General features: G+C 36.1%; 1 protein-coding gene and 2 pseudogenes across 1 annotated transcript; 2 read left to right on the top strand and 1 right to left on the bottom strand.

Annotated features, from left to right (window-relative positions):
• The first annotated feature begins 23883 nt into the window (after positions 1-23883).
• LOC145125114 (cytokinin dehydrogenase 3-like) lies at positions 23884-25740 on the top strand. The gene is made up of 4 exons (XM_079060603.1): positions 23884-24529; positions 24835-24962; positions 25113-25373; positions 25468-25740. The coding sequence occupies exons 1-4, from the start codon at positions 23917-23919 to the stop codon at positions 25738-25740; spliced, it is 1275 nt and encodes a 424-aa protein (XP_078916729.1). The 5' UTR covers positions 23884-23916.
• A 679-nt stretch (positions 25741-26419) lies between these two features.
• LOC145126773 (cytokinin dehydrogenase 2 pseudogene) lies at positions 26420-27279 on the top strand (annotated as a pseudogene).
• An 8743-nt stretch (positions 27280-36022) lies between these two features.
• LOC145126772 (secreted RxLR effector protein 161 pseudogene) lies at positions 36023-36451 on the bottom strand (annotated as a pseudogene).
• Positions 36452-72089: the final 35638 nt, after the last annotated feature.

Raw genomic sequence — 72089 nt, 5'->3', positions numbered from 1 at the left:
GGTACAAAAAAAGCATCTGGTAAAATCCAAAAGAGGTTGGAGAGCTTAACTTGAAAATGCATGTGATATGGTCAATTAGATATGGTGGAGATAGTGAATGTGGATTATTATGAAGGTGAAGTGGTGAATGTAAAGGTGAAGGAGAAGTGGTGGATATTAGATTCTAAAGTGCTGAGTGTGATTTTGATGATATGATGCTGATATGGATAATTTTTTTGTTGATTTATTAAGACAATTTTAGTTATTAATTAAATGAATGTTTGTTGCTTTTTAAGACAATTTTTAGTTTTTTAATTAGATGAATGTTTGAATATATAAATGATATGATGGATATGTGGATCTTAATATGGATAACTAGTTTATTACTTTGAAAACAATGTCTATTTTTTTGTTTAACAGTAAATTAATGTTTATACAATGTTTCATTTTAAATCACATATGATTTACAAATTTCTAACTATTTTGTTTTAAATAAGCATATAGATGATAATCACATGTGATTAAATCTGTTTTAGTGTATAAAGGATATTAATCATATTTGATTAAATGTCTTTTGTTCTTATAATTATATGTGATAAGTATAAAATAAAGTGTAAGATTTGTCTGATATGTATAAAAAATCACATGTGATTACAAAAAGACAATATTCAAAAAAATCGCAAATGATTAATACAAGTCATGATAAGATATGATGATATTAATATAGATAACTAGTTTATTACTAACAGTTATAAAATCTCTATTTCTTTGTACAATGCCATGTGATTAACATTGTGATTATTTGTGTCATCACATATGATTTCAAAAATCACATGTCATTAGCACATATAATTAGATCACAAATCATTTGCATTTGTTAAGAACACTGTAAGATTTATATATCAATCACATCTGATTAGACACATATGTGATTTTGAAAATCACATATCATTTGCGTTTGTTATGAACATTATAACACATTATTTCTAAAATCACATGTGATTTCAAATATTAAAGAAAATCAAAAATCACTCGTGAAATCAATTACATATGATTATAAAGAATCTTTGATGAACACTCTATAATTTATAAATCAATCACATATTATTATGAAGAATCTTTGATTATACATTTCTATATAATTAAATCACATGAAATTAAAACATTACAAAATCACACATATGATTTAAATCTATTATGAATAAGACATATTCTGGTAAAATCACATTTGATTACCATCTGTAATATACACAAATAGATTAAATAAAAAAGAACACTAAAGCAAAAGCAAAAAAAAGTTGTCTGAGGAAGAATAAATTGAACTAAAATCACATATGATTATCATCTGTTATGAAACAGTTTATGCTTAAAAAATTGAAAACTAATAATCACAAATGAATGTTAATCACAAATGAATGTAATAAAAATTCTATACATAATGTATTTGCAATAAATCTGCTTAGACAAGTACAACTGTTGTGTGGTTCTTTTTTACCACATACTGAGCATTTTCTGGACTTCTTTTGAGCTTTCATAATTGATTTTTCAATTTCACCAACAAGCCTCTTATATACACATCCTTTATTGTGTTGAACATTTGGAACAAAAATTTTCACCTCTTCTGGAATAGTAACATTATAAAGTTTCTCATCGATATCCGAATTTGTGATTTGCTCTTCGCATGTAGAATTTCTCTACATATCATTCAATAAAAGTTGTATTTTTTCAGCAAAAGATGCTAGCTTCTGCTTATCAACTCTAACAATATCTAAAGCAAATTCAATATTGAAAAATACTTCATTAACCAGTTTCGTAACAAATGCATCCTCTTCATCAAAATGGTCTCTCGATAGATGATAATTTGAAGATATTACATCCTTTCTCCATCACATAAGAATATATTGTTCAGGTATTTCATTAAAAAATTTGTCCATCAATACTCTGAAAGCATGTCTGCATAGTATACCAAAACGATTAAAATGTCCACAAGTGCAATTCACTTCTTTTTTAACATATTTTAATTCAACCTGTAACAATAAAAAATCACATATGATTACACATTACAAATAAAGATCACACATTCTGGAATAATCACATCTGATTACAATCTTTTATATATGAAAAATATTTTTTCTACAACAATCATATATGATTACACTCAAGTTTAATCACATTTGATTATAACCACATGTGATTTAAACAATTAAAATTTTCTTTGATAACATCTAAAACTCATTATCTTTATAATCACATGTACTTATATTCACATGTGATTAAAATAACATGTACTATAATCACATCAGATTATACATATTAATATTAAAAGATTTATATTTATTATGATAAATCACATATGATTAAAACATTAACATAAATATAAAAATAAAGATATTAAATCAAAAATAAAATACCTTATGTGTTGATTTTACTTCATGTTTCCGGTTCTTGTGCATAACCCATCTCCCTTGCCTAAATCTTTAATATGGCCAAACCATCCTCCATTATAAATCTCTTTTTGAAATTCAAAAAACAACTTGCTCGTGTACACCTTTGTTGCATGTTATTCTATAATATGTGGTGGCTTCCAAACATAATGTGGTCCTTTCGTTTTATAATCAACTTCACGTTGTTTATATTGTTGGTTTTTAATAGAATTATCATAATTCATCAAGAAATTTAGATGGAAGTTTTCGGTTTTTGAATAAACATTGAAAATGGAATTGATACTCTCAGACCTTGATGTTGTCTTCATCAACCCACACCTTGGAAAATCATGGAAATATAATGGTACCCATGCCTCCTTATTTTCAAAAATATCTTTAAACCACCTTTCATCTTCAAGATTAAATTCTTTCATCAAAATTTTCCAATTCCTCTCGAAAATATGACGCTCGATATAAATATCTCAAACAAGCTTCTTGAATCTTTTCTTGAAATCTGTGATTTAAGAAATTCCACAGATAGCTGTAACAATCACATGTGATTCAAAGTTTACAAATTTAATGAAAACAATTACGCCTTAATCACATATGATTATAAATGGTTTTAAATCATATATGATTAACATCTGGTATAATCCTAAATGTCTTAACCACATATGATTATACATCTTTTATATATCCAATGATATTCAATCATATATGATTAAAACATATGATTATAAATTTTTTATATATGATTATACATATTTTATAGAGTAAATTACACAAATGGTCCCTATGGTTTGGGGTAATTTGTGTGTTTGGTCCCTAACTTACTTTTTTAACTTGGAAGATCCTTACTATTTGTTTTTGTTACGCGCTTGGTCCCTGCTGTTTGTTTTTGTTACGCGTTTGGTCCTTGTCTTATCTAAAAAGACTATTATTTACATAGGGAAAAATTGTGGGGTAGGTAAGGTAAGGTGAAAAGGGTGGGGTTAGGGGTGTGTTTATTTAAATAAATTAAAAAAATCAAGGGCAACATAGTCTTTTTAGGTAAGATAGGGACCAAACGTGTAACAAAAACAAACAGCAGGGACCTTCCGAGTTAAAAAAATAAGTTAGAGACCAAATATGTAAATTATCCTAAACCATAGGGACTATCCGTGTAATTTACTCTATTTTATATATCCAAAGATATTCAATCGTATATGTGTAAAATCATGTTTGATTATACACATCTAAGTGAACAAAAGAAAAACTAGACAAAAAAATACATTTTTTGGCATTTTTTTCATGATATGCCATATGCACAATCTGTGCTTTGATTGATAAAAAAATAGACTCAACAACTTGCTTTAGTGCTGCATCTTGATCAGTTAAAACCAGTCATCTTTGTTTATTTGTTTATTTGAATGAGCCTTCAGAAATTGTTCAAGTAGCCACTTATATGAATCCACATCCTTCGTGCTTAACAACCCATCTCCGACAGTAATAGATGATTTATGATGATCAATGACTGTGAATGGAAAAAAAACCAATCCATACCTGTTTCATATATAACGACATAATCAAAATACAATTAAAATATTTATAAATTAACAATAAATTAAAAATAATGATATTAATCACACGTGATTAAACAGAAAACCAAATCAATATGCTTGTTGATTGTAATAACATATGATTACAATCATAATCACATCAGTATACTTGTTGATAAATGATATATCACATGTGATTAGAAAAATATTTCATCAGCAGACTTGTTGAGCATCAATCAATCACATATGATTAAAAACATAAACACTTACTTATTTGTACGAAAAGTTGCATTAAACGACATAACATCTCCAAATTCACTATAGTATGCTTTATTTGTTTCATCAGCCCAAAACATTGCATTTAAGACTTGATTCTCATCGCAACGATAGTAAAAATAATAATTCAGATAAATGCTTTTCCGATCAGTCATATTGTTCACAATAAGTTGAGCATCTTTGAATCTAATTATGGTGCCCATATCCCTTTTTAAATTTCTGTAATATACAACCTTTCCCCTTACATGCTCAAAGCTGCCTTTCAAGGTTGATTTGAGTTTGTAAGCTTTTGTAGCACCCATTTTCGTTGTAGAAGCCCGAATAATGAACTCCTTGTCAGAATATGAAAGAATCCTTGAAATTTTAAAGAGAAATATATCATCAAGTTCGTGGTTGTTCATTTCTTGAAACTTGTCAAACCTATACTCACCCGTTTCTTTGACACATTTCACAATAATTTTAGCTTTGCAATTTGTCACCCTGCATATTGTATTACATTCCGTTGGGTTTATTTTTGGTTTACCCATCCAGTTGTAAACCATGTATCTATGCTTTATTATATCACCATCTTTACTTAATGTGTTCAAACAAACATCAAAACCAGCCTTGCATATTTTTTTTTATAAAAATTAACTCCCTCAAGAACATCTTTGAACCTCATTGACTTAGTTGGTTTAAACTCTTCAGTAACATCTGGTTTCATATCATGTAGAACCTATGACATGTAAAAATCTGATACACAACTTGTACTCATCCTACGGCTTGAATATGCATCAATTGAAGAAGTAGAACATTCACCTATATAATCAAACAATCACATGTGATTAATAATAAATTCCTTATATAATCATATGTGATTGCTAGACAGAATTCAACATAGATAAACTAAACATGTGTCAATAGTTATTAATCACATATGATTAATACTATATTAAACAAATTTATTAAAAAAACTAATGAATAATCACATAAGATTAACAAAACAGATTCAATTCTAAATACATCAATAATTAAAAAAAACAATGAACTACTTATGTAATCATAACTGATTAAATAAGTATTTAAAATAAAATTTACCTGAAACACTTTAGTTATGGTTTTGATGACTTGAATGTTCAACATCTTCAATAATCTCAAAAAAGTACTAATTTGATCTTCATTTCTAATGAAATTCACATTATCGCTTAAAAGGAATTGTCAAACAACAGAACCTGCCATTCACAAAATAAACATTTATTATTACAACATATATTAATTATATATACTTTAAAACAGTTCAATATAAAATGAAAATGTTCATAACATATGCTAATCAAATATGATAGAATATATTTGTGTATATAAAACATAGTAATCACATATGATTTTAATAATATATGACAAACAATTATGATAATAACATATATTATCCATACATGATTTAAACATTATATTATAGTTTATAACATATATCAATCACATATGATTTTCCCAATGATCTGTTTCTATAATAGCTAATAATAAATTGTTAATAAAAGATATTAATCACATATGAATTAAATATCATAAATGCAGTTAAAGCTTACTCCTTACAAAATTACAATGCACAAATCGACGTTTAAAGAACAAAATAAGTTATGCAAAGTGAAGATTTTTACTTTTTTGATGAACAATATGTTTAACCTAACTCCTTTCAAACTCAAAACGTTAAATAACTTTTTCGATTAATAGAATAGATCAAAATAAGTTCTGCAAAGTAAGGATTTTTACTTTTTTGATGAACAATATGTTAAACCTAACTCCTTTCGAACTAAAAAATGTTAAATAACTGATTCGATTACTAGAATAGGTGAAATAAATACAAATGCGAGTGTTTAATAATAAAAAAGGTAAACAAAAGTGAAGATTTTTAGCTTTCGATAAAACAAACAATTAGACCTAACTTCTTCAATGACGATGCAGTTACTTCTTCTATAAAAATCGACGAACAAAACACAATGAATTAGGAACAAAAGTCGTAGAAGTCATTGAGATTTAGAAGCAATTTCGTAAAAAACCTAACAAATCACTATGTTCTCAATCGATACTCTCGAACCAAGTTACGTCAAACATGGAAACAAAATCAGATGAAAACTCGTTCATTAGAGCAAAGTTATAGAAATACCCCTGAAGCTAATTAAGAAAAGGACACGCGTATTCTTGAATGTAATAGGCTAAATTTTGTTCTCAAATGTTCTCAATCTAAAAAACGTTCTAATATTCTAAGACAATATTCTTAACACATTTTGCATTGAAATATTCTAAAACATATAACATTAGAATATATTGTATTATATTTCTATCAATTGTATCATATTAGATTATTTTACTACAAAAATTTGGTCCCACAGCCTGAAAAAATTTGTACGTCTCAAATGAACTTTTATCGATATATATATATATATATATATATATATATATATATATATATATATATATATATATATATATATATATATATATATATATATACACACACACACACACACACATATATATATATATATATATATATATATATATATATATATATATTCGATTGAGAAAAAAAGGTTGAGAACGAAGGAATGAATCTGGGTCACTCATTCCGAATTTGCCGCTTAAGCGCTCCAGCATACTGGAAGGACTAAACATATCCTATTCATATATGAATACGTATATTCATATATGAATATATATATATATATATATATATATATATATATATATATATATATATATATATATATATATATGTATATATATATATATATATATATATGAATTAGTGTATCGATATATGAATATGTGTATTCCTATATATATGAACAAGTATATATATTCACATATGAATAAGTATGTTTATGTTCATATGTGTCTTTTCATAAGTGATTATTTAGATACAATTATGATGGTTAGAGGTGGAGTTGGTGGCAGTGGCAGGGATAACAATGGTGGTGGCAAGGGTGGTAGCGGCGACGGTGATTGTGATTGTAGTGGTGTAGGTGGTGGTAGCGAAGGTGGTGATAAGGGTTTGTAGAGTTTGTGGTAGGGGTAGTGGTGCTCATGACAGTGGTGGTAGTGTTGATGGTGGTGGTGGAGGTGGGGATGAGTGATGGCGGTAGCGGTCGCGAAGGTAGTGGTTGTAACAACCTGCACTTTTCTAAAGCATGTATTATTGAAAATATTAGGAAAATATCAGAATTTACATGCTTGATACGAAATAAAAACCATAGTTTCAAAAGTTTTACAATGTATTCTCAACAAAATATTATGGGTGTTACAAATATTCATATGATAACCACACTAAGAAAACAAGGATAAATGCGCAAAAAAAAGTCTGGACGATAGTCCTTGTTGCTTCTAGGTACTCCTTTTCTAAAGCTTACTACCAGAACCCACTAAAAACATGGAAACCATATCTGTCAGACCATATTTTGGTGAGTTTTACATAAACATAAACGACATAAACATGCATAACATAATCTTAGCTTGTCACACAAATGGCCAAGCATCCATACATTTACCTGGTGATAAACAACCGGTCATCATCATCATCTCTATTTCCATGCATAATCTAAGATTCTCTTCTATGGATCCCTTAACACAACTCTTGTATGTAGAACATACACATCATACAACATAACATAAGTTATGTAACATATCAAAATCTAACAAGGATGTAATCGCTAACCACGTCATCACATTTACATGTTTACACATGTTTTTCAACACATAAACATATATATATATATATATATATATATATATATATATATATATATATATATATATATATATATATATATATATATGTTTTATATGTAAAAAAAACTATTTTTGGCGGAAAAACATAAACCCTATGTTCACATGCACCCTAAAGAATCTATGTTCTGACTATGATTCTGTAACGTCCCAAAATACGAAGGTAAAAATTTCATTTTTAAAGCATAATCAAAACACTCATTTATCCTTTATTCAAAAATTTAGAAGTATTTCAAAATAAAACAATTATCAGAGTTCATTCCCAAAATCACGAATTGCGGAAAACACGGGTGTATGCGCTGCGATCAAGCCGTGCACTTCCCTTTTGAACCGGAAGTACCTAAAACTATAAAAACACAAACTGTAAGCACAAAGCTTAGTGAGTTCCCCAGATACTAAATACCAAAAATAACATACGAGTCATACATATGAAACATGCAATAGGAGGTGATATGTGCCAACCATAGTCTTGCCATTATGCCACGAGCCGTATCATGGTATTTCCTTGCCAAGTCGGGGACCAAAACCCTGGGTCTTACAGACAAGTGCCAGGAGCCACCTCCTGGTCTTCCTTGCAAGCATCACAAAGACAACTAGCATAAAATCTACATCTACTTATCTACTTAACTGCCAGAATCCAAACTCTAGTCTTGCATACAGATCTGCCAGGAGCCACCTCCTGGTCTTTCATACAAAATGCCAACGGCCACCCCCTGGTCTTCTTATAATACATAAACCAAATGGACCGGCATTGGTGCCTTCGACCCGTAGTATAGTGAGGAGACTCACCTCGGCAGCTGAACCCACGAATAAATCTCTGACTGCTGATCTGCTAGAATCCTCGCACTATCAAACAAATAACACCCAATTAACAATGGGGTTACAAACCGAATCAAATAATCCATATATAGGGTAAAAAGACCATTTTACCCCTCACCTATTTTGGTCCAGGACTAAGGCCCAAACTCCCCATCATAAAGGCCTACAAACCAATAATCATCAAAACCCACTTATGGGGTAAAATTTGGCCTAAACCCTTACTTGGGCCTTACCCTAAAGCAAAATAACTTTTCCTAATCCAAAAAACATATTCTCAACTGGTCCAACAAAGCCCCAAACCACCAAGCCCAAAAGATAGCCCAAAACTGAAGGCCAAGAATACAAGGCCCAAATAGACCGAGTACGCGAGGTGTACAAGCACGTACGCACAACGTACTCACTTGGAAGCTTGTACGCTAAGGATACCTACTTGATTTGGATTATCACTTAATCCAGTAAGACAAAGCTCCAAAACGCATATCTGACCTCCTTGAGTTAGATTATCATGTAAAGTTGCCAACTTTACGTCCATACATGACAAAATGAAGTTCTTAAGCTTAAAAAGGTACTTAATAGATGACTTAAAGCATGCATGACACCATTCTTCACATAAAGCTTTCACCTTTATGCTCAAGGATACCAAAACAAACTCAGATCTGGAAGAACAAGACCTTAAACAACCCAACTCTTTCATAGACCCGAAAGGAAACCAAAATCACAACAAGATAACCAAGAAGAGATCTAGACATATACAAGAGAAAGATGCAAACTTGATACCTCAAAAAAGCTTCCCTACAAGATGATGATTCTGGATCCAAAGCCTCTCCACCAAGCCAAACAACTTCAAGTTTCTCTTCTTTCCTTCCCAATGGAAAAATGTACACCAAAGCCTTCTAATAGCTCAAGATCACCACAGAGAGGCTACAAGATCGATTTAGGGTTTTTAGGGTGTGGAGGCTAGATTAAAAATGAACCAAAGGGACTAACATAAAGCTTATATAGGGTACAAATATGAAATATTAGGGTTTCTTACTAACCCTCATACGCCCAGCGTACGAGGTATCGCACTCCGATCCCATCTCCGCAGCACGATAAGCGTACACTCCATTATGCATGGCATAACCCCGTCACATCAGTACGCCCTGCATACTCCCTTGGTACGCCCCACGTACTAGGGTCTTCCCTCAAATCCTAATTCATTCTGAAGGCCATAACTTCTTTGATACAACTCCGATTCCGACCATTCTTATATCCATGAAAAGGTATCAAGAAGCACTACACTATTATCAACTCATACTTGACTTAAAGTTCCCCGAACACAAAATCCAATTTCCATAAAAGCCCTCTGCCAATTCACCAAAATACCCCTTGGCACCAAAACCAATTCCGAATGCCCGGACCATCTACATTTCATCACCCACACCCAAATGGGTGACGATTCAGAACAGAGAGTTACAAATTCGCATACAACTATTGAATATAAAGAACCCTAAAAGTACATTTCTATTGTCAAAATTACTAAACGTTTATTAGAAAATACATACCTTAGTTTATTATTGCCAATAAACTAGTAGTCCTTCCTTGTTGTTCCTCAGAAAGAAAACACTAGAACTCTCGTGCTTATAATGAATCACACCCAAACCCTAGCAAGTTGGAGGCTAAAGATGAGAGAGGTGGAGGAAGGAGATTTTTGGTATTCTCTCTTAGAAAAGGGATGGTCGAAAAACATAACCGTTATGAGGGTTTATATAGGTAACTAAGGATGCTATGGATAAGGTGGTTTCCTTGGATAAACATTATCCCATGAAGATGAAGTTACGAAGGATGTGAAGATTGTTTCTAGTATGGGATCCCTTGAATTAGTTGCGAAGGGAAAGAAGGCGACTGAAGATGATTCAAAATCTGATCTTTCCGATAGTGAGATTTCCAAAGAAGACAAGGCTTAGTTGGTTTCAAACCCCAAGAAGTTTTACAAGAAAAGTTTCTCTCGTTATCGGAACAAATACAGGCAGGGTGGTAATTCTAGTTCCGAAAAGACTAAAGATGAGAGTTTCAAGAACTCTCAAAATGAAGAAGAGAAAAGGGAGAAAAAGGTGCTTGGTGATTCATGATATGATTGCAATTACTGTCATGGCAAAAACCACTTTGCTAAGGAATGCATGATGAGGAGGATGAATGAGAAGAAAGAATCTGATAAGGATGAAGCTTACTATCTTTAGAAGATAGAGGAGCTTCAGAAGAGGAGTGCATCAAATGCCAGACGGCATTGATCGTGCAAGAGGGAAGTAATAAAGATGGGCGTGTTAAGGTAAGGTCGACTGACTCTAAAGACGATGAAGTCAGGAAACCCACACATCGTGGATGCTTTGTGGTAAAATCAGAAGAGCAGGTTTTTTAGAGCAGGTGTCTAATGGTTCAGTACATTGTTTCAGAACAAAGGGGTTATGCTACCGATGGCAGTCAGGTTTCTGAAAATTGTTTTAATGTGAAGCCTGTTTAAGAACAAGTGTCAGAATGTGAAAAGGTCATCGATAAGGTACACTCGATACTTAAATCTCTTAACATTCCTATGTCTCGTGATGATTCAGAACTAGACGATTTAAAATACACTGTTTCTAATTTCATTCATAGTTTAAAAAGAACTCATCTTAGTAATGCTAATCTAAATGATCAAATCAGCAGGGTAAACTTTAAAAGTGAAGAGAGGAGGTTTAGAATAGAGAATTTGGATGTAGAGCTCAATAGATCGAGATATGATGTTATTTATCTTAAGAGAGACAGTTTTGCTTTTTTAAAAGAAAGGAACATTTTTGGTTTAATAGCCAAGCGTTTATATTTCAACATTACCCAATTCCATCTTGATTTTGCCCTTGACCTCGTCATGTTCATCCTTACTAGCATCCCATAAAAAAAATATTTTATTTTTTGTATTTTTATGGTCTGGATTTTTTTTTAATCACCTTAACGAAGGAGGTGGACTTCAACCAAGTCAGCCTTTCTTATGAAGTGGCTATGGCTATTTCCAAAGGAAAATAAAAAGCCACGGTGCTCATATTTGGCTGCTAAGTACCTCTCCAATGGAAAAAATGGATTGACCAACCCGCCTCTTAAATATTCTGCATCTAGAAAGGTCTTATTTGATACAGAAAGACTTTCAGGCAGAACTTGGGCTAGACTTCTTGAATTGAAAGAGGATGAAATCGATGCAGACTGTTACAAGTGTGAATCCATCGTTTCTTCTGATGATGTTTCAGACTCATATAAAATTGGACTTGAGAAAATAAAAGAATACATTCAGTCCAAAGAAAACAAAAACATGTTGAAACAAATGTTGAATAATAAGGATAAAGTACAAATCAAATCTAATACTATGCAAAAATTTGACTCGTTATGCAATTAATTAAATTCAAAAAATACTTTTGATACCGAAAACATTTCTGAATTTGATGAAAGCGATATGAGTAAAATTTCTGTAGAGGATGAAATAGATTGTTCTGCTTTTGTTCAAAATACTGATGAGCCTAAGAAAAAATTGATTTATGAAAATTCCATCGAATTCATTCGTATTTTTGAAAATAAAGGCTCTAAAGTTTTAAATGAAAAAGCCACGATTTTTCCTAAAGTACAAACAGTTCCGAATAAAGTTTTTATAAAAACTGGACTGAACAAAAATGATACTTCAGAACTAACGCCCCTCGTTAATAATGATAATGCGGATGGTTATGATGAATACTTCTGGTCCGGGCCAATAGACAACGCAGACGACACAAAAGGTCTTTCAGAAATGACATCCTGGAAAGCAAAAGGGAAGTACATTTCGGAACCATTAAATCGTGTAAGCCTTTGTTACGATAAGACAGGGAAAACTGGCACGGAGGACGTTCCCAGTGAAACCTCTTCTGAACAACACGAAATGTCAGTTAGAAAAGAGAAACCTAAATTTAACATTCATAGGTCACTTGAAGAGCTTATTGCTATGGAAAGACAACTGATGCTAGATATAGGAAGAACTTACAAGAAAGAAAGCGTTTTTGGAAAAAATAAGAATTCCAATCAAAATTCTGTTAATTCAGAAAGATTTCCAAATCAAAATACGAATTCTTCTCCAATTCAGAAACCAAAATCAAAACCTTTTTCCAAACCATAGGTTTCAAAACCACAAGTTTCTAAACCAACTGAAAAGCCAAAATCCAGTTATCCTCCGAAAACACAGTCTTCAAAATCAGTCAACACATCAAAAGATGTTAAGGGCAAAAGTAAAGTTGTTTCGGAACTAGAGATTTCTCTCAAGAAATACGAAGCAAACTTGAAAAAGGAGGAAAATGCATTTGCAAAAAAAGACGGCTAAGAAACACAAAGAGTTTATTAAACGAAAAGCTAATGTAGTTGAAATAAATCTTTGTGATGATAAAGTGGAAGTTTTCATAATAATAAAAGAGAAGAATAGTGTTTTGATAAAAAGATCCTTTTGGGTTGATAAGACTAGGATTTTTCCTGTTGTCAAGAAATCCTCACAGCGACCCATGATGGTTTGGGTTCTTAAATCTCTCTGAATTTTGTAGGTTATGCGTGACGAACAGTCCAATTTGGAATGGTATATCGACAGCGGCTGTTCGCGTCACATGACTGGGAGAAGAGAAGAATTGAGAGAGTATAGATCGTTACAGGATGGTGGTATGTAGGTTCCCATTTTATCAATTGGATCGGTGCGGAAGATATTACCAAGAAGATAATCATGTATTAATATGAAGAACATAATATGTGAGTAAAAATGTAGTGGATAAATAGAGAGATATAACATATTACAAGAACACTCATGGGTTGGGAGAGATAACTCTCCCATGGTAGGAGAGATCCCACCACACTCTCTCTAAACTACAAAGTCTACATAGTGAACACTTACTATAAAATGACCATCACCTCCACTTTATATACTAGTGGAGGGAATATGCTTTTTATACAAGGGAATATTCTAACCTAATAAACACTCAACATTGTAGAGCATTTTCATGCTACAACACTTCAGGTTGACTTGGCTCTTGAAAACAAGATAATGGATGAGCTAGCTATTAAAACTGAGAAGGTGAGGGTTCTATCAGTCAAGTTAACACATGTGAATTCCCAAATTGTTGATCTGAATTCTGAGAATGCTGTCATCTGAAGTTGTGTTGCTGATGTGAATCTTGAGTTGCACAGTCTGATTGAAACTCGCATATCTCTCCTAACAGTTTAAGTTCGTCAGCATCTAGCAGAGAAAATGTAGCCAATCTTCTCCATGTTAGACCACATTCAAGGTGTTTCAGAATCTTCTATTCCAAAACAAGGGGGAGAAGTAAAGAAAGTGACAACTGAAGATGTCAAGAAACCAACTAGTGGTGGTGATCAAGAACAAAAGGCAAAAAATGAACCGAATGATAATGTAGCTTTGAGTTCTAGAGGAAAAGAAAAGGTGATAAATGATGATGATGATGATGAAGAAAATGCGAATCTTAAGCGCAGGAATCGTGATGCTGAAATTGATAATAATATGTGAATCGCTAGAGAAGATGAAGAATGAGAGAAAGCTGATCGTGAAGCAGAGGAAACCTTGAAAGCTCAAAAAACTATCTTTACTTTGTGGACATTGGAACGAATTTTGAATGAAGTTGTTGACAATCCGAACATTTACTGGCTAGAGCCTGTTGGATCATTCGAATTGGAGAACTCTTCGGATTTGCAGCTTGATCTGCCTATTACGTCGAAGGCTTTTCTGTTTCACAGTTTTGTCAAGATTGCAAATGTTTCTCTTGCTGACAAAGGTTCTAATAAGTTGCTCTTTTCGTTTTATCTAAAGCACATGAAGCCACAATATGAAACGTGGAGCACAAAGAAGATCACATCTATTAAGGTATTCAGACCAGTTAAAACTGAGAGCTTCATTAATGCTCGTTTCAAGGGTGCTCGTGCGGCTGTGAGTTCAATGCACGAATTTACTCTTGCAGATCTGCCCCGCCTCAACCCATTCGATTGGATTTCTCTGTTACTTCTATTGTTGAAGGATCAACAAAAATTTGAGCCTATCATTGCACATATGAAACGAATGTTGGTCTGTTACATCCAAGAGGTTGGAAAGATGGACGTGGAGATTGCCTCTGTTTTGAATGAGAAACCTACAGTTCTCCCCACGGAGCCTCGGAAGGATCTCGATACGATGAAGTTGGGGAGGATACGAAAGAAGGATTGGAGTGTCGCTTTTCAGATAAGAGAAAAACCAGATGCCAACTTTCATAGAGTCTGCTTCTATTTGCTAGACAAACATTTATCCTCCTCCTCCTGTCTATAATACATTGTGCATTTTTTGAGTCGGAATAAAGCGAACAATGTTGCGGACAAGAAGTGTTGTTGTAGTTTGATCAATTGGTACGTCCTAGTTCGCAAGACTCTGCTGGGGATTATTATGAAGTTGTTTAAAGTTCAAAAGCGACAACAACAATGAAGAATCTGCCTTCCATATTGACACAAAGGGGGAGATTGTTAGGTTATTTTGTGTTGCGTCAATTATTGTATTGTATCGTTTTTATTAAACTTTTGTAACGGGCTGGGCATGTCCACCCTATATTAATGTGCTAGGGTTAGCCTATTTATAGTGCATGCATGCACCTTGATTAGTATCTATTGTACTCAACTCTAAACTGCCTTTATAGTAGACGTTCTTTTTCGAGCTCTTCTAAGGCAGTGACTTTTAATCATTCAGCACACTTTCGATCATTGTGTTCTTATTTTGATTCATATACCTGCTTAGATTATATCGATCTACTCTTTATTATTTTAACAAATCGCTGGTCATATCGTCTTCAATATCTGCCAATCCAAAACGAGCCTTGGACTGAGTAGTCTTAGAACCTGCCAAAGATCCCTATCAACTCAGGATCCTTATCAATCTAAAATAAGTATCCAAGCAAAAAAATGTTACCAGTAGCCATAGAAGTAGTAGTAGAAGAACCCTCTTGGAGACTGGAATATTCAAACCTGAACGACCTTTCAAGTGCAGGAAGTGCAAGAAATTTGGAAACCTTGTCCTCGGAATCACCAGTAGTAGGAACAAGCTCCTCAAATTTGAATACTGCATCAAAACAAACAAAATAAGGAAAGTAAATTTTAAGATCCTTAAAATCTAAATTCAAATCCTACCCTTTTTAATCCATGTTTTTGGTAGGGAATCCGCATTGGGAATCGAATCACGTCTCACGAAGAAGTATTTTTCCTTCCAAGAGCCATCATTTTCTTTAGATTTCAGAATGAGGTTGGGTTTGTTTGTCTTAACTCTTAACAAGAAATGGAAAGAACCAAAAGTAGAAAGCTCATAAACGAGAGCCAGCTCAGGTAACCCGATGTCCATATTCTTGGACTGATTCAAGCGATCAATCCAAAACAGGATCCTCCAAACCACAGGCATAGCTTGGATATAAGAAATTTGGGTAGTCGAAAAGAAATCAAGAATGATACCAGTAAAAGGATAAGTTAAACCTAGAGTAAATTGGTATTCGGGAAAGCAAACCCACATTGGAGAAACAAAATCCGGTTGAACGGTGGCCTCAAAAGGTCGAAAAACTACATCGGAAGGAAAAGCCCCAATGGGTTTCAACGATTCCATATCCTCATCGTCGAAGGAGCAAACCTTATCATAATATAAGATTTCTTGATCACTGAAGTCATTCTTGGGAGAAGTAACAAAGCTAGATCGAGAACGACTAGTTTTCTTAACCATGACGAGGAAAATCGGAGGAACAGAAAAAAAAAAACAAGTAAGAGGAAAATTTACCTTCGTAATAAGACGATGACGACTGAAGAGAGTAAAGAAGAAATTACCAGAAGCCCACATTTATAGAAAAGAAGAGATAAGAAAGATGATTTGACTGCTTCTCGGTTACCTCGAGATGGATAAAACTTATCCATTAAAGGACAGTTTTTAAACTTTTCTTTATCTCCTCTTTTTAATTTATTTTTAATTTATCCCTTTAATATTCTCGAAATTAACTCCTATATTTTCAGGAATAACTTGCGGGCTTTTGTTAGGGCCAGGATCCTCAAACCTCATCAGATATTCAGGATCCTCAACTATCTCAAGATCCCGACTATTACTGTTATTATTATTTACTAACATTTATAACAATTATATTTTTTTCTTAATTAATACATGTGCAAAAATAGTCAAGAGAAGACTTATTCTCAACAAAGAGTCGTCTCAACTATGCTAAAGACCTGGAATACCAAGTCAAACAACGTTCACAAAGCTAGTCAAATAGGATCCCGAGAATATTGGACATCTTGTTAGCTAGTTTAGACTATAAATTGACACATGTATCTTTCACACGACACACTCTGCCTACTCTTACCTTACTCTATGAAATTTTTCACTTGTTCTTACTGAAATACTCTCTATAATCATCATTTTATAATAATAAAATCATCAAGGCAGATGATCATTATCACCTCCCAAGGTTTTGTGTCAGAGATCCTAGCTAGGATCAAGGGCTTTCCTGGTAAACAATCATTTCATTCTCTTTACCTTTCTCTATTGCACAATTCGAACATCACAATCTCGCATTCAAATTGGTTGATTTATACTTGTGTAGTTTTTGACCAAAACACTAAGTATTGCTTGTTGACAATACTGTTTGTAGGCAACAAAGTTTCCAATTTGCAAATTGTAAAGTTTGGGAATTGTTTCGCTATAATAGATTTAAGGGAGAGGGCACTCGTACTTCGTTTCGAATCTAAAGGATTAGATCAAATAGTTTAATAGAACTTAGTCATAGACGTATGTGAATATCATGTTGAAATGGTTCAACATAGGAGATTCAAAATATGGAATATTGTAGCAAGAAATTGAACAAATATGAAATCCTTATGTGAGACATAATGAATCGAGTCCCATATGCTTCGAATATAGGATCGATTACATATGCTATAATATTCACTTATTCTAATTTTTCAAATGCTCAGAGCATTGTGAGAAAAAAGGAATAGAATTTTGTGTGACTAAAAGTTGTTAAACAACTGACAAGAGCGTTCTAAGGTTTACTGAAGATTGGTTGCTTGTGGAAAATTGAAAGTATGGTATTGTTTGGAGGACCATAGTGACACGTTTTAGATTGAGATGATTTCTGGTCAAAATTGATGGTCATATAGGAATATGGAAAAGTTTCCATAATGGGAGTTGATTATTATCAAGTCTACATATGAATTGGAAACTTTAATGCAAGAGAAGTGTTCAAGGAGTGTACCTTGAATTTGAAATTTCATTACCATGGAATTGTTTCTAGTAACAAAGTTCCAATGGAACATTCTGTAATATCGTTGGCTTAGTTTTTGTGACTATGAAGAATCGACATCACAGAAAGGTCAATGCATGGAATTCCAATACATTTTAGACAGTGACAGGAATTTGGATTTGTGAAATGAGCATCATTGGAATAATATCCAGTTGATGTGTTCATAAAGTAAGGACTATAGAAAGGCATAGTATGCATCTTTATAACATGACATGACTGATGTTATTTAATTCAAGTGGTTAGTTGATTACTCGAAACAATATACAGTGAATAAAGTCGTAATAATTATGGTGATTAAATAATAGAGATTATTTATATTCAATAGTTTTGAGACCATAATTAATTAGTTTATTATTATGTTTCACCTTGCATGCTTTACTTCTTGAATAATTTGATTATTTAAAGCTCCACAGTCGCTCATGCATTGGGAAGTAAGTAGTGAATGAAGACTGCCATAAGTTGGATTGTAGATTGTCTAAAGGGGTTAGACATGGCAATTGTATTGCTACAACATTCATGAGTACTTAGAATCGAGATTTAAGTATTGGATAAACCCACACTCATAGAATTACTTCATGTATTCTATCACAAGTAATTATGAGACGATAATATCTTTTATTCTTAAAGCTGAGATATATGAGTTGTAATTTACAAGTCGGTTGCACATTGGAGTTGCAAAAACGCATCAGTAACATGATGTTATAAAACGTAGTGTCATGTATGATTTGATGAGTAAAGGATACAAGCATATGATTCAAAGTATATCCGTTCCTTTTGCCTTAATGGAAAAAGCGATATATGTGGGCCCCTCAGTGATTTGGTGTTGACTTATACTGTTGGGCACAACCAGGACTCAGTTTATGTGTTCAATTTGATGTATTATGTTGTCATCACAAATCAGGAAATCGGGAAACATAACTTTAGACCATGAGATTGATTCTAATCCATGTCTCATGTCTGTATGATATCTAGGTGAACGGAGGAATATCGAATCACTTATCTTAGGATCAATTTCGATTAAGTTCAGAGTTCGGTAGTTGCTATGGAAGCGCTCTTTGTTGTTTAATTTACAAGTTATACCAGTAATTTAGTTTTCGACTTATCCAAGTTGAAGACTGTTGTATGAGCTGTCTAAGCCAATAACTAAATTAGTATAATCTTGAATTATTAGCAAAGTCCTTTTGGGTTGCCCTCAAACCTAGTAATTGAAAAGGGTGATTTTTAGAGAGAGAGAGAGAGAGAGAGAGAGACAGACAGACAGACAGACAAATTTATTAATTTGTTATGTTATTAATAAATTAATTAGAAATCAAAATAAATGAATTTATTAATATGTTATAAAAATAATATATTAATTAGAAATTGTATCATTAATTAATAATTGCTCAAAAATTAATTTAGAATTAATTTTGGGATTAATTTGATTAATTAAAAGTGTAGGGGTTAAAGTGTAATTGTTTATTAATTGAACAAGAATGAGTCCAAAACCTTCCTTAGAAGAGTTGGACGAATTTTAGGGTATTCCAGGGTATCTGGAATATTTTTACAGATAAATAGGAAGTTGGATAATTACCAATTTGAATAAGTATTATTTTATTCATTTTAGGGTTATCTAGGGTTTCTAATTTTCACTATATAAGGAACCCTTAATGCTCCAATTTTTGGCACTTCATTCCAAAGAACCAAGGCCGAAAATTATATTATCCCTCTCCCCCCCCCCCCCACTTCAAATATTCTAGTTGTTAGGGTTGGGTATGAACAATTAGAGACACGCCACTTGTAGTGCTTGCTTCCAAAAGCTTTGAAGAATGATTTTAATTATTTACTATAACAAATCAAGAGGTATGTAATCTTCCATATGAATTTAGATTTCATTAAGTTTTGTAGTTTGATAGTTCATAGCATGTTGTCTTTATGTGAAAGATATAGATCCTCTTTAGGTTACACGTGCCCTAATCATTTAATTGTTAAATGCTTTTCCGCTTAGAGAATTGTTTTGTAATCTACGTTTTCCATCAACTATAAAGGTAAATAACTAGGATACGCATACATCTTATACTCACTCTCGAGAGAGTGCTAATCATCCCTCACGATGGCCTACTACAAACCATACTCACTCATGAAACTTCCACATGTATGCTAATCATACATAACATTGGACTCGATAGACAGTCAGATACTTGATTCTATCCTAAGTCCACAACCATACAAGGAACAAGAAATACGGCTAAATCAAACATTCCTAGGCTATAAAATCTTAGTTATGTACAACTATGATGCATACACTAAGAAACCATAATAATAATAATGCCAATTCCATATAGCATAACAAGAAATTCTCCTGGGCTATCAGGCATCATAAATTAGACAATTATATCATGCAATTCCTGAAAATCCCTAACCTACAATGTAACATCCCAAAATGGAGACCCAAATTTTTTTTGTTTTAGAGTGTAATACTTGTAAAAACAGTTAGCGGAAAACAACATTGATATCATTTCAAACATAAAGTCACAAATCACAAGTCTCAAAACCATATGATCAAATAGTATAATATCAGAGTACAATCCCAAGTTTCTCAAATGTGGAATATCATGTATGAATGTGTGATGCGCTGCTACCCGGCCGGCTCCTTCCCCATAGATGAAGAGGTACCTGAAACCCAAAACTAAAACCGTAAGCACAAAGCTTAGTGAGTTCCCCCAACATACCCATACCAACAATGCATAATCTTCGGTATCTTTCAACCGGTAACTATAGAGCATAGCCAGGAGTTGGGCTCCTCCTCGGTATCTTTCAACCGGTAACTAGGAACTAACCTCCCCTTCGGTATCTTTCAACCGGTAACTGGGAGCTACCCTCCCCTTCGGTATCTTTCAACCGGTACCCAGGGACTATTTCACCCCCTACTACTGCTAACGCATATCAAGCACAGTAAAGATATCAAGCACAATAATCATATCAGGCACAATAATCATATCCCATATCAATACTAGATAATTATCACAAAGACAATCATCTATACAACACTCCTACTTGTGGGCCGGCATTGTGACCGTAGACCCACTCCTACTAGGAGAAAACTCACCTCAAAGTCGTGTTGTGTCTGCACTGATCTCGGTATGAAAACCAACTCTCCTCGAATCCTCAATCCCTACACAACAACTTTTCTAACTTATCAATTTATACTCGTAACCCTTACAAGGGCCAACTCAAGTCCAAGACAAGGTCAAGGTCAACACCTTGATCAATGGTCAATCCTCTGGTCAAAGTCAACATCTAGTTGACTCGACTCGCCGAGTTGGTCCGCCAACTCGTCGAGTCCCCATGTTCATCTACTGCCATAATCCCGTCCTTACTCGTCGAGTCTAGCAAGAGCTCGACGAGTTCGCCTTCAACAACACATCTGACTATCTTCAAACGACTCGCCGAGTTTGTCCTTGAACTCATCGAGTTCATCTTCATTCATATGAAGATGTTCAGTCTACGACTCGCCGAGTTCTCCTTGAACTCGTCGAGTCCATCTTCATGTGGTTGGGACATTTCCTTGAACTCGTTGAGTCTGTTCATCCACTCGCCGAGTCCTATGACTTCCAGGTCTAAAACAAACCCCCTAGCAGGCTGAGTGTTCCTTCCACTCAACCAAAACCATTCCCAGAAGACGTTTGGGGGAAAATGCATTCCGACTCGTCGAGTCACCCAAGCGACTCGCCGAGTCCCTCCTAGTCCAAAACTATACAGTCAATTATAATGGGTCTTAATGCATCAAAACCATAGATCTAACTCCCTAGGGTCCATTTCATACGTAAAGTCCCAATCTCGATGTCCATGCATGGGGTTTTTGGCTCCAAATTCCATAAAAGAAGGTCTACAAGATGCATGGGGTGTTTATGCCAACAAAGTTGGCACCTTTATGCCATAAAGACCCCCAATAGCCCCAGATCCGAAGTGCAATTCCAAGCACACCCACCAAATCCGATTTTTGCTCCTTTATACTCATAAAAAGGGTAGAAATAGCCCCAAATCAAAATATAAGAAATAGATGGTCAATGTTCCAGCTTTTTACCTTGAATGAGCTGAGAATGAAGTAAAACTTCTGGATCTCCTTGCTTCTACTTGAACTTCCAAGCTTCCTTCTTCTTCTCCAACTTCAAACACACACAAAAAGCACCAAAAGGCTCAAAAACACTCAATAAGTGTTTAAGGTTTCAATCTAGGGTTTATCTGGGTTGGGAGGGTGATAGAAGCTGGTTTGGGACGAGATAAAGTGTTTAAATAGGGTGCAAACCCTATACACTAGGGTTTTGTCCAGACAACTCCTACTCGCCGAGTCGGTCTCCCGACTCGTCGAGTAGATCATTAAAATCCCCGCATAACGTCGAGTCTACTCGACGAGTTGGGCCTCCGACTCGCCGAGTCCCAGAGTAAATTAAAACATTACTTGAATTTAAATACGTACCAGGAACCGGGTGTTATATACAACTAGCATGCAATTCTATAATATCATCAATACACAGAACAAGTGTGGGTATCTTCAGGAACACTTTCATTGGTTTCGGCTGATTGTACACATAACATCCCTTTTGTTGGTCTTTTTAAGGTTAGTTTTCAAAAATATTATGCAAATCCTTAATTTGAGTCTGGAATCCCACTATTATTCATCATATTCTTTAAAACCAGGGCTTTGATACCAACTTGTAACATCTCAAAAATCATAGTAAAAAATTTTCATTTTTCAAAATTATTTAATATTCCATAAATCATACAAAACATTGTTTCCAAAAGCTCATAGTAATCAATTAGAGTATCCCAAAATCATCTATCAATAAAATATTCAAAGATGATGTGCATAATCACACCTTTGTCTTGCCCCGGTCATCTAATGTACTTGAAACCATGAACTCAAAATGTAGTCTAAAGCTTAGTGAGTTTCTCCCAAAATACCCCACACAGCAAAATATATACAATGCATGTAAACAAAGCCTACAACACAAGGGTGGACCGCCACCGAGCCTACAACATAAAATTGGACCGCTCCCGAGCCTATAATATAAGTTGGACCACTCCCTTGGGCCTACATTATCAACTAGACCGTCTGGGTATCTTGACCTTCAGCACAAAGCAGAACCGCTTCAACCCAACCACAATACATCGACATATGTAAAAGATAACATATAACCAGCAAGTACATGTAATCATATAAATATACCAATCTAACATATCACAAAAAATAGAATCCTCCTATATACCAGGATATATAACACAACCTAAAGGGTCGTCATTAGTGCCTTCGACCCATGAGTCCATGAGTACTGTGAGAAAACTCAACTCAAGGCTCAAAAGATGACTAAACTGACCACTGCTCCAATATATATATATATATATATATATATATATATATATATATATATATATATATATATATATATATATATATAATTTAAATGAAAATTACCATTTTAACAAATTATTCTAATAAAGTATTACTTTTTTACATATAGTACCTATAATAAGTTTTTTTGCATATTATAATCTTAATTTTTAATTTTTAATAATAGTTTTATAGAATATTACATGTATTAGATTTTATAAATAACATTTTATGAAAATGCTGATTTTTTATTTGTTTTTTATTATTTAAAATTATAAAAAAAAATGCAAAAATTACTAATAGCTATATTTTCTTCATTTTTTAATCTATTTTTTCCTATATATAGAGAGAGGTATCTTACGACCTTCCTTGTTTATATCCAACACATCTCTATCTCTCTCTCTCTCTCTCTCTCTCTCTTGTGTGTGCGCGTCATGGCAAAATCTCATGTACTCCGTGCATGTATACTTGTACTACACATGATAAACAACTTCGTTTCGAACATGCTAACCAAATTCACTCCATGGAGAAACACTTCATTTTCATCACTCCCACTGCCTCTTGAAATCGCAACCAAACTGTATGTAGACTCCACTTCCATTAAAACAGCTTCGTCTGACTTCGGTAAACTTTTTCAAGAAACTCCGTTTGCCGTTTTCTATCCGTCAACCGTTTCTGACATCGTCCACCTCGTGAAATCCTCCTATACCTCTTCCTCTCCGTTCAAGATCGCCGCTAGAGGCCATGGCCACTCTATCGATGGTCAGGCGATGGCAAAAGATGGGGTGGTGGTGGAAATGACGTCTTTAAGTGGCGGTATTAAAGTTTCTTGGAGTGATTATTTAGGGTTTTATGCTGATGTTGGTGGTGAGCAGCTTTGGATCGATGTTTTGAGGACGACGTTGGACCATGGATTGGCTCCAGTTTCATGGACGGATTACTTGTATCTTACTATTGGTGGTACACTTTCTAATGCAGGGATTAGTGGACAGACTTTTCTTCATGGTCCTCAGATCAGCAATGTGCATGAACTGGATGTCATAACTGGTACACACAGAACTATATGCATACACATAATTTGGTTAACTGTTAACTGGACATTTCATTTTGTTCGATATCTAATTAAAACACATTTAAAAACATAAATAAAGTGACGTTTCTGTCTCTTCCTATATATAAAAACTGAAAAGCACACACATGCATGCACACAAGACTATGGATTCTTAGACTAGTTTAGGTTGGGTGGATCATCGTTTGAAAACCAAAAATACCTCACTTGAAAGTGACTGATTATCATATCAGAGAGGTGAATTGAAACTAAAATTCTTGATGTGTTTCATGATGATTTGCAGGAAAAGGGGATTTCATGACTTGCTCTAAAAACATGAACTCTGAACTCTTTTATGGAGTTCTTGGAGGTCTTGGTCAATTTGGGATCATAACTAGGGCAAGAATTGTTCTAGACAAGGCACCGACAAGAGTAAGATCATTAAAGACTTACGGAAAATGAGTGTACCCTTTAATGCACATACTCGTGATCATATGTAAAATAGATATACTAACGTATATTTTCATATTTTTGAGAGGTACGTATCTGATATGATTTTAATTTTTGTGTGATTTCTTATAGGTGAAATGGGTTCGAATGATTTACGAAGATTTTGATATCTTCACAAAGGATCAAGAACACTTAATCTCAATTAATCATGGGCTTAATTATGTTGAAGGCTCTATAATCATGAAGAAGAGTCCTGCAAACAATTGGAGATCTTCTTTTTTCTCAATCCTTGATGAAGAGAAAGTGAATTCTTTAGCATCAACATGTGGGGTCGTTTATTGTTTAGAAGTAGTCAAGTACTACGATGAATTCAGCGTACAACCCATCAATGAGGTACGCTTCATCATGTGCATGGCATAATAATCCAAACAGTTCGACATTTGCAACCTGTATGCTCAATATTTCAATATTTTGTATGTACTTACAGGAACTTGATGACATATTCAAAGATTTGAGCTTCAAAACAGGATTTATTTTCAAGAAAGATGTTTCATATGTTGATTTTCTGAATAGAGTGAGAATTGAAGAACTAAAGCTTCAATGTAAAGGATTGTGGGATGTTCCTCATCCTTGGCTAAATCTATTTGTCCCAAAATCGGGCATTTTGGAATTTAATCAACACGTATTCGTTGATATTATTCAAAAAGAGGCCAAGAGCTCGGGCCCGTTTCTCGTGTACCCGATGAAGCGGACAAGGTAATTAAATATTAATTTCTCATATATATATATATATATATATATATATATATATATATATATATATATATATATATATATATATATATATATATATATATATATGAGATAGTTAAGGTAAAAATGACTATATTCCGGGTCTTAATTAGTCTAGAAAATTAAAGAATAATATATTTTACCTTGATAAAGTTAGGGAAAATTTAATTAATTTATTTATTCGAGCTAGCTGCTTGATAGATGAATCAATATCTAATACTTCATTTTTTACTAATAGAGAAATAATAATTTTTTTGTCAACATACAAAAACTGAATTATTTTGTTTATCTATTAATTAATTTTTTCTAGTCTTTTGAAACAATTGCTTTAGAATTTTAAAGTGATTACTTACCCATTTCCAATGATTAATTTCCATACCAAATAAAAAAATTATTAGTAAAACAAATTACGACATGAGTTAAATGTCTTTTAATTCAGTAACTTTTTTTCTTCACAAAGTAAAAATTAATATTATTGTTTTGTGCTTTTCCCTAGAAACCATATTTCATTAATACCGGTAATAGTAAAAAAAAAATGTGGGATAATTTCAAATTTTAGATATGAAAATGGACATTTTCGGGTATAAACATGCATTCCGTGGAGGTAGCTCCCTGGAGCTCCGCGGAATCTACTATAGTTCCGCGGAATGGCAAAATCGTAAATAAATTAGCGTATTTAAAAAAAAAAAAAAAATTCAAGATCCATTCTGCGGAGCTACAGTGGATTCCGCGGAGGTAGCTCCGAGGAAATTGATCTTCAGTTTTTTTTTTTTTTTTCAAATCGATTAAAAAAAATCTCCTCCAATGATTCTTTTATGTAATGATCTCTAATTAAAAGACTAATTTTTTTCCAACTCACATTCTTACGAAACATTGTCAAAAAAAAATCATACTATCATAATCTTTTCTTGAAAATAATTAGTTGGACGATTGAATATAAACCCAGAAAAATCGATTTGAAAAAAAAAAAAAAAACCTGAAGATCCATTCCTCGGAGCTACCTCCGCGAAATCTACTGTAGCTCCGCGGAATGGATCTTGAGTGTTTTTTTTTTTAATACACTAATTTATTTACCAGGAAATGTCCATTTTCATGTCTAAATTTTGAAATTATCCCCCATTTTTTTACTATTACCTGTATTTTCCCAAAAAAAAAAAATCTTCTTCTTGTTAACAATTTTAACTGAAAAAAATTGTGCTAAAATTACAGGTGGGATGATAGGATGTCGGCCACCATACCAGACGAAGATGAAGATGTGTTTTACACCATTGGTTTATTGCATTCAGCAAGAAACACCGAAGATGGGAAAATCATCGACGATCAAAACAAAAAGATATTAAATGTATGTGCTGAAATTGGAATAGAAATCAAGCAATATCTTCCAAGATATTACACAACAAAAGAAGAGTGGATAAAGCATTTCGGTGCAAAATGGAGTTTATTTGAAGAAAGGAAAGCCAAGTATGATCCAAAACTGATATTGTCTCCCGGGCAAAGAATTTTCTAATTGCAGCTAACGGAATAATTTGATTATATATATATATATATATATATATATATATATATATATATATATATATATATATATATATATATATATATGAACAGTAATGTTTAGTTTATATCACTTCTGGCCCACAATTATCTATACTTTGACAAATGAGGTCCTTTGTTTTGTTCTTGCTGCCATTTGAAAGAGTGTTATTTAGAAGTGGATCTTCGTATTGCATTGTAATCTATTTAATTTATAATAGAAAGGTCTATTAGTATAATAATTTCATTGTAGGTTACCTAGCAGTTCCCATTTGAAAGAGTGTTATTTAGAAGTGGATCTTCGTATTGCATTGTAATCTATTTAATTTATAATAGAGGGGTCTATTAGTATAATAATTTCATTGTAGGTTACCTAGCAGTTCCCATGTCACTGTACATGATAATCATAAAACAATTTAGCACATAAATGTGTCCAAATAAGCACATATAATGATTTTCCTTAGACTCCACTAAGTATTTTTCTTTTCTATCAAGCACATATTAAAGCTTCCTAGACTCACCTTCTAGGATCTTTCCTGCTTTACAACAATCCTCTAAGTCTCATATGATATGGATTCATAAAAACCTTGAGCGTTTAAGTATTTATTCTAAAGACAATGTAAATTCAGAAATAGTTATAATATTAACTCTTCGTATTCCTTTTAGTACAGTCCCCAGCCTGTAGGGTTTACTATATATGAATGTACTCTGCTGGTATGGAGACAAACGCTCTTCATTTACTTATACCACCTTTTGATACTTGCAAATCGCTAAGCGCGTCATTATATCTCTTCACTTCATCATCCTTTACTTTATATGAGTTAATCCTAAAACGTCTGCTTCTCAGTTGCATGTCTTTTATGTATACTTCATAGAAGTCAATCCCAAGAAGTCTTCACTTTAACATGTTCTACTACCTTCCACCTAGTCCATTGTCGTCTCCTGACATAAACATTTCTCTTAGTGAAATACCATAGATGTATCGCCTGTTTAGCTAAGTCTTCTATCTTACTAAAAAAGTAAGTTACCCAACATTTTACCAATTAATGACTATAATTAATTACCATCCCAGTGCTATAGGTTAAAGTTGGTTAAACATACTAAGGAATTCTCATAAGGATGTGATAGAAATTAATTTGTCACTTAGTATTATTGTTAGGATGTAAAGTGGATAACTAGCAAAACTAAAAGCACACAAGACACAATATGTAGGTGGTTCGGTCAAGGTGACCTACATCCACATGTAGTAGGGGAGTATTCTTTATTTCAGAGCTCTCAAACAGAGGTTACAATTACAATTTCACAGAGATTCGCCTATCACTATATAATTACAAGACATTTCAAATGACTTGGCATGCATCCCTATTTCCATTTAAGGGATCATACCTAAAACCCTAATAGGCCAAGTCATTGGCCTAAAGGCCCATGAATGGTGTTAACCAATCATAATCCACCATGCAACATCTTCTGCAACATTCATCTATGTCATACAACCCATGATCATTAGCAACGCACATGATGAATCATCAGGAGCTATAGTGATGCATCATGATGCACAGGTGGCGCATCATGAACACTAGTGTTGTTTCATCCATCATGGTGGCGCATCAAGGTGTATTCCTTGATCATTATCAACTTCATGGAATCCTTGGACAATCGTGAGCATCATAGAGGACTTCATAGAATAAGTCTCATCAAGGAACACAAGTGGTGCATCCTTGCAAAAAGATGGCGCATCAACATGAGAATGGCGCTTCTTGTGCAAGAAATGGTGCTTCTTCTCCAGGGATGACGCTTTCGTCTTATGAGTGGTGTTCTTAGAACCATAGTGGTGCTTCTTCCTTCAAAGTGGTGCTTCTTCCTCTAGAATGGCGCTTCTACCTACAAAATGGCGCTTCTAGAACCATATTGGCACTTCTTCCTTAAAAGTGGCATACCTTGACAATGACTGGCACATCCACATTATCGACGACACTTCTTAATCCATAATGGCACTTCAAGCATAGGATGGCGCTTCATGATCATTGATGGCGCATCTATTGGGTTTTGGTATAATACAACATCCTATGGTGCACATATAACCCTAAATACCTTGGATCTATGTTTTCATTAATAATACATGCAAATGGTTTCCAAGGTATTGAACCTATAGCTAGCATGCAATTGTCATACAAACTACATAAGCTACTAGATAGTGTAACATACCTTTTTGTGTGTCTGGAGGTCTTGATGTATTTGGCCTTAAGAACTTAGCCCCAATAGTGTGGAAGCCTCAAATGAAGTCACAACACATCAAGGACAAAGGTAGGACTTGAGAGAGAATCTCCATGCACTCTAAAACCTTCATGAACTCCAAGAACATGCACACACACACTAAGGGTGGCGGTTTTTAGGTCATAACATATGTATTTATATGTGTTGAATTCTAAGAGTCATGGGTATAACCCAAACCCATATCCATGGATCTTATGATCCATGATTCATGTGGCCCAACTCTTTATGTATCCATACATAAACTTGGTCCAACATGGATCATAAGCCCAACACATATAAATATAACTAATTACCATAATTAGTCCCCATAGTTTTAATTAGTCTCTTTTTATCACCAAATTAATTCCAAATTAATTCTTGATCAATACTAATTAAAACATATGACTTCATATTAATATATTAGAACTTATAATATATTAATAAATCATATATAACCTCTTCTCTCAAAAGTCCATCCTAACAAATTGTCCTGATGATATGCAACCCAAATGGACCATGCTACTCTCGGGTCGAATACATACCAATAATAGTTATGGGCTTAGACATCTAATCCAACAGTCTCCCACTTGGATAAGTCTAAAACTATTGTTGCGTATGACTCCAAAACCTGACTAGAAATCGTAGCTCTTAAAGCCGCTGTCGAACTCTGAACAAATCAATGACGCGTCCATTAAATAAGGTATCATATATTCCTCCATTCTAGATATCATATGGACTGAGACATGGATTATAATCATTCTCTCTGTCCATTTGTTGTTTCCCGATTTCCGATTTATGACGACTGACTAATTGAACAAATCAAAGCAGTCCTGGCCCGACCGAGCACTTACGTTTGTCATCACCAAATCATCGAGGGGCCCACAGATATCGCTTTTATCCCTCCAAGGGTAAAAGGAATGGATAAACTTCGACTCATATGCTTGTTCTACTACTTGTTGAATTATACACAAAGGCACGTTTTTATAACATCGAGTTACCAAATGCGTTTACGTGCAATCAATGTATAACCAACTCATAGGCAACAAGTCATATCTCTAGGTTTGAAGAATATAAGATATTATCGTCTCATGATCACTCGTGATAAAATCCATGAAGTGATTCAAATGAGCGTGGGTTGAATCCAATACTCGAATCCCTATTCCAGGAGTACTCATGAATGTTGCAGTAACTCTTACTATGTCCACTACCTTGGACATCTACAAACCCGATTCATGACAATCTTGCCTTAATACCTACTTCCAACGTATTATCGACTGTGGATGGTTTGAATAACTTAATCATTCGGAAAGAATAACCTAGTTATTCTGGAAGTCAAAACATGCAAAGTGAAACACAAGAATAATACTAATCCTCTATGGTCCCAAGCACCTTTGAGAGTAAATAAAACACCTTTTATTTAAACACCATATTGATTACTCATTATTCATTGTATAATGTTTCAAATAATCAACTTTATACTTGAATCAAAATAATAGTTGTCCCATGCTCCAAGCATGTAAACTATGTTTTCTAAACACTAGTCATGCCATACACCAAGTATGCACACTATGTTTATCTATGATCTTTACTTTGTGAAATATATTAATTGAACATGATTCCAATGATGCTCATTTCACAATCCTAAATCTTTATCGTAAATGTAAGAATTCCAAATTCCTACCATTTAACGAAATCTGTTAGATTCTAATCTTATATGCATTGATCCTCTCGTAATGACTATGCACAAAGTCACAAAGACTTGTCAACAGACATTACAGAGTATTCCACTAGAGATCAATTCCATGGAAACGAAGTCTCAAATTCAAAGTGCATTACTTTGAACATCCTTCTTGCATTAAGCTTTCTAATCTTACACAAATTTGAAGAACAACTTCCACCTATGGAAACCTTTCCAGATTCGCATTTTGACTATCACTTCTGAACAAGAGTTGCCTCTTTTCAGAATATGTTAATACGGTCCTTCCAAAATTAACAATATACTTCAAACTGTCCATGAGCAACCAATCTTTGGTAAACCTCAGATTGTCCTCGACAATTGCTTAATCATTTTAGTCATATTCAATTCTAGATCTTCTATCCTCTTAATGCCTTGAGCATTTGGAAAATTTAGAAAGGATGAATATTATAGCACATGCAATCGATCCTATATCCGAAGTATATGGGACACGATTTATGACGTCTCACATAAAGACGTGATCATAGACCACTCTTTTGCTACAATATTTTTTATTTGCCATGTTTTCAAAATTTGACTATGAAGAGGGATGCCGTAATCATAATCGAATTTTGAGAACGCAATATATATAGAATTTCCATGTGTTGAACCATTCCAACATAAAATTCATATATATATCCTTGAATAAAGATGATCAAAATCTCAATCTAAGCTTTTATAATTGAAATGAAGTATAATTTCCTCTCCCTTAATTATAGCAAAACAACTTTTCCCAATTGAAACTTTTGTTTTCTATAATTAATACTTAACATAATAATCATGCTCCTACTTACATGATAATTATTAGCATATCACTTATGCTCCCACTAGCTTTGACATGTATCCAGAAATCAGTTGGACTTCTAGAAATCAATACTTTATTGACTTTCTTACCAAAGTTCAGACTTCTGATACAAGATGTTTCGATAAAACTTTATCAAAATCATACACCTTTCCTTAGATAGCACACATGTGTGTCTTAACAATTTCAGAACTATGAAAAGGGATGCCGTAATCATAGTCTCAATTGCTTAGACCTTTGCTATTTCTCACAAGTCCATGTTAGTGTGCTGGTTAACCACACGCGCTCCACAAACGACTTTGAGAATGCAAATAACACATTTGCTATCTACTTAAAATCTACTTAGTGAAAGTGTTTCCTCACCATCATTTTCATGAATCATAGAGAAACCTTATGACACTTAGATTTTATGGTGAATGAGTTCCTATCCATGTGAATTTGTCAAACCATAATCACAAGACAAGGTTAGTGACAAATCCAAACTCATATGGACCGAACTTGTGCAATCTTAATTTCTTGCCACTTGGCAGCACAAGGGCCTGCCATTGCTTCCAAGTTGTTATGCACCCAATGCAAAACCAACTTTAACTGGAATGGGCACAGAAACAGGAATATGTTAACATGATAGGTTATAAACCTCAAGTCGTGTGCTAGTGATAAACTACAGGTTTTATTCCTGATTAGATCTTGAAACTCTTTCAGGATCTTTTAGACTCCCACTGTCCTCTTGACATATAAGACTCTCTTGCCAAGAACCATTCCTTGACAAACAAATATTGAAGGGATAGTGCAGATTCTTATCAAGAAAAACACTTCACACAATTGGCCTTAGTTGGTCTTTGTTTTATCCAAAACATCACAACTTACCAATTTCAAATGTACAAGAGTAGGACATCTTTTACTCTTACATTTGACTAGTGTTAATAAACCTTCTTTAAGATGTATTCACTCAAGTTACAATCTTGGAGTATGACTCTAAGACTTGTTTAGAAACGAAGTATGATTCATCTTCTTGATCTAACCATTCCTACAATTCAAGATTCCTCTTCTTAGTCATAAGAATGCACTAATATGTCCTTAGAGAATCAATTGTGATATGGTTTCATAATCACTAAGATAATCATAAAACAAGATACTCAAGTACTCTCCCATCTTTTCAGATTGGAGAAACTTTTATCTTCCTGCCTTATTTGATTCTTCTTATTCGTTCTGCCTAACATTGATACTTTTCCAATGTTTTAGAATTATACTTAAACTTGTAAGTATAACCATATTTGCTAAGCTTTAGTAAATCATGACGAATAGTCTCATCATTCTTTGTGGTGGACCTGACCAGTGCACACTCAAGTGTACCTGATCCCCTGATCCTTTCACTTGACTCACATATGCATGTGAACAATGAATTAGTCTTAATTTCCCAAAGATGAAAATTCTCATCCATCATACAATACAAGTCGCATGACTCCAAGTTTCTACCCAACTGAAACTTGGGTGATGAGGATCTTTCCTTATTTGGTAAATTATGACACTACCACAGTCGAAAGAATCAAATCCATTTTTCGAATATTGCTATCAATGGAAACATATAAACAACAAATTTTCACAAATGCCACTGTAAGGATATTATATGTTGTTATGTATTCCTAAGCAATCTATCACAACTCTTTAAGTAACAGCTCAAAATTCTTCCTTTAAGCTTCCTCTTCACTTTGATTCTTTTCAACATCAACATGTGACCCAGTCACATCAGGTAATAAGAATCTCCAAATAGGAACTTAATAGAGTTAGACAATGGACTTTTCCTGAAGTAAAGTCAAACTTATTGACTTTACCATCCTAATGACCTTTCAGGTAAATTTGGCAGCTTCGCAACCAATGCCCCTTCCTTTGGCAATAGAAGGTTTGGGAAGTCGATCTTCTAATCAAATTTTCTTTTACCAGTGCTCAAAATCATTGCTGACTCAGCAGCACCAATCAAATAGGTAAGATCATTTAGGGTCAAGTCATGGTCTGTCACATAGTAGTCCCAAAGGAACTCACTATGTGACTTAGAAAGTGATTAAACATCCAACTTTCTCAAGATTTTGACACCCAACTCTCCCGGCTTGTCAATACGTGACTTCATCTCCAAGATGTGATCACACATAGACCTTGCTTGCCAATAGGGCTTGAGTGACCTTGAACTTGTGGGTTAGGGAGAATAATTAGAGGGGGTGAAGGATGATTTGGGAAGATCATAGTTGTCTGAACCAGACATCTACAATGGGAGATATTCAAGTTAGTTGATTTAAGTCCTTAATATAACACCCAATATGAAATATTAAGGCTAGGACTCAACACAATATTTTATAACTTGGAAGAGGGATGCCGTAATCCAAGCTATAAGATATTTGAAGGTAGGCGGATGACGATTCACCAATTTCCACCATGAAAAACGAAATAATTTATTAGGATTTAATTGGATTTGAAACTCCTAGATCTTTTGAGATTCATTGAACTTTTCAATGGCATGTTTCAATCTCGATTGTGCCCTCTCAAATTTTGTGACTGGGATGCCGAGGATCACAAAACAAGGTGTGAATAACCATGCAAATTCACTTGGTACCCTTAATATTATCACCTAATCAATGTGCCGGTTAACCACACACGCTCCATCGATCTATGATAAACATTAAGTCACCCTTTGCCATCCTTACTAGTCCAAGTTAGTGTGCCGGTTAACCACACACGCTCCACCAACGACTTGGTAAGGTACAAAGTGTGAATTTCATGGGTTAGCACCAAATTCACATTTTCCTAAGTAACTAAGATTGGGAATTTATAATTGTTTAGTTACTTAGTATTTATCATTAATACTTTTAATGAAGGGAGAATTATAGTCCTGTCAAACCCGTTCGGCTAACGACCCTCCACCAGTCAAGGAAGCGGTGGGTGAGAGTGGACACCCATTAAACTGCCATTTTATAGGCAGTAACCTTATACCCCCCCCCCCCCCCTTATAGACCGGCTTCGTAAATGTGGCCTACTAACGGTAAGACTGACTTTTACTCTTATACATATATATAAATATTAAACCTATAATATTATAATAGTATAAGGGTTGAATTTTAAACTATTAAAATTCTAAGGGTTTAACTTGGAACTAAAGTATTCATGGGGGGAAACTTTACAAATTCCAAAACTTGAGGGCAAGTTTTGAAAATATTCAAAACCATTTAATTCCATAACTTATGTGTTTAAAGTAGTTTTAATTAAAACTCTTCAAGTTCCATAACTTGAGGACAAGTTATGGAAGACTTTAAACTATTAAAGAATGTAACTCTTCTTCTTTTGTAACTTATGGAACTAATTAAGGTTACACATTTTTATTATTTAATGAAGTGACTCTTGAACCTCCATAACTTGAGGACAAGTTATGGAGTCATAAAACCATTTAATGAGGACAAGACTCTTCATTTTGTAACCTTTGCCAATTTTATGAGTTTTAAGAAACTTAAATGTGACCTTTCATGTAACTTGAGGACAAGTTACACAAACACATTTTAGAATCAACTCTTAGATTAAAATGGATTAAAGACACATAATCAATTAATTTTTTTCTATTAATCTAAACAACTCATACGAACAAAGATAATTCACATCAAACTTTTTCATGTAACTAGCATAACTTTTAAACTAACACAAAACATGACTCTTGTGAACATCAACTAAGTCCAACCAAAGCTTGAACTTCTCCGTAGGCAATGACTTTTTCAATATATATGTTAGATTCACTTGTGTATCAATCTTTAGTATTGAGAACATGCATGTTTCCAGAATGTCACGAACGAAATTCAATCTGACATCAATGTGCTTCGTCTTCTCATGATATATATAGGATTCTTTGCAAGATTCAACGCACTCTGACTGTCACAGTATAATACAGGCTTATCCACCTTCAGAAAAAAGACTTCGAATAAGCCCGTGTAACCATGTTTCTTCCTTTATTCCTTCTGTAATAGACATGTACATAGATTCAACTGTAGAAAAAGTAATGGTATCTTGTAATGTTGGCTTCCAATTGATGTCACATCCGAACAAAGTGAAAATATAACACGTCTGTGACCTACACTTCAATAAATCACCACCATGATCAGAGTCCGCATATCCAACCAACTCACTTTTCGTATTAGTTCCATACACGAAGCTAACATCCATCATTCCCTTCAAGTATTGCAAGATCCACTTGACTGCTTCCCAATGAGCCTTCCTTGGATTGCCCATAAATCTTCTTACTACACTAACTAAATGAGCCAAATCAGGTATGGTACAGACCATTGCATACATAAGACTTCCAACACTAGAGTATGGAACCATGTTCATGTGCTTCCTTTCTTTATTAGTTGTGGGTGTAGTATCTCGACCAAGTTTAAAATGAGCTACCAAACGAGTTCCAATTAGTTTGGACAGATCATAATTGAAATACTATATAACTTTCTTAATGTACTTTTTTTTTTTTGAGAAATACACAACCTCCATGCTCTTCCATCCCATTAAACCTCCATTCCAAGTATCTTCTTTGTTGCTCCCAAATCCTTCATTTCAAACTCATTTTTGAGGGTCGCCTTGAAGTCATTTATTCCAGGAATGTCCTTGGCTGCGATGATCATGTCATCAACATATAGCAACAAATATATGTAGGAATCTGGTGATAATTCCTTTGAGTAAACATAATTGTTAAACTGGTTCCGAATGTAGCCATGTGATATCATGAATGAATCAAATCTATTGCACCGTTGCCTTAGAGATTGCTTCAAACCATACAAACACTTCTTCAGAAAACATACATGATCTTTCTTAGAATCAATGAACCCCTCTAGTTGTGACACGTAAATTTTCTCTTCTAAATTCCCATGAAGAAATGCAGTTTTCACATCAAGCTGTTCAAGATCCAGATCAAATGCACTCACCATGTCCAAAAGAACCTAAATTGTTTTGTGCTTCACAACCGGTGAGAACACCTCGTGATAATCAATTCCTTATTTCTAAGAAAACTTTTTTTCCACCAAAGTTGCCTTGAACCTAATTGGTTTAAATCCTGATATCCCTTCCTTCTTCTTAAAGATCCATTTGCATTCCACTGGTTTTGCTCCCTTTGGTAATGGAACTATATCCAATGTTTCATTCTTCTCTAAAGATTGAATTTTTTTTCATTCATGGCCATCAACCAATTAGTTGTTTTTTTACTCTCAATGACCTCTTTACATTGAGGCCCCTTAGTGTCAATGTCTTCTCCAGTTGCCAAAGCAAAAGCAATGGAGTCAAGATCACTAGAATTGACACATCCCACATATCTATCAGGTTTCCGAATAACCCTCTTTGATGTCCTCCTTCCCGACATCAGCACCACTATACGAAGATCCCATGGGTTGCTCTTGGATTTTATCTTGTCCAGATTGTTCATTTCTTCCTTACTCTTCATCACTTATCATAACTGGGTCTGGAGTTTGAGATGAAAACTCTACATTCTGGTTAGCACCCTGATCTTTGTTCCCTGCTCATGATAAATTTAGGAGTTCTTCCTTCTTCTATAGACCACAATCAATAACCTTTTACTCCTATTTTATATCCTAGAGATATGCACTTCATTTCCCTTGGCTTAAGCTTGCCATCATTCACATGCGCATACGTGGGGCATACAAATATATGTAAGCTAGAAAATTCAGAGGGTTTCCCAGATCATACCTCTTGAGGAATCTGTTGGGTACAAAGTTATCCATGTATGACATTGTAAATGGCTTGACTTTTTTAGACCCACTTGCATGTGGTAAATTAGCCTTGTGACATGAGAGATAAAGATAGAGATAGAGGGAGAGCGAGAGAGAGAGAGAGAGAGAGAGAGAGAGAGAGAGACATGTAAACACCTCTATATAAGGTGGGTTCATACCACTTGTAGAGGTGTGTTTGAGAGATGTAACATTGAGAGATGTAACATTGAGAGTGTTAGTGTATGTTAATTATGTAGATTTAGATCTAGATCCTTTTTGTAACACCTTTCTTAATCGAATGCATCTCATAAACACCGAAATCACCGTGTTCTTTGTGTGTTCTTTAATTCCGCATGCCAAACCAATGTTCATAATTCACATCAATTGGTATCAGAGCGGGTCTTCGAAGATCAACATGATTTTGTGAAGAAACGATTCTCAATTTGGCAACAATCATCACAATTGGAGCATTTATGGTGAGTCTCTCTATGATCTCTCTAAATCTCTTTGATTCGTGCATTGCGTTCTTGAATTTTTGATCATTTTGACTCATTGGATCAAAAATTTTTTGAAAAACCCACTTGTTATGTTCCAATAATTTTTTTTGTTGATCAAAGCCCGATCCAATCTCATATTCATTTGTTCGATTCAATTCTCAAAATTGTTAATGTTCATTTAAATCGAGTGTTGGCCCAAAAACTATCCATTATTGTTAATTGATCATTAAATCAAATTTGTGAACAAATTGTTTGCAACTCTTATCGTATTCATATCTTGAGCCCGAAATGGAAATCAATTACTTTTCATACCCAAATACTGAGCCCAAACTTGTTTTCGATCCAATATCTTAAAACAAAGAGCCTAAAAGTTTATTAAAATCAGCTATATGATTCGCTGATTCATGGTTCATCATCATGTGCATATAAGGCTTGTGCATCTAATAATCCAAGCCGATTCATCTGTTGCAACTTTTTCTGATAATCACAAAAATAATTTTGATGTGACGGTTTGGTAACTGTGCGCGTTTATCGGATATCGTGCCAAACACTTTTTCTGACATGGCGTGTATGACAGCTAGTGGTGCAACTTTCAAGGGCCACGTGTCACGATCATCAATGGTAACCGTTTGAGATTCAAATTAGGGATACATATAAAAGGGATATTTGGGTATTCATTCCAAATTTACAATTTCCAAACTTACTCAGAGACGATCAATGCCCCTTTTCTCTCTGTTCTTCAAAGCTTTCAAACAAACCCTAGCAATGGCTGCTCTTTAGTCTAACACCATTGTGGATGTATCTTCTCAACCCATTATGAAGATTCAAAGTACGAACTATCAAGTTGATGGCGATATCACTGTTTATCCAGAAGAACTCAAGATGTTGATTATTGCTCTGCAACATTCAGTTTTATCAACGAAAATGTTTAGTTCGTTTACAGTTCCGATGTCTTGGTTGTCCATGGTTGGTTCCACTGCTTCTTACAGCAAAACAATGGACATAGTTACATTCAATCTGATCAATGACAAGAAGGTTCGTCTGATCAAGAAGCTTTTTGCTAAGATTCTTGAAATCCCTAATTCTCCACCTTTCTTTAAGGTCACTACTAAACAGATTGTACACATGTTCAATGAGATGGGTTATCAACCTACTCTTACCAAGATTAGTGAGTTCAAGAAATCAAGACTTCCTTGTATCTGGAATTTTCTGTTTGGAATTTATCTTCGATGTCTCACTGGTCGAAGTGTTGGTTTGGATAAAGGAATACTGGAGGTATATGCTATGGTGGCTGGGATTTATTATGACCTAGCAGTGGATTATGCTACTCAGATGTGGAAAGAATTCTTGAAAAGTGTGGAGAATACAAATGATGTGTAAGGGGTTTCGTGTCCTAGATATTGGAGTTTGATTCTTCAATATGCATATGACAAGGAAGGTATTCAGGTTCCTGCTGATGAACCAAGGGCGGAGTTCATGAAGTATCATTACCCAAAAGTCATTGAAGATGATGTCGAGGTGTTTCCTTCAGTTGCTCGAATTCCAGATGGAATGCTCAAGAAGGTTGATCCATTGAATCCAGTGTTGCTAGCATAGTTACAAACCTTTAACCCTAATGATGTAACTGGTATTTTACTTCAACCTACTGAAGTAGGTTCTTCCAAGAAATCATGAAAGTCCAAGAAGATTGATGAATCTAGTCCTTCGAAACCAATTTAGGAGAAAAATGTGTCTAAGTCTCCAAAGAAAAAGGTTGGAGAGGGAGCACAGGTTTCGAAGAAGTCCGCAAAGCCTAAGGAGACTGATAAAATTGATCCTACAATGCAAATTCTTCCTACGAAATCTGATGTGTTGAAGCGTCTTAAAAAGATGGCTCATCGGTCAAGAAAATCTCCTGAAAGGTCATCAAGTTTTTCACCCTCAATGATTCGAAAACCACATGTAACTCGGAAAGGAGTTGTTCTTCGTGAAGTTCCTGTACCAGTTTCTCCATCCTCAAAGAAGCGAAGGGTTGAGGATGTTGCCATGCATATTTCGAAGAAGACGAAGAAGAGAAAATTGATCATTCAGGAAGATGAAGAAGACGAAGTTGTTCCTGATTCACCAATTGGTAATGTTAAAAGTAGTTCTGTGAACACTTCGACAGTGGACACATTTACTTTTCATGGTGATTTCACAAAAGAATCGACTCCTCCGCAGACTTCAGTCATATCACCCGAGGTTTCGTTAATGAAGCCATTTAATGGGGAGGTTCGAACCTCAGGCATTCTTACACACGTATCTAATACAGATGTAAATGACAACATGGGTGAAGGAGTCTCAAAGAATGAAAATCCAGTGTCTACTCAAGGTATTTTCGAAACCCAAATCATCACTACCAATACTTCTTTACCACCGTTTGTCACCAATGTTTCTACAACCACACATTTACCAACTTTTGATCAAGTCCTCAATCAACCTATCACTTCTCTCTTTTCATCTCAATCAACTGACCCACCCACACCTGTAAATGATGATGAAACTGATGATGGAGGATTTGGAGGATCCTTTGCTGATCTCGAATTTTATCCTGAAGAAGAAGATATCCCGGATCATAAGCTTATGTCGGGGAAACAGCTCAAGATCCTAAATAGAAAACTTAAATCCTTTCTACACTCCCAAGAATATGCAGGAAGCAAACATTATGTATCTAGAATTGAAGTCGATGTTATGCTGAATGCTCAGGAGCTTCGACTTCGACACAAGCTGGATGTTATGGATAAAAATAATGAACTTCGTGTCAAAGCTCAATCTGATACATTCAATAATGCACTCAAGGAATTGAATTTGGTTGCGAAAGAATGACATGTTATGTTTGTTAAAGATGTGAAGACTATAAGAGAATATGTTAATAGAAAACTTGAAGAGTTGAAGGTTGATGTGGCCAAGGAGATAAATGAGTTGAATACAAATTATTCTTCTCTACTTTCGAAAGTAGACATTGTTGCAGGGGCTGTGACGAAAGTAGTGGAATGGTATCAATCTCTTCTTCCCAAGTTTGATGAAAAAGCAACTAGTGATATTACTAGTTTTAGGAAGATTGATACTATACTTCTTGAGTTAAAAGAGTTGATTTCGAAGTCTGGGTCTTCATCTCTCTTAACTCCTAAGTTTTTAACTCAAAAGTTTCGTTCATTTGAAACAGCAATTCAAAAAGAGTTGGTCCCATTGTCTCAGGCTATCAATCTCTTACCAACGAATGCCCCGCCTGTTACCACAGGGGTGCAAGGGGGTGAAAAGAAAGGTGTTGGTAAACGAGAAGGTGCTTCTGGGAAAATGAATGAAGAAACAAAGGTTGTTGGAAAAGTTTTCAAAACTCAAGTTCCTACAACAAAACCAACATTTTCGAAGGCTAAACCGGTGATGGAAACTACAGTTACTACAAGGCCAATTGTTAAAGGCATTGTAATTGGGTCTACTGATGAAGGAAGTTCTTCGAAACCCAAACAAAATGAAACAGAAAAAGGGAAAGGAAAAGGGCTTATTGTAGAAAAATAAAAAGAAGAAAGAAAAGCTGAAATTGAAGTAGAAATGGAAAAGCAACGTCAAATTCAAAGTATCTTGATGCTTCATAAAAATGATCCTCCTACAATGGACAAAGGTGATCCAAAGAAGTTACACAATTATGAGAATATTGAAGCTAGAGTGGCTTACAATGAGATGTATGAGTTCGAGAAGAATCCAAGGAAAAGTTATGCTATCAAGAACTCTGATATGAATCAACTTGATTTTCAAATCAGTGAAATGATGTTTCTCACTGCTCAATACAAGATTGTTGATCAATTCAAGGATAAAGATGATTTTATCTATATGAAGCTGAAATTTCATGCTGTGTTGGGAAAGGATCAGGAGGAGGTATAATCACTTGTGAAGATTGTTAGAGTGATCAGTATAACAAAGGATTTTTTGTTCGAGAATATGTTGCAAAATTTGCGATACCATGTTGTGAGGGCAAACAATGTTGCTCTTGACTTCTCAATTGCCGATTTTCCTCTGATGAACTTGAATGATCCGATTCAAGTTGCAAACATACTCAAAGACATGGATGCTTCAATACTTCAGGGAACAAGTAAAGAAGTATTACATCTGGGATTGGGCCATATCAAGCTTTTCATAGACAATTAATATGATTGTCTAGCATTGAAGGATGTTGAATTAGCATTGTCAATGGGAAAGGAAATCTCAATTCCCCATTCAGTATTAAAGAGTCAAACTTTTTTGATGATGCATGTTGATGGTGAAATATGCTTGAAGCCTTTTGGAGTTGTTTTCGTGGGAAATAGCAAGAGCGGAAAACAAATGAAGTTCTTATTCAAATCAAGGTACATTGAAAGATACACAACTGCTCATTATACAAACTTAATTGTGCGTATGAACAGTTGTAAGAAGAAAAATGAAGGGGATAAGGAAGAGTTAAAGAAGGTCATGAACTGGTATGCAGAGATTCGAAGGATATTACATATGGCTGCTCAAGTTTTGATAACTTGATTTCGACACTGCTTACAAAGGGGGAGATTATAAGAGTCAAAGTTAGTTGCAAGGTGTCAACAGTATCTGAATAATCTTGATGTAATGTAATGTTATTTACAAAGGCATAATTAGTTTTGAAACTGTATTGATCAGTCCTTTGTATTTTTTGAATACTTTTTATTTCCTATAAATAGGAATGGATACTTAGACAAGATAGAACTTTTCCACGATTTTGTCTAAACTCTCTTTGTATCTTGAAAGTATAATTGAGCTGAAACCAGATCTTATTTATTCTCGGTGTTCTTATTGCTTATCATTGTGATCTCGTTTCATTACTCGATAAATCAAACTACTACAGAGTCGTCAAGTCTATAGCAGTTAATGGTGATATGTTCACTAGATATCAAGCAGTGTTCACTGCTTCCGCCTAGAATTGCTTAGATAAGTTAGCAAATATCCCCATGCACCTTGAACATTGCATGAGTGTTTGGTTCATCTGTTCTGCCACTCCACTTTGATGTGGTATGTGTCGTATAGTGTGGAGCCTCACTATACTTTCTGCCTTGAAAAAAATATCAAATGCAGCATTGCAGAACTCCAACCTATTTTCATTCCTTAGAGTCTTGACATATTTTCCAGTCCTTTTCTCAACCATGGTTTTCCACTCCTTGAACATCCCAAACATCTCATCTTTAGTCTTTAGAAATTACAAACAAACCTTCCTTGAATAGTCATAAATGGACGTCACAAAGTATCAGCATCCTCCTTGAGACTTCACTAGTGCATGGCTCCACAGATCTAATTGAAAATATTCTAGGATTTCCTTACCTGTGTGTTGACCGGTACCAAACTTACTTTTTATGCTTTCCTTTGACGCAAGCTTCACTAAACTTTATCTTTCCATCAACCTCTCCACCAAAAATCCCTTGTTTACTTAAAATTAACATGCCCTTCTCACTCATGTTCCCTAACCTCCGATGCCACAACTCTATCCTATAATCACTTTCATTCAATAATTGGGAGATAGCCATCGTTCTGATAACCGTAGTACCTTCTAGTAAATAAATCCCTCCTCGGTTCATCTTCTGTTGGAACCTGAAAGTGGACCTCTAGCAATCACTATCCTTGTATGTTCCATGGTAAGCATGTTTCGGAAGTCAAATGGTGTTTCCAAAGTCAGAAGCTGTTCCGGAGTCAATCAGTTTTTCGGAGTGAAGATGGTTTCCAGAACAAAGTCTATGTTCCGGAGTTGATGTTGTCTGAATGTACCTTTTTCCGTTTATATTAATTGTATTGGTCACATAGCTTGATTTAACATATCATAGGACTAAATCTCTTTTGTCAAACTTGGATAATCAGAGTGTCAGAAGTAACTCTATTGTCCGATCCTATGAATGTAATTGGTTTGTACGATGTATTATGTTCTCATATTTAAAGGAGCTTTCTATGATAAATCAAGTGACGGATTGTTCAAACAAATATAGAAATATTCTAGTTTACTTCACCATTCAAGTTATTCTTTCAAACATTCTTCTTGTTCCTCATTTATTTTCTTTACATTGATCATTATCTTCACTCTTCATTAATATCTTGAATACTTTGTTGAATGCATTAACTCAGACTTGACTGGTCTTGCCAGACTTTAGTAGAACATTCCTTAGTAGCTGACATTGATCTTAAGAATTAACTCAAGGTTTGAGTTCTCAAACCTTGTCCCTTCGCATCAGATCTTCTTGTTCTCACAATTGGTATCAGAGCTTGAGTGGTTTTCCTTTGAATCCATAAGATCAGATTATAGTTGATTCGAGATTACCTTGGTATTTTGATCATTTCTGTGTTCAGGATAAAAGTTCTTATATATACCACTTTTGTCAAGATATCTTAACTTCAATGGCTTCTTCTAATACTCAACAAATGTATTCAATGCGGTGGGTTGCCCTACACGTGCCCCACTACTAGTTGTGGAAGAATATGATCACTGGAAATTTAGAATGGAAAGATTTTTACTTGGAAAAGAGAAAGGTGAATCTATCTGGAGATCCATTAAAGAAGGTCCACATGTTCCAGTTCGAACCGTGGTTAGAGATGCTGCTGCAACTCTCTTGGGACAGGATCAACAACGACAAGCACCTCTCACTACTGATGATCTCAAAAAGTTGCATGTTGATCAAGTTGCCTTTTCAGAAATGGTGTTTGGTGTTCCACCATCTCTCTTTGAGCACATCAAACTGTGCAAGTCCGTAAAAGAGATTTGGGACACACTTCAAGACTTATTTGAAGGGTCAGAGTACATGAAGGATAAGCGTTTGACTTTGGTTGTCAATGAATTCGACACTTTCACTACACACCTGGTGAATCTATTGCCTCGGCCTCAAACAGATACCGAATTGTTGTCAATAACATGACAGCTCATGGGATAGTCCGAACTCCACTTGAGTACAATCTTGAGTTCATCAATAGTCTTGGAAAGGGATGGGGAAACGTGAAATCATGTCTTCAGAGCAATGGATCTCTGAAAAATCTCAAACTCTATCAACCTTTTGATGAAATTTAAGGTCATGATTCAAATGTTGCTCAAACTGTACGCGAACTCACGGGAGGTCCTCTTGCCTTAGTCAGTTCCTATGATCCACAAACCTCAAACCCAACCATTTCGGACCCTCTCACCGCTGTTGTTCCATACATTCCTCATGTTCAAACCTCACCTCCAACCGTTCCGGTTCTTACAAATTCTAATTATCAGCCTATGGAAACTTTGAATCCTGATGAAATGGATTCTGAACTACGTTTTCAACAAGAGTTTGCTCTTCTATTCATGAAATACAACCGTCCTTTCAACAAGCCTTACAACAATCAACTCCAAAATTCTCACCAAAACAATCGTTTTCAAGCTCCTCACCAAAATAATCATCAACCATTCAACAAACCCTCTGAAAACCCTCCAGCCTACAAACCTAATCTTCCCACTCCTAATCACACCTCGGAACCTCCACAGCTTCCAAAGTCTGAAAAACCCAAGATTGTATGTCAGATATGTGGACATGCAAATCACTTTGCTAAAGATTGCTTGGTTGAAGTCCCACAAAAACGGAAGATCAAGGACTCTGCTTACTGTGCACGCCGAGCTCAGGAATTGGCTGAATGTGAAAAAGCTTTTGTTACAACTGTGTCAAGGGATGTGGAAGGGTATTGGTCGTTTGGAGATGATGATGACGTAACAACTGGAAGAAACATGTGTCTTATGGCTCGACTAGAAATTGAAAGTGATGAAGGCTACTGGTCTTCTGGGTCCGAAAGAGATGATGAAGATGATGAGCCAAACTACTGCTACATGGCTACCAACGATCCACCCGGCCGAAGCATCGTTCAATAGGTAAAATCTATGATTACTAATAATAATTTTGATTTGTCTTTTTCTGAACCATATCTAACCCAGATCCAATCAGATATGAACATCATTTACAAAGCCTATGAGTCATCCATAGAAGCCAGTGAGAAGAAGGACAGTAAATTGAGTCGTCTTAGGTTACGTTTTGAGGATAAGAAGTTAAAAATAGAGTCTTTAGAACATGAGCTTGTAATGTCAAAAGATGAATGTATCCTTCTTAAAGAAAAATGTGAAATAACTTATTCGGAAAGAAATGTTTTAATTTCTGATAACAAACGTCTTAATGTTAAGATTGATGCCATGCACCATGCCATAGACATTCTTGAAGCAAATGAACCTTCAGAATGTGTTTCGGCATCTTTAGATAGTGATGTTGATGAGTCAATCTCATGTGATTCTGAACCTCAAGTGATTTCAAAAACAAATCTAGTTCCCATTAAGCCTGTGTTCAACAATCCCTCAGTAGGCCAAACTTCAAAATCTTCATCTCATTCCAAAAGAAAGCCAATGTTGAATAGGAAAGATATTGTAGATCCAAAAGTGGAAACTTGGAATGCTCACAAAAAGGAAGTTAAGACTAGACAAAATTCCAGATTCCTTGAGAACTCCAAAAAGAGTGTACCTCAGAACTCTCATTCATCAACCCATAGTCAAAACACCTTTACACCCACTAAGATCCTCCAAAAACCTTCCCATCCTCCTAGTCTTGTAGACCAAAAGAAAGTGGTCAGTCCCACTCCTAAAAAGTCAGGTGTAAGCACCACATCAGTTCGAAACACCTCTCCTCGGACTGTTTCATCTGTTTTCATTGCAAAAACCGATGGCAAAATTTTCAAACCTCAACTTTAAAAATCAAGTGTGCCATCAACCAACACAAAAAGTGTTAAGGAAACAATTTCTTTAAAATCTTCAAAACAAAATCTTGTTTGGAAAGTCAAAACTCGCACTGATGAAACAACAACTCCGGTAGACAAAGTAGTTCCTACTACTCTAGAAGTTAAATGTCCGAAGAAAGTTGTTTCGAACTCTCATGTCATTGAGTATGACTATTGGATAGATGAAAGAACTATGACCTTCTGTTTGTTTCCTAAGGAATCTCGGAACAAACCTTCCAAACCATCAGTTGCTCAAAAGTCACTACCGAAGCCCAATACTCGTGCCTTTGTCCCAAAACCTAACTCGGAGCCTAAAAATTCCACCACTCACTAATTTTGCAGGCACTCTGTGCTACGGAGCAAGATACAATATGGTATATTGATAGTGCTTGCTCCATGTACATGACAGGGTAGAAGGACTTTTTGCGAGATCTCAAACTTGCACCAAATGCTGACTATGTGACGTATGGCAACAATTTCAACTCTCAGATCCGAGGTTATGGCATCCTTACCAATGGCAATTTCTCCATTTCAAACGTGGAATATGTAGCTGACTTGAAGCATAATTTAATAAGTGTGGCTCAACTCACTAATGCAAATCATCGAGTTGAATTCTACAAGAAACACAACTACGTTATGTTCGAAGATCGAAAGGAATGGTTGATCATGTCAAATCGTAACAAGAACATGTATCCTCTTGATATCAACATGATCATTAGCAAGCCCCAACTCTGCTTACTCTCAAAAGCTGTTCCTGACATCAATTGGTTATGGCATATGAGGCTTGCTCACTTGAAATATAGATATATGAATGATCTTGTTTTGGGTGAAATGGTTAGAGGTTTGCCACTCCTCAAGTTCGAAAATGATCATTTACGTGCTTCATGTAAGTGTGGAAAGCAATCAAAGAAGGGTCATCCCGTTATCATTGAAAATCAATCTCGGAACAATTAGAACTTCTTCACATTGATCTGTGTGGACCATCAACAGTAGAAAGTTTGCATCACAAAAAGTACATTCTTGTGATTGTGGATGACTTTACTAGGTTCACTTGGGTCTTCTTCCTAAGGCTGAAATCAGAAACAACCTCAGAGCTCATCAACTTTACCAAAGGAATTGAATTTCTTATCAAACTCCCTGTAAGGAGAATCCGAAGTGACAATGGTTCGGAATTCACCAACTCCACCATTGAAAACTTCCTTACCGAGAAGGGCATCGACCATAATTTTTCTGCTCCATACACTCCTCAACAAAACGGTGTATTCGAATGACGAAACAGAACACTTGTTAAAGGTGCTCGATCCATGCTCAATTTTGCAAATCTTCCACTTTATCTTTGGGTTGAAGCTGTTTTTACTGCATGCTTTACTCAGAATAGAAGTATCATCAATCGACGCCTCAACAAAACGTTGTATGAAGCCATGAACGGTCAGAAGCCAACTATCTCGTTTCTTCATGTTTTTGGATGCAGATGCTTAATCAAGAACAACTGTGATCAACTTACCAAGTTCCAACCCAAAGATGATGAAGCCATCTTCCTTGGATACTCTTCTAAATCAAAGGCTTATCGAGTTCTTAATCGGAGAACTCGTGTGCTGGAAGAAAGCTTCGATGTTACCTTTGATGACAATTTCGTTCGGAATTCTGGCCCAACCCACGTTACAACTCACATCATGGAGTCCGATGCTCCAGCACCAGGATGTCCGAACCAGCAAACAATCTTTGAAGTTGAGTTCGAGACCTTATTCGGACCCTCCGAAACGGCTCTTGATTCGGAATCTCGAACAAGACCAACTATGTCTGAAGCTCCGGTCTCCCAAAACATGTCCGGTCCAACACCAAGTCTTCCTCTATTTGATTCCGAACCATTTCAACCTTCTCAGGTTGAGGGGGAGAATGGCCACTCTTCCCTTGAATCAAATGTGGATGGATTTCAAGATGCAGCTGCTGAATTCGATTCCAATCCTATAAACATCGATGATGATGCAAAATTCTTTGAATTCCCACCTGAAGATGACATCAACCTATCCGGTTCAGAAGTTCAAGGGGAGCATCATCCACACGTTCAAACTATTCAGGGGGAGCAACACAACCCCATTATTGATATTGGATCATCTGTTGCACAAGAACTTCCAAGGTTACATGTTTGGACCAAGTATCATCCTCCAAACCAAGTTATAGGAAACCCAAACGCTAGTGTACAAACCCGCTCTGCCACAAGTGTTCAAAATGAATGTCACTTCTCGACATTTATCTCAATGGTTGAACCTAAATCCATCAAAGAAGCACTTGAACATGCGATTGGATTACAGCCATGCAAGAAGAACTGGCATAATTTGATAGAAATGAAGTTTGGTCTCTCGTCCCTCCCCCTCAAAACCATCCCATTGTTGGTACTAGATGGGTGTTTCGCAACAAATTAGATGATGCAGGAGTTATCATTTGAAATAAAGCAAGATTGGTAGCTAAAGGATTTACACAGATTGAAGGCCTTGACTACGATGAGACCTTTGCTCCTGTTGCACGTCTTGAAGCTATCGGAATCATTCTTGCTTATGCTGCTCATAAAGGCTTCAAAGTTTACCAAATGGATGTCAAAAGTGCATTTCTAAATGGTGAACTTGATACTGAAGTATATCTTTAACAACCTCCCGGTTTTGTTAATCTATCATATCCGAACTACTGCTACAAACTCCGGAAAGCTGTCTGTGGCCTTAAGCAAGCTCCTCGTGCATGGTACGATACCCTCACTGATTTTCTCAAGCGTTCAGGCTTTCAAATAGGAATTCTAGATCCTACTCTGTTCCGAAGGTCAGATGGAAAGCATCTCATGCTGGTCCAAATTTATGTTGACGACATCATTTTCGGATCCACCGATTCTTAAATGGTTGCTGACTTTGCTAAGTTAATGGTCAGTAGATTTCAAATGAGTATGAATCAGGAATTAAGCTTCTTTCTTGGCCTCCAAGTTAATGTTGGATAAGGTGTCTAAGTCCATAACTATTTCTGGTATATACTTGACCCGACCCGGCATGGTCCATTTGGGTTGCATGGCACCATGCAATTGGATAAACTAAAATGAGAGAAATAACACTTATGGTTTATTAATATATTATAAGTTCTAATATATTAATAATATTATTTAATTAGTTTGATCAATAATTAATTTAGAATTAATTAAGTGATCAAAAGATAACTAATTAAATATATGGGTAGATTATGTAAATCTTCCATATCTTATATAGTGGGCTAAGAGGCTCCATGAATTATCAAGTTGGGTTCCACCCATAGGATGCTCCATGGATGCTCCATGGGAGTTACAAACCCATGGGTCATGGAAATGAAGAGTCATGACACATTAGGGTTTACATGGTGTAACCCTAGATGTGTCAACACTATATAAGAAACCCATTCTCCACCAAAATAGGCTACACTAAGAAACAAGAGGGCTAGAGCCGATTTTGCAAGTGTAAGATTCTCTCAAAGTTTACTCCTTTGCATTTGGTGTTGTGTGAAGCATTTGAGGCATAACACTTGGGGTGCTAGGCTCACAAGGTTTCAAGGATCATAATCAACAACAAGGTAAGTTATTCTATCTTTCATTCAAGTTAAAAATGTTCCCCATGTATGCTAGATAGGAATATAACCTTGGAATTCAACTTTGCATGATTATTAGACAAACATAGATCCAAGGTTATTAGGGTTGCATGTACACTTAGGAAGTGTTAGAATGCTCAAAACCCATCAGTGGTATCAGAGCCTAGGTTTGTTTGTTGTTTTTTTTTTGTGTGCAAACAGCTTGAAAAAAAAATCGTTTTTCTGTTTTCTGCTCGTATGAAAGTTTGCACATTTGTTGCTAGAAATGGACTAGAAACATTACCCTAAACTGTTTTGATGTTTTAAAGCTTGTTTTAGATGGTGTAATGTTTATGCTAATCCATTACAATGGCAATTATTAAAATTACAAGTTTTTTTTTAAAGTGTAATTTTTGATTCTTGAAAGTATTCATATTCATGTTCTTGAACTTATGAAGATTAGATGATCATAGGAATTGTTTGTAACCTTCATGGTAGTTTAATTCATGATCATAATGTGTTTTAATGGAGTCCATAACTTGTCCTCAAGTTATGGAAAACCAAAAGTCTCACTTTTATTAAAGCCATTAAAAGAACACAAGAGTTATAAAAATGAAGAGTCTTTATTTTTATTACTCAATTAATTCATAAGTTATAAGAAATGAAAAGTTTTGGAAGTTTACAAAACTTGCCCTCAAGTTTTGGAACATGTAAAGTCTTGATTAAAACTTTAGTTCCAACCCTTAGAATTTTAAAAGTTAAAATTCAACCCTTATACTTTATAATATTATAAGTTACTAATATATATATGTATAACAACAAGTCGTCTTACCGCTAGTACGCCTCATTCACGAAGCCGGTCTATAAGGGGGGTATAAGGTTGTTGCCTATAAAATGGCAACTTAATGGGTGTCCACTCTCACCCACCGCTTCCTTGATCGGTGGAGGGTCGTTAGCCGAACGGGTAAGACAAGGACTTATAAATTCTCATTAAAAGTATGATGAATATTATAAAGTAACTAAATGCTTTTATTAAATTCCCAATCTTAGTTACTTTAGGAAAATGTGAATAAGGTGCTAATCCATGAAATTACACTTTACACTTTGTTTAAGTCGTTGGTGGAGCGTGTGTGGTTAACCGGCACACTAACTTGGACTTAACAAGGTAGGTAAAGGGTGACTTAAGGTTTACCATAGCATCGGTGGAGCGTGTGTGGTTTACCGGCACATCGATTGAGTGATAAACCTTGAGGGTACCAAGTGATTTGCATGGTTACTTTACACCTCGTTTTGTGATCCTCGGTATCCCAGTCACAAAACTTGGAGGGCACACTCGAGATTGAAACATGCCTTTGAAAAGTTCATTGAATCTCAAAAGAATCTAGGAATTTCTAAGAACCAATGAAAAACCTAATATTTATATTTCGTTTTTCATGGTGGAAATTGGTGAATCGTCATTCACCTACCTTTCAAATATGTTATAGCTTGGATTACGGCATACCTCTTCTAAGTTATAATATATTGTGATTGGATCCTAGCCTTAATATTACATTTGGGTGTTTTATTAAGGACTCTCTTAATATCTAAACTAATCTTGTTCTCTTCTTTCAGATGTCTTCAAACAATGCTGCTTCTGGCTCTAATCCTAATGGCTCCTTTACCCTTATGAACTTGTGTGGGAAAGTCACTTTTGATGGATCCAACTTCAATGAATGGATCAGAAACATCAGGATGATTACCCGCTACGAGGACAAAGAATATGTCCTTGACAATGAGCTTAAGGAGATTGATGAGACCACTGCAACTCTCCAGGAGATCGCTGACTTCCGGGCACATGAAAGGGATGCTACAAAAGTGGCATGCATCATGTTGGCCACCATGACAGCGGAACTCCAAAAGTCCTATGAGGACTTCTACCCTTTTGAAATGCACCAAGATCTGATGGAAAGATACCATCAAAGTGCACGACAAGAGAGGTATGAAATCATATGCTCTATCATAACAACCATGATGAAGGACGGGGAATCCGTCAAGAGCCACATGCAGAAAATGCAAAGGTATGTGGATCGGTTGCTGAAGCTTAATGTGAACTTCCCTGAGGAGCTTGCAATAGATAGCATTTTGCACTCCTTACCATCGTGCTATGATCAATTCCGCATGACATATCACATGAATAAGGAAGAGGTCACACTCAGCAAACTTCCGGGACTCCTCAAAACCGCAGAAACAGGTCTTAAGGGTGAGTCGGTTGTTAACACTCCTCCTCCAAACTCCGCCCCGGTTTTGGCAATCGGGAAAGGTAGAGGGAAGAAGAGGAAGAGCTCTTCGAAGGGTACCAAGTCTAGGACCATTGATGGCTCTTCTTCAAGTGGAACCAAGAAAGGTTTCGTCACTCCTTCTTCTGACCCAAAAGAGGTTGAATGCTTCTATTGCCATGAAAAGTCACATTGGAAGCGGAACTGCCCAAAATACCAGCAATATGTGAAGGATGGGAAAGTTAAACCCAACCATGCAGGTATTTACACTATCTTATCTAATAACTCACCCCATTCTAACTCTTGGGTCCTTGATACCGGTTGTGGTATTCATATCTGTTCTAATTTGCAGGGACTAAGAAGAAGTGAGAATGTGGAGCATGGAAGAATAAACTTAATCATGGGGAATAGGAAAGCTTTACCTGTCACCAAGATTGGAGTTTATATTTTATTGCTAAGTAGTGGGTTTAGTTTAGATTTGAATAAGTGTTGTTATTCGCCAGAAATGGCAAGAAACATTATTTCCTTTCATGCATTGTATAAACAAGGTTTCACCTTTTCATTTGATAATGAAGTTGGTTCGATTAATGCTTTCTTTAATAATGTTCTTTATTTTAAAGCATTACCTTGTGATGGCGTGTATGAAACTGTGTCTGTGGTTGATTACTTAGGAAATAATGTATTGTGTATTGATTCTGTTAATAATAATAACTTGGATAAAGCATCATTATGGCATTGTCGTCTTGGACATATAAGCAAGAAACGCATAGGCCAACTCCAAAAGGATGGAGTATTGGAGTCATTTGACCTAAAGTCAGATGATAGTTGCGAATCATGCTTACTTGGAAAAATGACAAAGTCACCCTTCACAGGTTCTTGTGAGAGGGGTGAAGGTTTGTTGGATCTTATACACACAGATGTGTGTGGGCCCTTCAAACATGCCACAAGGGATGCTAATCGTTATTATTTGACTTTTACTGATGATTACAGTAGATATGGATATGTCTACTTAATCAAGCATAAGTCAGAGACTTTTGAGAGGTTTAAAGAGTTTAAACAGGAAGTCGAGAATCAATTGGGCAGGAACATTAAGATGCTTCGATCCAATCGAGGTGGTGAGTATCTTAGTTCAGAGTTCCTCGACTATCTTAGGGAATGTGGGATTGTCTCATAATTGACACCTCCCAGGACACCGCAGTTGAATGGTGTAGCTGAGAGGCGTAATAGAACCTTGTTGGATATGGTTCGTTCCATGATGAGTCGAGCTTCGCTACCAATCTCATTTTGGGGATATGCCTTAGAGACTGCCGCCCATATCCTTAATCTAGTTCCCACAAAGAAAGTTGCCAAAACTCCTCATGAGATGTGGACTGGTAAAGTACCCAAACTAGACCACATTAAGATTTGGGGTTGCGAGGCTTTCATGAGACGCGAGACTCATGATAAGCTCGAACCTCGAAGTGAGAGGTGTATTTTCATCGGCTACCCACATAAATCCTTTGGTTACCTCTTCTACAGACCTAGTGAGAATGTGGTCTTTGTAGCTAGGAGGGCTTTCTTTCGAGAGAGAGAGTTCATAAGCCAAGGAGACAGTGGGAGGCAAGTTGACCTTGAAGAAATTCAAGTGTCAAGTGGTGAAGGAACTTCAAACCCTAGCACTCAACTTGAGGAGGAAACTTCTGTTGAGCCAATTGACAAGTCTGTACCTCTGAGGCGTTCCACAAGGGTTAGGAATGCACCTGAGCATTACTATGGATTCCATATTACTGCGGAAGGTGATACACTTATCAGTGATGAGACACTGATAGGTCTGGATGAACCTAACAGTTACGCGGAAGCCATGGCAGGCCCTGAGTCAGCCAAGTGGAAAGAGGCAATGGACAGCGAGATACAGTCCATGTATGACAATCAAGTTTGGAACTTGGTTGAGAATGTACCAGGTCGTAAGACTGTAGGGTGCAAATGGATCTTCAAGAAGAAGACCGACATGGATGGTAATGTACACACTTATAAGGCACGACTGGTTGCAAAGGGTTTCTCACAAACTCCGGGAGTTGATTATGATTAGACCTTTTCTCCAGTGGCCAAGATTAAGTCTATTAGGGTTCTGTTAGCCATAGCCGCATTTCATGACTATGAAATATGGCAAATGGATGTCAAAACCGCTTTCCTTAATGGAAAGTTGGCTGAGGATGTTTACATGAGTCAGCCAGAGGGTTTTGTCAACACAGAGTACCCTAATAGAGTGTGTAAGCTTGAGAAATCCATTTATGGGTTAAAGCAAGCACCTCGCATATGGAATCTTTGCTTTGATGAGAAAGTCAAGGAATTTGGCTTTTCTAGGAGTGAAGATGAATCTAGTGTATATGTCAAGGCTAGTGGGAGTATAGTTAGCTTTTTGGTATTGTATGTGGATGACATACTACTCATAGGAAATGACATCCCAACTTTGCAGGAAGTTAAGTCTTGGCTTGGGAAGTGTTTCTCTATGAAGGACCTAGGAGAAGCTGCCTATATTCTAGGGATAAGGATCTTGAGAGACCGGAGTAAAAGACTAATTGGACTTAGTCAGAGTACTTACTTGGATAAGGTGTTGAAGAGATTCGGCATGCAGGACTCCAAGAAAGGAGAGTTACCCATCCAGAGTAACACCAGATTGAGTAAGACACAAAGCCCTAGTACTGAGGCTGAGATAGCAGAAATGAGTCGAATACCTTATGCTTCGGCTGTAGGATCGATCATGTATGATATGACGTGTACTCGACCTGATGTAGCCTTTTCTTTGAGCATGGTTAGCAGGTATCAGGGGAACCCTGGCAAGGCACACTGGACTGTGGTAAAGAATATCCTCAAGTACCTACGGAGGACTAAGGACTGGGTCCTTACCCTCGGTGGGAGTGAAGACTTGAGAGTTGTAGGGTATAGTGATGCTAGCTTTCAGACTGATAGGGATAATTTTCGCTCTCAGTCAGGCTGGGTCTTTACCTTAAATGGAGGAGCAATTTCTTGGAAGAGTTCCAAGCAAGAGACAGTGGCTGATTCAACTTGCGAATCAGAGTATATAGCAGCTAGCGAGGCAGCAAAGGAGGCGATATGGCTGAAGAACTTCATTGGAGACCTTGGAGTTGTACCAGCTATTAAAGAGCCAATGGAAATTTTCTGTGATAGTGAAAGTGCAGTTGCCTTAGCCAAGGAACCAAGGGATCACGGGAGATCCAGACACATCGACAGAAAATACCATTTCATCAGACATCGAATAGAAGAAGGACTCCTCGTGGTAAAGAGGGTATCATCGGATGAGAATCCAGCAGATCCCCTCACGAAGGGATTGACTCGGGTTAAGCATCTCCAGCATGCTCGGAGCATAGGGCTGAAGGATGATATTAGATTTAGTAGTTAGATAACCTTGAAATTTGTAAAGTGTAATTGACATTAGATGATGAGTAAAAGGTGTTTTATTTATGAGTAAAGTGTTGCTATCTCTTGTTGATCGTTTACTATATTTCTTTTGCATGTTTTGACTTCCAGAATAATTATGTTTGGTATATCATATTATTCGAACCTCCACAGTCGGTCATATGTCGGAAGTAGGTATGAATCAAGACTGTCATGATTGGTTGCAGAGGTCTAAGTTGTTGGACATGGCTACAACACTCATGAGTGCTCATAAGTTCTGAGCATTGGACTCAACCCACGCTCACTGGAATCACTTCATGGAATTTATCTTGAGTGATCGTGAGACGGTAATATCATATAAGTCTTCAAACCTAGAGATATGATTTGTTACTTATGAGTTGGTTATGCATTGATTATACGTTAATGCATTGGTAACTCGATGTTATAAAACGTGCTTTTGTGTATAATTCAATGAGTGGTAGAACAAACATATGAGTCGAAGTTTATCTGTTCCTTCTTGGATTAGAAGCTGATATCTGGGCCCCTCGATGATTTTGTTTTGACCTATGTACCGGGCCCGGTCAGAACTAAGTTGATGTGTTCAATTAAGTTCTTTGTCAAACAAATCGGAAATCAGGAAACAAACTGCTGGACACAAAGTAAGACATTGTTCCATGTATTTGTTCGGCTGATATCTACAACAGAGGATTATATGATCACTTATCTTAAATGGCGTATCATCATCTTCTCAGTTCCGAGAGACCTTGAAAGAGCTACGATTGCCGATCGGTTCCCGAAGTATTGCAGTTATAGTTATTAGACTTATCCAAGTGGGAGACTGTTGGATAAGGTGTCTAAGTCCATAACTATTTCTGGTATGTACTTGACCCGACCCGGCATGGTCCATTTGGGTTGCATGACACCATGCAATTGGATAAACTAAAATGAGAGAAATAACACTTATGGTTTATTAATATATTATAAGTTCTAATATATTAATAATATTATTTAATTAGTTTGATCAAGAATTAATTTAGAATTAATTAAGTGATCAAAAGATAACTAATTAAATATATGGGTAGATTATGTAAATCTTCCATATCTTATATAGTGGGCTAAGAGGCTCCATGGATTATCAAGTTGGGTTCCACCCATAGGATGCTCCATAGGAGTTACAAACCCATGGGTCATGGAAATGAAGAGTCATGACACATTAGGGTTTACATGGTGTAACCCTAGATGTGTCAACACTATATAAGAAACCCATTCTCCACCAAAATAGGCTACACTAAGAAACAAGAGGGCTAGAGCCGATTTTGCAAGTGTAAGATTCTCTCAAAGTTTACTCCTTTGCATTTAGTGTTGTGTGAAGTATTTGAGGCATCACACTTGGGGTGCTAGGCTCACAAGGTTTCAAGGATCATATCAACAACAAGGTAAGTTATTCTATCTTTCATTCAAGTTAAAAATGTTCCCCATGTATGCTAGATAGGAATATAACCTTGGAATTCAACTTTGCATGATTATTAGACAAACATAGATCCAAGGTTATTAGGGTTGCATGTACACTTAGGAAGTGTTAGAATGCTCAAAACCCATCAATTAAATAGACTAACAGAGGAATTTTCATTCACCAAGAGAAGTATATATTTCGGAACTCCTCAAAAAGTACTCAATGGACACCTGTGCCTCAGCCAAGGTACCCATGGGTTTCGGACACAATATCTTTTCGGACCCTTCAGGTGTAGCAGTTGATGAAAAGAAGTATAGAGGAATGATTGGATTCCTACTCTATCTCACAGCAAGTCATCCGGACATCATGTTTTCAACATGTTTGTGTGCCAGATTTCAAGTCAATCCAAAGATGTCTCGTCTTTTGGCTGTTAAGCAAATATTCCGATACCTTAAAGGTACAAAGAATCTCGGAATCTGGTACCCAGCAAATGAGAGCTTCCTACTTCAAGCATATTCAGATTCAAACTATGGTGGTCTACAATTGGATAGAAAAAGCACATCTGGTGGTTGTCAATTTTTAGGTGGTCGATTGGTTAGTTGGTCATCCAAGAAGCAGAACTGCATTGCACTCTCCACAGCCAATGCATAATACATTGTTGCTGCCAGTTGTACCTCTCAAGTTCTCTGGATAAAGTCTCAACTCTTGGATTATGGTTACCGTTTTAAACACATTCCAATCTATTGTGATTCTCAAAGTGTCATTGCAATCTCGCACAATCCAATTCAGCACTCCATGACGAAGCAAATTGACATACGGTACCATTTCATTAAAGATCATGTCTTAAATGGTAACATTGAACTTATTTTTGTTCCATCTGACGATGAAATTGCTGATGTCTTTACTAAGGCATTAGACGAAACCAAATTCAATGGTTTTCTGAACAACATGGGTATGATGATGTCTGATCCTCAGTTCTTTCAAGAGACTTGTACTCTATGATGGAAACATTAGAAAGTAAATTGGTTCCGAACTCAAAATTATTTTTCATCTCAGAACTATTGTCTCTCAGAATACATAGGATCATTTTACTTGTCTTATCTCTAACCACCACTTGAGTTCTAAGTTGTACAGTTCATCTTACCATATAATGTCCATAGCCCACATAGTCACAATGGTCAAATTTTCGCCTCGAAACTAACTTCATAAAGTCCACCCGTAATTCAAGTCCGGAAAGGTATTGTATTCTAAACTTCGGAATTCGCTCAAATCTCACTCCGGAAGTTTTTAAAATCTTGCTCCGGAAATTCTTTCAAATACAGTCTGGAACATCAAAATAATCATTTCGGAATTTCAAACCTTGCTCCAGAAATCTTTTTCAAATTTCCATTCCGGACATCTTTCTCAAATCTCATTCCGGAATCATCTCAGACTTTTCACTCTGAAATCCTTTCAACCTTTTGCTCCGGAATCTTTTTAAAACTTGTGTCTCCGGAATTTTCAAAATAACTCCGGACCATTTTAAGCTCTTATGCTTCATTCCGAAACAACTCACAAACTTTCATCCCAGACTTCTTATTTTATGAAAATCTTTTTCAAAACTTCCGAAACATCATTGTTCCGGAATGAAACGCTGTGAAGTCCAAAGGTTTATAAGGTGAAACACTTTTAAATGGTTACTTATCAAAGATGCTTATCTTGTCACCCTTGAAATCTGCGACACGTTTGCACGTTCACAAAACCAAACATCCCATCGCCATTTGACGGTTTCTATTCCTCACTTCGTTCCATAGAAACCTTTTGTCATCATTAGTCAACTCATCCCTAAAACGGCAACATAATAAATGCGACCCATTTCCAAAACCGGATTTCATCATTTCCTTTTCCGACCCGACCCGTTTCCATCACCTATATATACTCTCTTAAACCCTCATTTGTCTCTTTACGCGCACAAAACCCTCAAATCATCTTCCTCATATATTCAAACTATTCTTCAAGCTCTCAAACTGTTCATCAATGGCGTCTTTTTCTTCTCCCACAAAAATCGATGAACCTGCTTCCAAAAGCACGAAAGTTGCTGTAAAGAAGAAATCATTGAAGGGATCTTCGTCATCCCAATCGTCTGAACGCTTCCTTAGGGATACGACGCAACTTTTCTCGCTAAATCCTATGGATTTCGATGAACCAATTCGAATAATGATCGAGTTCATTGCCAATCACCCCATCTCCATTCCCCTCACTAAAATCCTAGAACCTCCACTCCCACTTTCTTTTCTTCTCACAGCCTTTGAAAGGGTTTGAATCTTCAACGATGTACTGGAAACCAAAATCACTGGTGATTGCATCGTGCCAATCCACAAGTCTACATTCCTAGATGCGATCGGAGTTAAGGAAAATCCCAAGGGATTCAAGGTTCAAGAACCAACTGCCAAGGAATTTCAACAGTTCTTGAACCACATTGGCTACGATCAAGAGTACAAGGCGAAGGATTTCAAGAAATCAGTCGTATCTAGTCTTTGGACCGTTCTAATGCAATTCATCATATGTGGGTTGTCCGGAAAGCATGGAGGTACGGACACCCTTAGCAAAGATTGGTTATATGTCGTCTACAACATCTTCTCCAGAAAAGAAAACGTTGTGGATCTTCCTGAAGTTCTTTGGAAAGACTTCTGAAAATTCGCCATCAAAAGGAAGCCTAACGAAATCTCAAGCCCTAGGTTTTGGGCACTGACGATCCAACAACTCTACCAAGAGAGGTCCGAACCAATTTCAGTGGCAACCATTCCGAAAGAGGTATATGATGCTTTCAAAACTATTAAACATTATCGCATTCCGGACCAATCTTCCTTTAGACCAATTCGACGTCTTCCTGAACATATGTTGGCCATTATTCCTTCCGGACCTGTCCATTTGAAACACCACTTGGAGACTTCGTTTGTGTTTGACCCAACACAACCTGCCCCAGTCTCCATTGAGCCCACTCCGGAAGTGGCAAAACATACTTTGTCCGGAGGCAAGAAAAAGAAGTCTGCAAAAAGAAAGACTTCTCCCTCGAAACCCAAAGCCCAAAAGAGATCCACAGTCGACTCTTCCTCTCAACAGGAAGGAGTCGAGGACATTCAGGTTGACTCTAGCCATCCATCTACCCCTCCTGCCCACTCATCCGAGGTATCCCTCGATGTTTCAAAAACACAAGCACACACTCACGGGGAGTCTGCTCATAATCCACCCTCACCTTCCCAAAAAGGTGATGTTGGTGTTGAACAAAGTTCCTTGCACCCCCTGGAACAAACCCACATGCCACTTTTGATATCCCAATCTTTTCAACACACGCTCGGTCCGGACCCCAAGCATTTCGAAGTGGGAGTTGTCCCTTCTACTTCTGATGCATCAACTGGTATGATACCCGGAAGGAGTACAGGACGACCGGGTGTTAACGACCCACTTTGGGAAGACTTTGTTGACAGGGCCCAATCTAGACATCCGGAACTCACTAGATCCTAGGTGGAAGCAACCCTCATCTCCATGAGGAATGGGGCGATTCAAAGCAACATGACCTTCGTGGTCCCTACTGATGAGGTAACTGATTTAGAGTTTGCTTCCGGAGAAACTCCCACAAATCCACTTCATGATGCAATGCATTCCGATCCCAATGAAGAACACTCTGATGAAGTGACGTTTGATGATGATGGAGCCTCAATCCCTGCTCCCAAGATGTTTTCCTCATTTCCATTTCCTTCGAAGCCTTCCTCATCCAGGCCATATTTGGATTTCGGACTCTCCTCCTCTTCTTCGGAACCTGCTAATGAAAAAACAAATTTGGAGGATCATGTCCAAGACACTCTTGAAGGTGAAACTGAGTCCACCCCCAAGAACATCAACATCGTTCCTACTCCTCCTAACTCTCATCAACAGCAACCTAAACCAAAGGCTGACAAGAACGAATCCCAGAATTCCACTTCGGACACCGGATCTTCCGCATGAGACCGTGTTGATCCATTTGCCCTCCATGAAATCTGAGACTCTGTTTCTGAGACCATGAAGAAGGTAAACACAATCGAAAATTCAGTTGTCGGACTCAACACCAGTCTTGATGTCAAGATTTCCGGATTTGACTCCAAACTAAATGCCATCCTAAACACCTTGTCCACTATCAACACATCCGGGCCCACCATTGCGGAACGCGAAGCCCAGCTGGATCAACTCATTTCCTTACGGCTCAAGCACACCATTGAGGAAGTTGAGAAGAAATATGATGAAAGTGTCGATCACTACCTTGACACTATCACCAAGATGTTGAAGGTCCATGACGATATGTTGAATGCTTCCAACGAAGTTATTAAGCAAACACATGTTCATCATGAGAAGCAGATCCAACACCTGGAAAAGGAGATTCGGAAGAAGGATGAGATGAATCTCATCATGCAACAGGTCCTCATCAAGCTTCTGAGAGCATGTTGGAACATTGTCGATGTTCCGCACAACAAGTTCGATAAGATGCTCTCTATTCTCTCCTAACTGTTCAATCACCTACAAGCTTAAGCTCCCACTGCTGAAGCCTACGATGCTCTCACTCTTCAAATCAACACCAGTTTTCAGAAGGTGTTTGAGAAATTTTCAGACATGAAGGAGTCACTTGTCCTTGCATCGGTTGTCGGGCCCACTGTTGCAAGAGGGGGAGAAGGACCAAATCAACCCTGGAAACCTGCCTCGAAATATCAGCTCCGAGATGAAAATGAAAATTCTAATGACAGCATTCAAGTCCTTCAGGTATCTTAGGTGTTGATGATGATAATGACAGTGAAGATGAAGATGTGTTTGTCGCAAATGGAGTGTTAGGAATTCAAGCTCCATGGAAGTTCCCTGCCAAGGTCCTTACGGAGGAAGAACAACGAATATGGTCCGCAGTATCATGGCCATCCACTGTGGCTAAAGTTCTAAACAAAAGCATCGAAATGGATAAGGCCAAAAGAGAACTGACTGCTGATGCTTTCCGAGCCACTGCCTCGATGATGCCTCCTATTCCGGCTCCAAACATTGCTCCTATCGACGAAGTCTCTCCACTCTTCAAAAGTCTAAGGACAAGGGTATGAAGCCCATCACTGAAAGCCATCAAGCATTCTACTCTGGACCTCCACCAAAGCCAAAATCAAGATGGTGTCAAGAAGAGATCCTTCAAACTCTTGAAGAAAGCATCCAGATTCAGTCCTTTAAGGATGACAATCAGCATCCGATGCTAGGGATCTCTCCACTTTGCAGAGTTGGAATCCTAAAGGATGTCGATATAGTACCCTTCATGTACTATGACATTCCCAACAATGACTCGGAACAACTTGACCTCCCTCTCTCTCCATTCAGCAAGTTCTACACGAAATTCGCTCCTCTCCATCTGGAGGATGATCCTCAAATGATCATCCGGACTGAACGAGAAAGACTCAATACCTTTTATGACAAGAACACACTTCCTCTCAAAGAAGTGTGGTCTCGGAAAAGGATTACTAAGATCTCCGGATTCGGAAGAAAAGTTCTGACAAAGTTTGAGCTCAACTGCATTCTATTCCAGTATCACATCTTCCAGAACAAACCAACATGCAAGACCATTACTGATGTTGATTTCCCTGCTCTTAATCCGAATGATATCCTGACTATTGTTGCTCACTTCCGAAGCATCCACTCAGATGATCTCAACATGGGAGCTTATCATTCAGCCTTAAGTTTTCTTAAGGACTACGTTGCTGAGTTTTGTCGATGCGATTATGAATTGGCCCACCTGTTCGGAATAGATAAATATTTGGCCAAAATCGACTTCAAACTTCCTGAAGCTGAAATACTTGCGGAAGGACCCATCGATGAACCGGTGTTAGGATTTGTCTACCTTCAAAGAAGAACAAATTAGAAGGACTTCTTCCGAGTTGAAGACAAGCACCTGGTTCCCACTAAGGCTCTTCAGAAGTTCATCAGTCGAGCATCCAAGTCCAACGCTCCAGAGCATGTAAAGGCAAAGTTTGTAAGCCAACTTCAATGGTACATTGCGGTTACAGAATGGTTGTACATGACATACGTTTTCATCAAGGAAGATTCAAGCTAAACTTACCAGTTTGCTAAGTTCACTTAGGGGAGATTTTTGGAACCTGAAAGTGAACCTCTAGCAATCACTATCCTTGTATGTTCCGTGGTAAGCATGTTTCCAAAGTCAAATGGTGTTTCCAAAGTCAGAAGCAGTTCTGGAGTCAATCAACTTTCCGGAGTGAAGATGGTCTCCGGAACAAAGTCTATGTTCCAGAGTTGATGTTGTCTGAATGTACCTTTGTCCGTTTGTATTAATTGTATTTGTCACTTAGCTTGATTGAACATATCATAGGACTAAATCTATTCTGTCAAACTTGGATAATTAGAGTGTCAGAAGTAACTCTATTGTCCAGTTCTATGAATGTAATTGGTTTGTACGATGTATTATGTTCTCCTATTTAAAGGAGCTTTCTATGATAAATCAAGTGACGGATTGTTCAAACAAATATAGCAATATTCTAATTTACTTTACCTTTCAAGTTATTCTCTCAAACATTCTTCTTGTTCCTCATTTATTATCTTTACTTTGATCATTATCTTCACTCTTCATTAATATCTTGAATACTTTGTTGAATACATTAACTCGGACTTGACTGGTCTTGCCAGACTTGACTAGAGCATTCCTTAGTAGCAGACATTGATCTTAAGCATTAACTCAAGGTTTGAGTTCTCACAGCTTCCCTTTCATTAGAACAAGATAACCGTTGGTGACTTTAACCCAGTCACCTTCACCAGCATACCTCATCCAATTCTTAGCCAAAGTGCCAAGAGAAATTAGATTCTTCCAAAGTTCCAAACCGTACCAAAAATCTAACTTTCTGACCATTATCATTGTGCATCTTGATCTGCACAGTGCCACTACCCTTGATACTGCTCAACTAATTATCACCCATCTTGACTGTTCCATTCCACTCTTTGAATGAGTCAAATCAGTCATGATTACATGCCATGTGGTAGGATGCTCCAGAATCCAAGACCCATGCATCTGCTAAACTAGATGTACTTACAGTCAATACATAACCATCGTCCCCTTCATCAGAACTCTCATGAACTACAACAACAGTGTTATTGCTGCTTGATTCACTCTTCAACTTTCCATACTTCCATTGTGGACAATTTTGCATGAAGTGCCTCTTCTCCTTGCAGTTATAACACTTAGCATTTGATGAACCTTTAGATTTCGATTTTGAACATGATATCCCTCTATTTCCCCTATTTCTCTCTTTAATCCTTCCTCTCCCTGCAAACAAACTGGAACTGGACACCTCTTCTCCAGCTGAAACTTTTCTTTTCAGTTCCTTAGACATCATAGAATCCTTCACGTCATTCACAATGATCGTTGACCTACTATAAAGGATGGTATCAACGAAATTCTCATATGAGTTTGGAAGAGAACATAAGAGAATGAGTGTCGGATCTTCATCTTCAATCTTCAAATCAACCCCTTTTAAATCCAAGATGATGTGATTGAAGTTATCCATATGATATTTCACTTGTGTACTTTCAAACATTCTGATAGTGTGCAATTGTTGCTTTTGATACAACCTGTTAGTTAGAGAGTTGTTTTGGTACTTGTCATAAAGTCTCTCCCAGAGCCTAAAACCAGTTGTTTAATCCATAACTTCCCTTAGTAATTCATCTGTCAAGCTCAACATAGTGGTACTATATGCCTTCGTCAGAATGTCCACCTTTTTATCAGCCACCATGTCCATTGGCAGTGTTGCCTCTCCTTCCAGTGTCACTGCACAACCTTGTTGAACCAAAAGAACCCTCAACTTGACCTTCCATAAAGTGAAGTTATTTAAACCATTGAAATGCTCTAAATCAAACTTGTACGTAGACATCTTGAATCACAGGAACACAAACCGCAACTCTGATACCAATTGTTAGGAAGTAAAGTGGATAACTAGCAAAACCAATACCACAAAATACATAGTATTTACATGGTTCGGTCAAGGTAACCTACATCCACGGATAGGAGGGGAGTATTCATAATTTCAGAGCTCTCAAACAGAGGTTACAAGTACAATTTCACAGAGACTCGTCTATCACTATATAATTACAAGACACTTCAAATGACTTAGCATGCATCCCTATTTATACTTGAGGGATCAGACCTAAAACCCTAATGGTCCAAGCCCATTGGCCCATAGGCCCATTAATAGTGTTAACCAATTATAATCATCCATGCAACATCTTCTGGAACATTCATTTATGTCATACTACCCATGAGCATCAGCAACGCACATGATGAAGTATCATGAGCCATAATGGTGCATCATGATGCACAGGTGGCGCATCATGAACACTAGTGGGGCTTCATCCATCATGGTGAAACATCAAGATGTATTCCTTAAGCATCATCGACTTCATGGCATCCCTGGATAATCTTGAGCATCATAGAGGACTTCATAGCATACGGCTCATCAAGGAACACAAGTGTCGCATCCTTGGAACAAGATGGCGCATCAACATGAAAATGGAGCTTCTTGTGCAAGGAATTATGCTTCTTCTCCAGGGATGGCATTTCCTCCTTTTGAGTGGCGCTTCTACAATCATAATGGAACTTCTTCCTCTAGGATGGTGCTTCTACTTCCAAACTGGTGCTTCTAGAACCATAGTGGCGCTTCTTTCTTCAAAGTGACATACCTTGACAATGAGTGGCGCATCCACATTATGGATGGAACTTCTTCATCCATAATGGCACTTCTAAACTGGCGATTCAAGCATAGGATATCGCTTCATCATCTTAGATGGCGCATCCATGCACCAGGATGCTCCATTCCACATCCAGGTGCTTCATACCCCCCTTTAAAAGATCCATTCCTTTGTCAGGAGTTATATCCCTTAGCAAATGATTTGTTCCTTTGTCACATGCTCCGTGAACCCCAAGTGCTCCATTGAGTTCCAAGTGCTCCATTGAACTCAAGTGCACCTCGCAAATGCTCCAAATGCTCGAGTCATATTTAAAAATTATTAAATACCCTGTCACAGAATCCTTTATATGGTATATATCAACTCTTAACATGCCATTCTAACTGCATACTATATCACAAAGATAGACAAAGTTTCGGCCTAATGAGTCTAAAAAGAGTATCAGACTTTCCTTTTGTCTTTCTCGAATTCTTTGAATTCTTCATAGCATCTCATATAACTCCAAATTCGATATTGTTGAATTATTTATCACCGTCTTCAATACTTCTAAATCCATAAGCCATTACTGCTTCAATCTGGTTGGCGGTAGAATCGACATTTTTTAACGTACTTTAAACGTACGATACCTTTCTGAAGGTACTATCACTTCACCAAACACACTCTAAAGGTATGATACCACTCTATGGGTATTTATATACTATTTACAAAGTTAAAGATGTCCACTATCATAAGTCTTCTTATCTCCTAGAAAAATTATAGGTCAGTTCAAATACGGTAATTAAATGTTTAGAAACCCGAACACATAAAATCTTATCCTTCGAATCAAGGTTGGAATTAGACCTCAAATCATTTCAATTATTAGCATTCTAGGCAGGAATCCTAAAGTATCCTATAACACATAACATTTAGCACCTATTAGTATATAAGACATTTCTCCTAAAGTATAACTTTATTTGCACATAATATTAACTAAAGTTTATACCCTAAAATATTCTAAAGCTTGTGTCTTTATTATTAATTTAGGTATACAACCTAAAACATTCTAGACACATCGCTCACCATCATCGCTTAATCTCTAAGATTAAGTCTAGAAATCTGCACAATCCCTAGTTCGCTTAAACTAATGCTCTGATACCAATTGTAACATCCCCTATTTTCCATAACTGAAAAAAAAAACGTTTTCTTTATGCTTTCAAAAACCATAACAACATTGTTTGTGGAAAATCCCATTATAATATAACATTTTGTAGAAACTATTTTGTTTTAAAAATATCTTTGAATAAAGATTTTGTTTCAAAATACAAAACTCTAAAGATGTTATAATCATTACACAACATAGTTACAACGTAAAGAGAAGCTATATATGCAAAGTGATCCAAATGCAATTTTTGGATCCGAGAGGTGTTATTGGGTCATGTGGTTAACCAAGAAGGAAAAAAGGTTGACCCAGCAAAAATTAAAGCAGTAATGAAATGGGAAAGGCTAAAATATCCTAATGAAATTTGTAGTTTTCTAGGATTAGGTGGATATTACCAAAGATTATCCAAGAATTTTCTTCAATAACTGCCCCATTGACGGTCTTGGCCTACAAAGGGACTACCTATGAATAGAGTGAGAAGCATGAAGAAACTTATAATAAACTAAAGGAACCGCTATGTGAAGACCCGATTCTTGCTTTACCCGATGGGATTGAAGATTTATATTTTATAGTGATGCATCTAGAGTTAGTTACATTTTTTGACCCAAAGGGATAAAGTAATAGCATATGCATCACGAGAATTTAAAATTCACAAATGCAACTACCCCACTCATGATTTAGAGTTCTCATTGGTAGTTTACGTGTTGAAGATGCGGAGACATTATCTCTATGGAATGAAATGTAAACTTTTCACTGATCATAAGATCCTTCAATATGTATTTAATCAAAAAGAGTTGAACATGAGACAAAGGCATTGACTGAATTACTCAAGGACTATGACTGCAAAATACTTTACCACCCCGGTAAAGAAAATGTCGTAGTAGATGGTCTGAGTAGAAAAATAAACCTAGAGAGGAAAAGGCCAAGAGCGTTAATAATTTAAATTGTATCGACGATTGTGGAAAGTATTAAAAAGGCTCAAATTCATGCCTTGCAAGGAGATAACCGGAAAACAACGCTTGAGAAATTTTAAAGGAACAAACAAGGATTGAATGTATTCTAGAATAGAATTTGGGTGCCAAATATGGGTGGTATAAGGGATCTTCTCATGGAAAAGTCTCACAAAACCATATAATCTATCCATCTAGACAACACCAAGATGTTTATAGATCTGAAACCATACTACTGGTGGCCGATGACGAAACTTGACGTCGTTATGTATGTGGTCGAGTGTGTGACATGCACAAGAGTTAGGACTCAAGATCATAAATTGTATGGAAGTTTGGAACCATTACCAGTACCCATGGTTAAATGGGAGGATATTACCATGAATTTCATAACCAAACTGCCCAGAACAAAGGGAGGTCACGATATGATTTGGGTTATTGTGGACCAATTAACAAAAAGAGCAGATTTCATAGCAGCTAACGAGAGATGGTCTATAGAAAATCTTGCTAAATTTTACGTGAAAAATATAGTAAAAGCTCATGGTGTTCCGTTGACTATTTTCTCAGACCGAGATAGTCGATTCACTTCTAGATTTTGGAAGGGGTTACACAACGAGATGGGTACAAAACAATGTTTGAGTATGGATTACCATCCACAGACAGATAGCCAAAGTGAATAAACGATTCAAGCACAAGAGGATATGTTGCAAGCAAGTACTTTGGAATTTATGGGAAACAAGGCTGAATATCTACCGTTGCTTGAATTTTCGTACAACAACAATTACCATTCGAGCATTAAGATGACACCTTATCACGCGTTATACTGACAGAAATTCCATATGGAGAAAAAAAATATAGGGCCTAAAATTGTCCATCGAGCCGTCGAAAAATTGAATATAATCAGAGAAAGAATGATAGCATCCCGGAACCGTCAAAAGAGTTATGCGGATAAAAAGCGACAACCGGTGACTTTTGAAGTCGGAGACCTGGTGTTGCTCAAAACCTCACCATGGAAGGGGCTTATTAGATTTTGGAAATGTGGAAATCTAAGTCCATGATTCATTGGACCATTCAAGGTACTTCATAGAATTGAGAATCAAGCTTACAAGCTGGAGTAGCCAACTGAACTGGAAGGTATTGATAACATCTTTCATGTTTCTTACTTGAGAAAGTTTTTGGGACAAGTAACCTACATAATTCCACTTTTAGAATTTAGATTCGATGAATACACAAGACTAGTTGAAGAACCAGAAGAAATTGTTAACCATAAAACAAAGAAAGTCTGACACAAGATAATCGAATTAGTGCTTGTACGATGGAAACATACAACATAGCCAAACCTTACTTGGGAAACAGAGAATGACATGAGTAGTCGCTACCCATATCTGCTTGCTGATGCATGAGTTCGGGACAAAGTCATCCTAAAGGGGAGATAATTGTAACACCCGTGTTTCTCCCTAGGCATTTATGTATGTAATAGTGTAAACTTCTTGTAAATAAATGAGTAAGAATTATTCAAGCATAATATGTGTTTATATAAAAGTGATTTATATATATATATATATATATATATATATATATATATATATATATATATATATTATATGTGCATGGAATTTGGACATATATATTATGTCAAAGCTTATTATAAAACTTAACAATTTGGGCTAAATAAACACTTATGATTAAAAGTGTATTTAGGATAAATAATCTAAACGAAAGTCGTAGTAATCAGAATTACGAAGCCGTGAGTATAAAGAATATCAAAATCTGGCTTCGTATGAGGAAGTTATGATTTTTCGAAATTTCATGTTCAACACGAAACAACAATGTGTGTCATAAAATGTGAAACGGTAATTTTTGTGTTACACCCGTATTTTTCGACTAATAATAACCAGGTATATTTTATGATAGTAGTTATCTATTAATAAAATTATCTAGGCCTTAAAATAATATATATATATATATATATATATATATATATATATATATATATATATATATATATATATATGATAAGACTTTATTATAAAGGGTTTGTTGAGTTTATTAGAAAATAGTTAAGGGACCATTAGAGTAACTTGAAGAATATATTGTGCTAATAAAACAAAATTGAGGGGCCGTAAATTTAATCATAATTGATTGGTGAATTGTAACTGGTCCAACGAACATACACGTGTAGGAAATTTAAGAAGTCTGTACATAGTTTCCACTACGTGTTATCAAATTAGGAGGATTTGTACGATTTCTATGTAGTGTCAGTATTTAAAATGACTAAGCAAATTAGAATCGTACACGCGTGTCCGAATTAATGCTACGTGTTGATTTTGACATATTGGTAATCACGTTTCACAATGGGTGTAATATTGATGGTTTCTATACATTTTGCAACGTACAATTCGAATAAATTTAGAAAGAAAGAATAGAAGATATTTTGGAAGAGGGAAATTTCGGTTAATAAGAAATCAAGAATTTATTGTCGACCTAACTACGATCTGAGATATACACTCGTTGTATCAGGTGAGTGCATAGTTACTTTCATCTTACGCGTAGATACAAAGTATTTAATTGCCTAAATGTTATATGTGCTATTTATTTGTATTTATAAATAAATGTGTTGGATAAAGTATATTGACTAGATTTATGCTTAATTGAATTATATATTGTTGAAATAATGATTGGTTTTAATTATAATGGGTAATAGAGGGTTGTAGAATACAAAATAATGGTGTGAGGTCGTGACCATTATAGTATTATGGTACCACTGTGACTAGTCATCTAGCAGAGTATAGATGATGACCACTGACTATTCTAAATAGTCTTGTGGGACACTAACATGCTCATTACCTACAGATGTTAATTAAATATGTGTTCATTTTATGTACTCAATCCCCCCCCCCCCCATGGCTTCCTTTATTGACTTACATTACTAAGGAATCCCCGAAGCAGTATTGTCTGCTCGTTGCTTACAATGATCCTTTAGGATAGGTCCCTTGAGATCATTATTTTATTATCAGAATGTTTGAATAAGGGGATTGGGTAATCGGGCTAATTATTTGGTGTGAGATATATATTTAATAGATTTAATTATATTATTGTGGGTTGAAAACCATCTATACTCACCAAGCTCTCAAGCCTGACCCATTCAATTTGTTTGTATCACAAGTAGTGGTACAAAGGCAGTAGGATAGTGATTATAAATCTGCCGAATGATTAAGTAGATTGCCGTTATAATAAAAAGTTGTAACACCTATAATAGCTAGTTTATGCTTATGTTTATGTATCAGTTATGACATCCAAGGTTCTTGTAATATTAATGAAAAATGTTTCTTCGGAAATGTTTTTGATTTCATCTTACATTAAAAATGTTTTGACAATTCCGCACTAAGATATTCTTTAAAATAATACTTTGTTTTCAAATAAGCATGAAGAAAAAGTTTTATTTGGTTGCAAAAATTGGGGATGTCACATTTTCTCATAATCAATCCC

The sequence above is a fragment of the Lactuca virosa genome, chromosome 7 (assembly GCF_052849685.1).
Source record: "Lactuca virosa cultivar CGN04683 chromosome 7, Lactuca_virosa_CGN04683_v6, whole genome shotgun sequence".
NCBI lineage: Eukaryota > Viridiplantae > Streptophyta > Magnoliopsida > Asterales > Asteraceae > Lactuca > Lactuca virosa.
The sequence above is the reverse complement of the archived record's forward strand: the minus strand, read 5'-3'. Positions and strand labels throughout refer to the sequence as shown.

Bases quoted from the DNA above. Each gene is read 5' to 3' on its own strand.
- LOC145125114 (XM_079060603.1), top strand. From the start codon at position 23,917: ATGGCAAAATCTCATGTACTCCGTGCATGTATACTTGTACTACACATG. The intron at 24,963-25,112 runs GTAAGATCATTA...GATTTCTTATAG, and splicing joins TAGACAAGGCACCGACAAGA to GTGAAATGGGTTCGAATGAT. The intron at 25,374-25,467 runs GTACGCTTCATC...ATGTACTTACAG, and splicing joins GCGTACAACCCATCAATGAG to GAACTTGATGACATATTCAA.